Raw genomic sequence first — 72089 nt, forward strand, 5'->3', positions numbered from 1 at the left:
ATCCATAAAGTTAGTGGTAGCCCCAGAGTCAATTAAGGCATGGACCGGAATCCCCTCTGGCTTGCCAGGAAGGATCAGACGTGCCTCCAAAATCAAATGCCGTGAAGGTTCACAGGCACCGTCGGAACGGCATCGCTCGGCGTGGTCGTTGTGGGTCGCCCGATCTTTCACACCGTCTAGATTGGGCTCGGGCCGTTTCCCGACAGCAAAGCAGGGGACTTTCTCAGGGCCGGCTTGGTCACTGATGCCCGCTGACGCTTCTTTGGACAAGAAGCAGCCAAATGTCCAGGGTCCCCACAGTAAAAACACAACCCCTCCGATCGTCGTCTGTCCATTTCCGTCACCGATAGACGGGACCTGGCGGCACCCAGCTCCATTGGCTCCTCCCTCTGGACTGGGGGCTCACGCACAACAGGGGCGGCAGGGGTCTGTGGGGTGGCACGGCGACTCTTTCGCTGCTGCAACCGGGCATCGATCCGCAGACAAAGATGGATCAGCCCATTCAGATCTGAGGGAATGTCCACGCGGGCCAGCTCATCCAACATCTCCTCTGACAAGCCATCCTGAAAGGCATCCACGAGCGCAGCCTCATTCCAGGCGGAATCCTGGCTAAGCAGCCGGAAATCGCTGATATAGGCCTGTAGAGGGCGCTGACCCTGCCTCAAAACTTTCAGGCGTCGGGTGGCAGTCTGCGCCTTAATCGGGTCCTCGTACATGAGGCGCATATGGTCACAAAACCCCCCAAAGTTATCCAACAAAGGGCTAGGCTGTGCCAACAGAGGCGTGCCCCAACGAGCTGCATCTCCCGACAGAAGGCTCAACACGAATCCCACCTTATCTCGGTCAGTGGGGAAATCAGCCGCCCTCACGCTGATAAAAAGCTGGCATTGTCCCAGGAAGGCAGGAAACAGTTCTGGATTACCAGCAAATTTATCCGGCATAGCTATCTGACATTTCCTCCTGGGTGGGGGGGCAGCATGTACCTGAGCCTGCAGTTGTGCCACCTGAGTGGCCAGCAAGGTGAGTTGCTGGTTGAGCTGGGCATTCTCGGCAAGAAGCTGCTCCATCGTAGTAATAAGGGGTGGGTGGCTGAAAGCAAACTGTTCTGAACCAGCCCTCTTCTAACAAACCCCTATTCAAAAAGAAGAGACTGGAGAGCGTCCAAGGCTAAAAGGCTTCTGCCAAGATTTAATTACGCAGTTAACAAAAACACTAGAGCTTGTCTTCTCAAGCGGAAAAGTTGCTTTCAGCAACCAGCCCCTCCCCAAACACTCCTTTTATAGAGAGCTCAGGGCGTGGTCTCCCTGTGCCTCCTCCCGAGGAGTCTCACAGCCTTTCTTTGTTTGTTCCTGCTCGACTGCCTCCTGCGTCGGGCGTCCTTGAACAGGGCCAGCTGTGGGTCATCTTCCTCCGCACTCTCGGGCTCACGCAGCTGAGAAGAGGTCCCCGGCTGAGGACTCTGCAAAGCCTCCAAATCATCATCAGCCGGTTCGTTTCCCTCCTCCCCCACATCTGAGTCATCCGATACCTCGGAGCCGGCTGTCGGACCCACAGGCTGGCCCTGAGTCACAACAGTACCAACCCGGATGCCAAGTACATTCCTTATTTTAGAAGAAAGGATGAACTGTCATCCCATTTGGGATGTGTTCTGTGGGGAAACCGTGTTGTCATTCCCGAAATCCACAGACCTACAATATTATTAGAACTACACGAGGGGCACCCTGGAATAGTACATATGAAGGCATTGGCTAGGAGTCACTTATGGTGGCCAGGACTTGACAAGGACATTGAAGAATGTGTTTCTAATTGCTATCTATGTCAACGTTCTAGGCCTGAGCTGCAACACACGCGTACTCACAAGCGGGAGTTAGCCAGGAATCCTTGGTCCAGGATTCATATTGATTTTGCTGGACCTTTCCAGGGGTTAACCTTTCTGGTAGTAGTGGACAGTTTCTCTAGATGGCTAGAGGTAGTACCCGTCAGTTCAATGACTTCGGGTAAAACAATACAAGTTTTAAGGGGCCTCTTTGCCACTCACGGGTTACCTGATGTAATTGTGTCAGATAATGGGCCCCAATTCACCTCTGTTGAATTCCAGGACTTCCTCAGGGCCAACTTGATTAAACACACGACATCAGCACCCTTCCACCCGTCCACCAACGGCTTGGCTGAACGAAATGTGAGGACCACTAAAGATGCATTAAAGAGAATCATCCGTGGCGATTAGCACCAAAGACTGGCAGAATTCTTGCTGACCCAACATACAACCCCGTGCACGGCTACAGGAAAAAGCCCAGCAGAGATGAGGTGGGGAAAAAGATTAACCACCAAACTGGACAGGCTACATCCTGACAGACTACCATCAAGTGCAGAACTGGATATTCCAAACAGATCATTCAAAATTGGGGACCTAGTCTGGGCCAGGAATTATACACAAGGGGACAAATGGGTCCCAGGGGTGGTCACTGAGATATTGGGACCCTTGTCTTACACTATTGAGGGGGAAGGGAACAGGGTCAGCAAAAGACATATAGATCAGCTCAGGAAGAGAACTATTGGTTGTATGCCAGTTGAGGGGGATCAATGTATACAAGGGGGGAACTTTGCATCAGGGTTTATTAACAACAACCTGCCAGTTAGTGGGGAAGCAGAAATGCAAACCAGCCCGTCCACAGCTAACCAACAACAACACAGTCAATTTGACTGGGAGCTGCCCCCCTTGAGCAGGCCAGCAATAACTGAACAGCAAACACAACAACAACCACAACTTGTTAGCAGAGAAGCATCTGAGTCAATTAGCCAAGAGTCCAGGTCCACCAGAGTAAGCCAGCCTAGCAGACAATCTGATAGAAATGATTCCGGTATCCAAAGCAATAGATATCCTTCAAGGGTCCATAGGCCACCCAAATATTTAAGAGACTATGTCCATAAATAACAACAACTGGGGGGTAAGGGGTGTTGTGTCTGTAAATAGTTGCAAACTTGTAAAATAGTAGGTTGAAAAAGTAGGTCCTTGAAGCGGGAGATTCTGGTGCAACCATTGGTTAAAGTAGCAAAGAAGCGGGAAAATAGCGATTGATGATTGGTTACAGTTTAAACAGTTCTACTATAAAAGCTTGAAACATTTGACAGTTGACAGTTGACTTATGTGTATTGAATAAACTCTTTCATTGTGAACCACTCTGAGTCCTTGTCTACCTGAACCAAACATTAACACTCTTGTTAACACTCTTGTTAACACTCTTGTTAACACTGCCAAACAAATTCTTGCAATGATCTTGACTGCTGTAAAATGAGACTTCTTCTAACAATTGTTGACATAACTATTATATTTAAAATTTTAATTTACAAGGTTCTCTGGGCACAAGATGATTCCACCATCAGGCGGATAATCCAAGCTGCTCATTGGCTATTTGATTGCCTGCTGATCCTGGATTCTGCTGAAGATGTATCAGCGGTGCTAAGTGCTTTTCGCCCCTTTTCAGAGGCTCTTCTGTTACTCACCAATCTGACAGAAAGACTCCTTTGGGATCTCAAAGAATCTTTGCCGCGGAAACATTTAGCTCAAACTCTGCAGACTCTTAAAAACAGCATCCCTATGTTATTCACAGCAAAAGTCAGTCACCTTCAGTATCCCCATGAGCAGCAAATGAACCTGTCAAAAAATTATATTTTTGACTTAGCAAAAAGGAGTGTAAAAAATTTGATATCCCTGTTGAAGAGCAACATAGGAAGAACAAAAAAACTGCACGAAAGCTATGGCCTTTTTTCCCAGCATTTGCATCAATTTCTAGGCCTTATGTCTAGCCCACAGCCAATAGGTTTACATGAAGATAAATTAAACCTACTTGTACAAGTTCTAATTTTCTATTGCATGCTGTTTGCTGATTCATCAAGAGCATCTCTAAAGCAAGAGCTAATTCAACTTTGTCATCATTTACTGAAATTCAGAAAAGTGATTGACGTGGATATAAGCTTATTTAATGGCTTTCCAAAGGAAAATATAAAAGAGGAATGTTTTGCCATGAAAACGAAATTGGAACATCTTAATCAAGTAATACGTTCTGCTGTTATCTATCAGATTTTAGACAATTTGGTTGATATTAAAGGCCCCATGAAGAGACTGATAAAAGCTGCTGTGGAGCCATGTTCTCATGTCGTAAAGAAAGGCCTCCTAAGAAAATTGAAACCTTTGATTACCACATTCTTCAGCCATTCCACACAGATGCTTAAAGCAGCCAATTTGATTCTTGTTACATGCACTAAAAGGGAAACTGTTGAAGACATTGAACAATGTATAGACAAGTTTAATGGACTTCTTGCCACAGTGCCTGGTCTCCTGAGTGAGCTGAGCCTTTTTCCAGGAAATGGTGATGTATCTAAAAAATTAAACTTCTTGTCTCAAATATGGTCAAGCACAACAGAAAGTTTGATGATGTGTGGACAAAATACTTGATTTGCATGAATTCCTTGATGCGTCTGTTCAAGAGATGATGAGACACAAAGAGGCAAGTGAAAAAGCTTTAGATATGCAGCAGTTTGAACAATTTTTTTGGCACACGTCTAGATTGTGCAAACAAGCAACACAGATAGTTGAGTTTATTAGTAGATTTGTGGCCAAAGCCAGAGATCCCATTTTCTGGAATGGACTCTTGGTTTTAATCAAACAACTGAAAAATGCCATAATACAGACTGAAGTTAGCATAAATTGGTGTATGGCAAGAATGACTAGTCAACAAGCTAAAGAAGAATATTCAAAGAGGACAAAGGAATTGATAGAGTTTGCTTGTAATGTCCGAAAGGGGCTAGATGAATGTAGTCAGCCAGATATTCTTAGTCCTCTTCGGAATACTGTCCACGAGTTCAATATTTCTGGAGATTTTTCAAATGTCCCTGCTTCACAGGACCCTATAGAATTTAGTACACAAAGTTTTGTAAAAGAAAATAGCTCAAATAATGTAGAAATGCTAGTCAGATCTTTGGACAAATTTAAACCAGCCTATTATCCTTCTCTGGAATTTCCCAGAAGAAATATTATATACCAGAAAGATGCAGTCGGAAGAGTTGATTTACACCCACTGATTAGTGAGCTGACAACAGCAATAGGAATACATGATGCCATACGCCTGAATGGCATTTGTGCTGATTTGCTGGTGTTGTGACTCAGGGCCAGCCTGTGGGTCCGACAGCCGGGTCCGATGTATCGGAGGACTCAGATGTGGGGGAGGAGGGAAACGAACCGGCTGATGATGATTTGGAGACTTTGCAGAGTCCTCAGCCGGGAACCTCTTCTCAGCTGTGTGAGCCCGAGAGTGCGGAGGATGATGACCCACAGCTGGCCCTGTTCAAGGACGCCCGACGCAGGAGGCAGACGAGCAGGGACAAACAAAGAAAGGCTATGGGACTCCTCGGGAGGAGGCACAGGGAGACCACGCCCTGAGCTCTCTATAAAAGAAGTGTTTGGGGAGGGGCTGGTTGCTGAAAGCAACTTTTCCGTTTGAGAAGTCAAGCTCTTGTATTCTTGTAACAGTGTAATTAAAACTTGGCAGAAGCCTTTTGGTCTTGGACGCTTTCCAGACTCTTCTTTTGATTAGGGGTGCGAGAAGAGGGCTGGTTCAGAACAGTTTGCTTTCAGCCAACCACCCCTTAATACTACGATGGAGCAGCTTCTTGCCGAGAATGCCCAGCTCAACCAGCAACTCACCTTGCTGGCCACTCAGGTGGCACAACTGCAGGCTCAGGTACATGCTGCCCCCCCACCCAGGAGGAAATGTCAGATAGCTATGCCGGATAAATTTGCTGGTAAACCAGAACTGTTTCCTGCCTTCCTGGGACAATGCCAGCTTTATATCAGCGTGAGAGCAGCTGATTTCCCCACTGACCGAGATAAGGTGGGATTCGTATTGAGCCTTCTGTCGGGAGATGCAGCTCGTTGGGGCACGCCTCTGTTGGCACAGCCTAGCCCTTTGTTGGATAACTTTGGGGGGTTTTGTGACCATATGCGCCTCATGTACGAGGACCCGATTAAGGCGCAGACGGCCACCCGACGCCTGAAAGCTTTGAGGCAGAGTCAGCGCCCTCTACAGGCCTATATCAGCGATTTCCGGCTGCTTAGCCAGGATTCCGCCTGGAATGAGGCTGCGCTCGTGGATGCCTTTCAGGATGGCTTGTCAGAGGAGATGTTGGATGAGCTGGCCCACGTGGACATTCCCTCAGACCTGAATGGGCTGATCCATCTTTGTCTGCGGATCGATGCCCGGCTGCAGCAGCGTAAGAGTCGCCGTGCCACCCCACAGACCCCTGCCGCCCCTGTTGTGCGTGAGCCCCCAGTCCAGAGGGAGGAGCCAATGGAGCTGGGTGCCGCCAGGTCCCGTCTATCGGTGACGGAAATGGACAGACGACGATCGGAGGGGTTGTGTTTTTACTGTGGGGACCCTGGACATTTGGCTGCTTCTTGCCCGAAGAAGTGTCAGCGGGCGTCAGTGACCAAGCCTGCCCCGAGAAAGTCCCCTGCTTTGCTATCGGGAAACGGCCCGAGCCCGATCTAGACGGCGTTTGGTACTCGCTATGGACATTTCGAGTACACGGTGATGCCGTTTGGCCTGACCAACGCCCCCGCTGTGTTTCAGCATTTTATGAATGACATCTTTCGGGATCTGTTGGACCAGTTTGTTGTGATTTACCTGGACGACATCCTGATTTACTCCCCGTCGCGTGAAGCGCATCATCAGCATCTCCGTCAGGTCCTGCAGCGCCTCCGGAAACATCGGCTGTTTGCCAAGTTGGAGAAGTGCCAGTTCTACCAGGTGACCATTGATTTCTTGGGCCACCGCATTTCTCCTGAGGGCATCGCCATGGAACCGAGTAAAGTTGAGTCGTTGCAGAGTTGGCAACCCCCGCGTCGCGTGAAGGATATTCAGCGACTTCTTGGATTTGCCAACTACTATCGGACATTCATCCCTGGCTTTGCTGCCTTGACAGCCCCCCTCACCCGGCTCCTGCAGAAGAAGACTCGGTTCCAGTGGAACGCCCCCGAACAACAGGCGTTCCAAGCTTTGAAGGACGCCTTCATGAAGGAGCCCATCTTGAAGCATCCTGACCCGCAACGGCCGTTTGTCGTGGAGGCGGACGCCTCCGACATTGCCATTGGGGCCTTTTTACTCCAGGCAGCGACGCCCAACGGTACCCTTTTCCCTTGCGCGTATCACTCACGGAAATTGAATCCCTCGGAGCGCAACTATACCATCTGGGAGAAGGAGCTGCTGGCCATCAAGGCGGCGTTCGAGGCTTGGAGGCATCATCTGGAGGGGGCGCGGCATCAAATCGAGGTCCGGACGGACCACAAGAATCTGGAAAGCCTGCAGACCGCTCGGAATTTGAACCAACGCCAGATCCGGTGGTCCCTCTTCTTTGCGAGGTTTGACTTCCGGGTGCGGTACATACCAAGCGGGCACAACCAGAGAGCGGATGCTCTGTCCAGGAAGCCCGAGTACACCCGAGTGGAAGACAAGCTTCCGCCCAGGACCGTGATCCCCGTCGAGTCTTTTGCTGCGGTGCGGGAGCCGGTGGATATACGGGCTCGGATCCGGGAGGCGCAGCAGCAGGAGGCGTGGGTGGCTCAGCGGAAGGAAGAGGTGGGGCCAGATTCGCCTTGGTCGGTCACGGATGGACTCCTGTATTATCGTGACCGGCTCTATGTTCCAGGAGGGCCACTCAGGGGACTCATCCTCAGCCAATGTCATGATAACCCGGCTGCGGGGCATTTTGGCCTGTTCAAGACTCTGAACCTGGTCTCCCGTACATTCTGGTGGCCCCGAGTCCGACACGATGTCCAGTCTTATGTCACCTCCTGCGTCCCATGCAGGCAGGCCAAGTCAGCGACAGGGGCCCCGCCTGGTTTACTGCAGCCTTTGCCAACGCCCAAGAGACCCTGGGGGGCTGTGTCCATGGACTTTCTGACGGATCTACCCCCATCCTCCGGCTTCACGACAGTGTTTGTGGTGGTGGACATGTTGACCAAGATGGCGCACTTCATCCCCTGTCGCGGCTTACCGTCAGCTCGCGCCACTAGTCGCATGTTCATCCAACAGGTGTTCCGGCTGCACGGCCTTCCCGATAGAGTCGTCTCCGATAGGGGGGCCCAGTTTACAGCCCGCTTCTGGCAGGAGTTGATGCGGGCGTTGGACATTAAGGTTTGCCTCTCGTCCGCGCATCATCCTCAGACCGACGGGGGTACCGAGAAGGTCATCGGCATTTTGGAGCAGTATCTGCGCTGCTACGTTAACCTGCAGCAGGACAATTGGGTGGACTATTTGGCCATAGCCGAGTTTGCCTTTAACAACTCGCAGCACACCTCCACGCAGATGACACCGTTCTTGGCCAATGTGGGTTATCACCCTCGGTTTTTCCCCCTTTCTCCCGTGGACTCACCGGAGCCGGCAGCGAACGAATTCATGGCGGAGTTACAGGCGATCCATCGGTTGGTGCGACGGCAGCTGGAGAAGGCCAAGGCCGACTACAAGAGGTTCGCCGATCGGTCGAGAAGGGATACGCCTCCATTATCGGTGGGGGATCGGGTCTGGCTGTCCACCAGGAACCTACCATCCACTCGGCCGGCGAGGAAGCTGGACCACCGTTACCTTGGACCGTTCCCAGTCGAGGCCGTCATCAACCCGGTCGCCTATCGTTTAACTCTGCCACGTTCCCTGCGCGTGCACCCCGTCTTCCATCGGTCCTTGTTGGTCCCCGAACAACCGGCTTGTCCACTTCGCCAAGCGGAACCTCCCCCATCAGGACCTCGTGATGGCGACAGCACCCCCGAGTACGAGGTCGCCAGCATCAGGGATTCCCGCTGGCTGAAAGGTCGCTTCCAGTACCTGATCGAGTGGAAAGGGTACGGGCCGGAGGACTTCACATGGGAAGACGCGACCGCCGTTCATGCCCCTGCGTTGGTGACTGCGTTTCACGAACAGTTCCCATCCCGACCGCATCCGGATCGGCAGACCCGGGGGAAGGGCCCTGCGGTGCGGGATAGTGTTGTGACTCAGGGCCAGCCTGTGGGTCCGACAGCCGGGTCCGATGTATCGGAGGACTCAGATGTGGGGGAGGAGGGAAACGAACCGGCTGATGATGATTTGGAGACTTTGCAGAGTCCTCAGCCGGGAACCTCTTCTCAGCTGTGTGAGCCCGAGAGTGCGGAGGATGATGACCCACAGCTGGCCCTGTTCAAGGACGCCCGACGCAGGAGGCAGACGAGCAGGGACAAACAAAGAAAGGCTATGGGACTCCTCGGGAGGAGGCACAGGGAGACCACGCCCTGAGCTCTCTATAAAAGAAGTGTTTGGGGAGGGGCTGGTTGCTGAAAGCAACTTTTCCGTTTGAGAAGTCAAGCTCTTGTATTCTTGTAACAGTGTAATTAAAACTTGGCAGAAGCCTTTTGGTCTTGGACGCTTTCCAGACTCTTCTTTTGATTAGGGGTGCGAGAAGAGGGCTGGTTCAGAACAGCTGGAGCTTGCTAACTGTTGTATTGATGCAGCTAAAGAAGCGTTATGGATTGTTGAGTCACCTATGTCTGATAAACTATTGCATTACAAAGAAATAGTGGGGTTAATCCCTCATTTTATTGGATTAGTTAGAGAAGTAGAGGCAAACCCTGTTCTCAATTCAGAGCGACTGCTGCAAACAGCTCTCTTGCTTTCTGAGAAGATTGATGAGACAAAGCACAGTCTGACTTTTGTTGTAAGTTCTTGGTACAGGCTGGCAAAGCAGTTAATTGGCTTTATGCCTCCATGTAATTCTCATGACGAAATCCACAGTTTAGATGAGGTCATGAAGATTTTAGAGACGCTGGTTCAGTTAATTGGCAAAGTGATCCATTCAGATAGCAGAAAATTGCTCCCTGAGTGTTCCAGCCTTCAGGAAATTTTCCTGCGAGTTCAAACTAAGTTCACTTGTGTACAAGCCAGAACAAAATACCTGTTTGAAAAAGCCCAGGTTATTAGTAAATCTCATCCTGATTTTGCTAAACAGGACAGTTTTGATGCAAGTTGCATTCTGTGGTCTGTCACCATTCAAGCATTGTTAAACATTGTAGATCAGTTTATAGGAAGAGATGTATTGGCCTTAAAAGAGTTACAAACTAAAATGAAATACCGGCTTTGCTTGCAGAGCACTTTGGCAACATTATCTGAAAATTCTCTTCGAATACAAGAAGCTGCTAAGTTGTCAATTCTGTTATGTGCTGGACAAGGTATTGAGAATGAGATTCCACATCAAACGGAACAGATCAAAATATTGACAGAATCTGTGCTTCAAAATGCAAATGTTCTGGCAGTCTCTCCAATAGCTGACCCCAGTTTATTGATTCAGTTTGAAGTTCTCCAAAGAAAACTTGCCATAACAGCCAAAGCCCTTTTGCTTCAATTAAACGGACTCAATGGAGAATACTTGAGCAGCATCAAGAATGTTATCAAATTAAGCCAGTTTATATCTGGAAGTAACAGTGACCTCATCCAAAAGGAGACCTTTGGAAGAAAGGCAGCCTTTCTCAAGGCAAATATCCAAATGGTGGACAAGGTCATCCGGGATGCACTGGAGGAGCCATCCAAATTTCTAAAGCCAAAAGAGAATTTACTTGCCACTACAGGCAACCTTCTCCTCCTTACTGATGAAATTATGGGACGAGCTGGACAATTGCACAGCCAACTAGACCAGCATCATCATCTGGTAGATAGTCTTATGTATGAGTGGTCTGCTAAAGCTGGTTATCTTGTGAGACAGCTTCAGTCCATGAAGGCCATCAGTGAACCAGTTCTGCAAGTCGTTAGAAGGTGCTTACAAAATGATGAGGAACATACTTATTCAATACAGCCTTCCTCATTGAAGAAAGAAAATTGCACATGGCATTAGAACGTCTCATCCCCAGGAAATAAAGCCATCAAGACTGGAGAAGGATTTTTCTCTGCCAGTAACAAAATTACCATGGTAAAATTGATTTCCTCCTAAAGCATAAAAGACTTACTTTTGTTTTAAATTAGAGACAGCCATATCGAAAGTGTGACTTTTTGTCTAGTATGAGAACATAGTTATAGTACAGCAGGATTTACATTGTCAGGTCACAATGCACTTTTCACCATTTTGAATCATTAATTTTAATAGTAGATGCTGATGTTCTTAATTATATTTCTAGATGTTGAGAGATACAGGGGCATAGCAATGACACTGATATCATTAGAGTGGGCTGAAGCAGAATTTTCCGCCCTTTCAAAATGATGTTCACCAGTCCCTTGGGGGCCCTCCAATCTTCTGGCACAATCAAATCTTGAGGGACTGGCAGAAGCTGTGAAAAAATGAGACCAAGTTCCCTTCAGAGGGATAAGATTCCACAGTGTAGGTGTCACTACAGAAAAGGCCAGTCACTCTACATTTTAGCTCCCCAAATGACAGAACCTGTAACATGTCCTCTTTGCTAGATTTGGTGGAACAGGCAGATGAAATCGGAGAGAGGTAGTCTCTCAAATAATCTGGCCCCACGTCATGAAGGGCTTTAAAGGTCAACACCAGGACCTTGAATTGGGATTGGTAACCAATGTTACTCAGAGGTATAATGAGTGTTCTGCAAGAAACACATAAATGCTCACACTGCTACATTTTGCAGCAACTGAAGTTTCCAGATACTTTTCAAAAGCATCCCCATGTAACGCACATTGGAGTAGTCCAACCAGGAGATGACAAGAGCATGACTGACCGTGAATAGGACCCCTTGATCTAGGATAGTGTATAACTGCCATAAAATATGAAGTTGTGCAAGGGCCCCTCACTACGGCCATCACCTCATAATCAAACAGGAGTCTCCAGATTGCACACAGGGTCTGTTTGGGGCAATGCAACTCCAACCAATACCAAAGTTGTATAGTCCTAGCACCAGAGGGCCTCAAAAATTAAAGCTACTCTTGCCAGGATTCAGTTGAAGCCTGTTGCTCCCCATCCAGAGCCTCACAGTCTCCAGATACTTGGATATGATGTCCACAGCATCACTTAATTTGCCTGGGGCTGAGATGTATAATTGGGTGTCATTAGCATAATGACAATGCCTGAGCTCATGGCAGTGTATGATTTCACCCATTGACTTCATATAGATGTTAAATAGGAGAGGGGAGAGCCTGATCCCTGCAGCACCCACACAGTTTGATCCAAGGGAAGAATCTCTCCTCCCCAATTGCCACTGACTGTCTCTGCAGAAAGAGACAACCCAATAACAGTCCTCTGAATTGATACAGAAGGGTACCAGGGTTGATAGTATTGAAAGCTGCTGAGAAGTCAAGTAAGACAAGAAAGGGCATATAGCCACCATTTTGGCCATGCCAGAGATCACCCAGAAGTACTACCAATGCCCTTTCCATTCCATATCCAGGTCTGAATTGTGACTGAGAAGGATCCTGATAATCAACTTCATACAAGGTCCTCTAAAGCTGTTGCACAGTCACCTTTGCACCTGTTTTGAGGAAGCATTGAAACTAGGGAGCAGAAGCATTGAGAGGACACATTACGTCTTCAGCTCTTTGCTTGGGGCCTCACAATTCTGATAATGTTAGTGGTTATCAGGCAGTATGGTCAAACCACAGATTGCTGCCATAATTTCTGGAGGTTGGTGGCTTGTGGTGGTGGGTTACATGATAGCATATGAACATCTTGGAACTTGAGAGATAAGTAAACTGTTTTGTTATCTCCACAGTATCGGGTAGATCTTCCAAGTGATTTCCAACCTGGTCACTCTGAATGTAGTTTGAGATCCAGTCCAACCTCATCAGTGGGAGACTTAGAGAACCATGGCTCTTATTTCACAAATAATCGAGGAAATGAGAAGACAAGTGTCGTACATGGCCCAGTTTCTAAAAAGAAAAGGACCAATCATGGTATTTCCTCTTTAACAATTTTGAAAGAGGTTGTGTTGGGGTTAATGATTTTATTTTTGTTTCAGAACAAAAATAATCTTTTTAGTTCTGCTAGAATAGCTCCTTAAGTCTCTTGCAAACTGGGCGTTCCTTGTTCATATATAAATGGAGATCAGCTGGGGATTCCAAAGCAGTAGGCTAAAGCAAAAATTTTAAAAAATAATCCTGGAAAAAGACCATGGCAGACCACCTCCATATAACTGTACTACATATTACAGCAAAAACAACATGGATGTCTCCATGTAATCAGGAGTCAATCTGAGGCTGAAGATGTCTTTACTTTTTTGTAAATAAAGCAAAATATTTGTGAGAGAATAGATGTTGGCCTGCTGGAACACTGAACCCTAGAGACATAGTAGTTGAAGCACTGGATGTGGTTAGTTTCAGATTCATGTCTACTCTGAGCCATGAAACTCATTGGATGGCTCTGAGCCAGCCACTTTGAGTTCAACCTATTTCCTAAGGTGGTGGTTATGGCAACAGTTGGAGAGGGGAGTGCTTGGATCATCAGCACGGATGACAAGAACTGTCACCATTTCTCCAAATCATTAATGATCAGTGAAGAATGTAGAGCAGTCTTTCTCAGCCTTGGCAGCTTTAAGATGGATGGGCCTCAACTCCCCAAATTCCCAGCCAGGTTTGCTTTGGGAGTTAAAGTCTCCCCCCCCATCTTAAAGCTGCCAAGGTTGAGAAATACCGATTTGAAACTGATTTAGTAAATCTTGCGGCATCCCACTTGAAACCAAATTTTGATTGGCAAATGTTTTGAAACATACTTGAAAGCTAGCCTGCCATTCAGTTTCGCTTGTTCAGTTTTTCTGTTCACAATCATAATAATGTACTTGTCAGCTGTGTTGTTAAGATTAAGATATTTGGTGTTTGTAGTAGTCAACTATTCCCCCATCGTCCAAATAGAACAATTGTAGCAAATAGGCAATCTCTCAGCTACACTACCACAAACCTGTTGGCAATCCCTCATACTATATCAGAATCAATATTTTCTCTTTAGCATCAATGCAAATGAAATAATCATAGAAGCAGAGCCATATTATCCCAGGGTAGCCAAAATCAACAAATTTTGTAGAAAGGTTTATTCAAAACATAAGTTTTTGTGAGCAGCTGCTTGCTTCAGGATCACCTAATACAGCTTATGAAATGAACCTGTAGCTCATACAAGCTTATACATTTTAATCAAATCTATTACTCTGCCAGACTCCTACGACTTTCATAAAGAATTATATTCTTGCCAGAGGTAGAGATGTGAGATCCTTTTGGAAAAACAAAGCAAAATTTCAAGGACGTGAAGTAAGGTGGTGGGTGTAGCAGCTCCCCAACAACTCTGAGAAATAGTTGGAATTTCCCAAGAAGCTGGAAGATCCAGGGAAAAAGAAGCAGGTGATACAATGTCAGGAATCAGGTTATTTCAGAAATAAAATCTAGCCAAGAGTCTAGGTTAAATTTTTTAGTTCTTTTTTTCAAAAGATGTGTTCATTCTCTCTTATTCCTGTTTTTCTGTTCAAATAAGGTATTCTGTGTAATGTCAGATTGAGTTCAATATTTAGTTACACTTTATTAATTTCTTGTGGGCTGTTTTTCCCCCCCATGATCACTAAATATGATGTACCAGCACCATCCTGTGGTCTGCCAAAAGCATTGTGTGTATTTCTGTCCCAATTGAGCTTTATTTATCCCAGGGTTTCTTAAACTTTTTAATCTCTGGGCCCCTCCCCAATTTTTTAAAATTACAAAGGGTGCAAAAGAGCGTATGTTTTTATGGATTATATTTACTGATATTTACTATATTAGAATTGATGCATTTGTAGAAAACCTACTTATTAAATCATGTAAAAATGGCTAAATGAAACCCATTAGATATTGACTTATTTTCCATGAAAAACTGTGTATTCTTTTAACAAATAAAACTTATAATGATTCAAATTATATTTTTTTATTTTTAAAATATTATTTTAAATATTTGCAAATATCTTCACAATCTGGCAAATAATTTTGATTATGTGGACCTCTGAGATATTCTAAGAAACACTGTGGACCACTGTAAGAAACACTGGTCCAGCCTTAGCTGTTATTATGTTTAATTTTAGGGTTTCTCTACCTTTAACACAGTTGATTTATTTCCCAAGCGATGGGCGAGAGGTGAGACCCTTAGTCATGTTGTCTCAGCTTTATGCTCATCATATTTTCTGTCAATCTCAAGCCTCAGTTCTACCTTGTAATTCTGTTTTTCGAACTTCATAGTGGAACACTGAGCCACAATAGGAACTGAATGATTCCATTTTTTTCTATTTTTTCTATTCTTATTTTGATGTCCTCATTTGAGTAACTGAAATACTAAGACTTTTATTTTGAAGACATCTGAAGAAACTTTTTCTTGTTAGCATTCATTACCATCTCAGCTCATTCTGATATTGCCCTTACAATGATACGCCACTCATTTAGTTTAGTTTAGTTTTAGTTTTATTAAATTTTTATACCGCCCTTCTCCCGAAGGACTCAGGGCGGTGAACAGGGCATATAATAAAAATACAAAACTACAAAAGTTAAAATAGAATTAAATTAATGCCCAAGATAAAACAATAAAATATACAAATATTTAAAACCCAAATAACTCCCCATCAGGCCAGGCCAGCTTGTTCAAATAGGTGGGTCTTTAACCCGCGCCGGAAGGAGCGGAGATCCGGTGCCATCCGGAGCTCAACCGGCAGTTGATTCCACAAAGCCGGGGCGCCCACAGAGAAGGCCCTCCCCCTGGGGGCCACCAGCCGGCATTCTCTGACCGGAGGCACCCTGAGGAGGCCCTCTCTGTGGGAACGCACAGGGCGGAGGGGAGTTGACGACGGCAGCAGGTGATCCCCGAGGTATTCCGGACCCATGCCATGTAAGGACTTATATCGTACTTTTTTTATACAAGAGACAGCATGCATATGCTCCCTTTTCCTATTTTCCGTATGTAGTGGGACTTTTCAGGCTGACTTTTTGTGTAGTAGTTATGTGATTTCGTCTGTTGCCTTTCATATGAAGAATTCATATGAAGAGTAATTCAGCCTATTCTTCTTGTTGGTGTAGCCTCTTTTCTAGATGCAGGAAGTTACTGTTTTTTTGTTTTCAATGTCAGAAAAATGCAGTATCCTGGCCACATGACCAGAGAGCTACTGTTGGAGTATATCAGTTGCATAAACTAGCTTCAGGCCATACACCTGTTCTTCAGTAGAAATGCATTAATGGAGAGTTAGATAACGTTCATTCACTCCTGTTTTTTTGTAACTACTTTTTATTTAGACCAAAGTGGAAGTCATTGCCATTGCTATTCAAGTTATTGCTGGAGGGGAAGCACTAGTGAAATTTGCTGGCATAATTGCAAAGAATTGCTTAGATGAAAGATGTGCAGCTGAACTGCTGTGTGCCTTGGAGAAGACCAAAACAATTAACTACCAACTTAGCATCATTACCCGGTAACTATATTTTTGAAATATTTTACCCCACAGAATGAAACAAATTAAATCCATATTTGTTTTCTTCTGATGCCAAGTATTAGAATGCCAGTCCCCTGTAGTATAACTCAAAATGATCCTCAGCAGCTCAGAGAAACTTAGCTAATAGTTGGAGAATATGTGAATTGTAATCCAAGAATGGGGAAGGCATTGAATGGTGCAGAGAAAAGTAGCATTGGAGACCTGTGCCACCAACCTCTATTTTTTATTTGTGTCAATGAAATTAAATATGTGCTGACTTTCTAAAGGCAGACAGAAAATATCTTTGGATTATCTTGGATCTAGACAGTTGTATTTAATTTTCACTGAAAGTAATTCAAGTTAAATATCTGATTTGTCCCATCAATTTACAGGTAGTTCTTAACTTACAACCATTTGTTCAGGGACCATGTGAATTTATAGCGGTGCTAAATGAAGGGACTTAAGACCAGTCTCTGAAATTACAGTCATTGCAGCACCCCTGCACTAGTGATCAAAATGTAGGTGCTTGGTAGCTTTCCCACATGAACAACCATAAGGACATTTCAACTCCCCCACACCTGCCTGTCTTCCCCATTTTTGCCCTTTTGGCCTCCTGCACTCAGCAGTCCCTGCCTCCCTAGCTGATCTTCGCAGTCTTCTTGCTCTGCTGTGGACCAAGCATGCCCGGCCCGAACCTTTCTGAGGCATCTGCTAGATTTACCCTAGATTGTGGACAGCAGTTTCCTCATGAGGTCTGGTGGAAGATCAGCTGGAGTGACAGAGTGCAGGGCAGCGAAGGTGGCTGGGCTGAAATGGCTGGGGTTTTGCACTGAGTTGCTGGGATGTAGCTTCGTGCTGTACTGCTGGAGCTTCCTAGGACAGCTGGGACTTCCTGAGCTGGTTGTGGTTTCATGTTGCACTGCTGGTCTGTGGACATTGTACCAGACTGCTGGGCTGCAGTTTCACATTGTGATGCAGGAGCCATCCTGGGATGGCTGGGGCTTCATGCTGCACTCCAGGTCAGGAACTGCTTCTTCAAGCCTTAGAACTGCAATGTGTTCTGTTCCAGCCTATGACCGGCCCTGTTTGTGTGTCAAGGACAACCCCTTCTTCATTTAAACAATCAATAGGCTGGAAAAAACCAACCCAAATTTGTTTACAGTTCAAACAAAAAGGCAACAGAATATTTCCTTCAATAAATGAATCAAAATATCAAACAAGGGGATACAAAAGAAAGCATCTTTCAGATCAATAACAGTGTACCAGGTAAGACGTGGACCTAATTGAGAAATCAATGTATAGGGGTTAGGCACCATTTGATGCAATGTCACAGTGATAGTGTTGATAACACGGAGATCCTGGCAAAAGCGAACAGAACCATTCGGTTTCCTATCAGGCCTTATTGGTGTATTATAAGGACTGACAATGTCACTTAGAAGCCCATAAGCCAAGAAGTTAGAGATAAGGGGTTCTAATCCTTGTAAAGCCTCCAAGCTAATTGGATATTGATGAATGGAGACTGGCTGTGCATCAGGGTGCAAGGCTGCTTCCACTGGAACTGCATTAACAGCCTGGCCAGGGACCCCTGAATACCATACATTAGGGTCCACAAAGCAATATAACAGACCAGAACACTCTTGTATCCTCAGATGACGATAGCTGAAGGGTTAGGAGATGCCAGGCTTGTTCAGGAGGAACTGTCAATTCAACCTGGTCCCCTTTAAAAGAAATAGTTGTCTTTAACTTAGCAAGCAAATCACACCCTAAAAGAGGCATAGGGCAATCTGGCAGGTAGAGAAATTGATGAGTAAGGCGAGTATCACCTAAAGAACATTCTAAAGGATCCAGTACCGCTGCTGACATAGATTGACTACTAGCCCCAATAACCTGAAAGGTTTGTGAAGAAGAATTTCCAAGAGGTTTATTTAATACTGAACGTGATGCCCCTGTATCTATCAAAAAAGGTATTGTTTCCCCTCCGACTTTAAACTTTACCAGGGGTGCAGAGGGAGAAGCATCTGAAAGGGCAGGGAGACAAAGGCCCCTCAGCCCCTGACTCCCCAAGTATTTAAAGCATGGTTGTGGAGCAACATGCCCTATTGGACGGCTGGGAAGGGAACGTAAAGGACATTCCCTAGCCCAGTGGCCAAATTTCTTACATATACGACACTGGTCTTATCTTATGCCAAAAGACTGCATTGGACGTTCTGGGGGTGCTTGGAATCTTGGTGGCATCATTCTACTTTTCCCCCCAGGAAACCCTACTGCTCCTCGCCTTCCTCTTCCGCGAGTCCCACTTCTTCCCCCACCCACTAGGGGTGCCCTTTGTAGAGCTTGAGCCAGTAGAACAACACTCCGTTTGTCATCTTTTTTAACCCCTTTGGCTGTCACTTCTGATCTGGAAACATAGGTTTTATAAGCTACTTCCAACAATTTTCCAATTGTGTCAGCTGAAGCCCCTTCCAATTTCTGCAATTTGCGCCTAATGTCTGGAGCACTCTGCCCAATAAAGAGCATACTCACCAAATGGGAATTTTCTGGAGCTTCTGGATCCAAATCGCTATATTTCCTGAAAGCTTGGTAGAGACACTCAAGGAAGTCACTAGGGCTCTCAGATGCTAATTGATGAACCTCATAGATTTTACCCAAATTCTTCTGTTTAGGGATAGCAGTCTGTAATGCAGTGACAAGAAGGTCTTGGAAGCCCTTTAAGTATTCATAATCTCTACTTTCATAAGTATCAATGACCCATCTAGGGTCAGTTTCAGGCCAAAGAACCTTCCTTTCTTCAGCTAATCTCTTTGCAGCAGTTCCTACCAGACATTTCTCCTCCGATGTTAAAAAGACATCCAGCATGGCTTGAAGGTCTGCCCAATTAGGGTTATGTGTACCTATGATAGACAGAACCAAGTCAGTATATTTATGTGGGGCTGCAGTATAGGAACCTAATCGGTCCTTCCATGCATGAAGATCAGATGTGGAGAAGGGGGTATGAACTAGGACCTTATTAGTGTCCCCCCCTTCCTATAGCCACCTGCTCTGTGAGGGGATAAAGTCCCTTATAAGGTGGTGGAGCAAAAGATAAAGCAGGAAAAGGTGGTGCTGTGGGAAGTTGCCACAAACCACAGTGCTAAAGCATCTGCTTATTCTTTTGTAAAATCCAAAAAAGTGCATAATAAGCCTGTTGATCACGATCCATGCCTCTTTGAGCGTAATCTCCCATAGCTTCAAAAACTCCCAAATCTATGGACCCCTCCTTTTGGCCAAACAGTAGGCATATCCTGATGCCATTTTTTTGTCCTTTAGGCGTTACATAATGTGTTCTTTCTTTACTTCCAAGGGTAATTGCATCAACAGGTAGCAGTAGGTCGTCTGTGGAACACCTTGTAAGCAATGTTCAAAATCTCTTCCGGGGAATTCTTCAAATGGTTATGGCAGCAGAAGCAGCTTGTGTCAAAGTGAGTAAAATGTGGTATTCTTCAGAATGTATTATGTAGCAAGTCTTAATGTAAACTTGGTAGTCCAAATAAATCTTCCATACTTGGCAGCACCCCCTCATTTTGACAATTGCAATTATCAGAATTTCTCAGCTAGTGGGAAATACATTTGGAAAATGCCAGATTGGATAAAGCTAATACAAATATCTGAGTTCCAATCTGACAGGCTTTTATCTGTGTCTGCTCCATTTCTGTTCAGAGTTAGGATTAGCACAATATAGCAAAAGTGATATAACTGTTCCAGTGTATGTTTGGGCCCCATTTTTAATATAAATCATATTACATGTGCTATTTCCTATAATTGTGGGTCCATTGCACTGTAAATAATGCAATCCAGTAGATGGTTTGTGGTACAGTAACCATGGGGTAAGCTTGTCAAGTGAACCCTGCCATAGTCTCCCAGCCTAGCTCACCGTTGCTCACCTGCTTTGGTATCATCAGATCAGAGGAGGACAAAGAGCTATGTATGCCACTTTGTGTCTTTGGAGGACATACAGACTGTAAATTAAATAAGCAGATAAGAATTCTTCAGAAGGAACTACAAATAGGTTTGGAACTGGAGGAGGACCTTAGAGATAGAAGACAATGAGTGAACCTCTCCTCTTCCCACAATATTGCTGCAACAATCAAAATCAAAACAATAAAACAATAAAAACAATAAAAAAGAGCCTTGGTGGAGCAGTGGGCTAATGCCTCCTTAAGTAACACCAGCTGCCTGCAATTAGTGCAGGTTCGAGTCCCATCAGGCTCAAGGTTGACTCAGTCTTCCATCCTTCCGAGGTAGGTAAAATGAGGACCCAGATTGTTGGGGGCAATTAAGCTGACTTTGTAATAATGCTGCTTGGGGGAGGGGCAAAAGCCTTAATAAGCAGGCATATACACAGAATGAAGGCTATTGCTAAGCACATTGATTTGTGCTTTAGTTTGTAAGCCGCCCTGAGTCTTCGGAGAAGGGTGGGATATAAATGGGATTAAAAAAAAATAATCTCCCTTGTAGGTATTCTTCACTCTTGATCAATTTTCTCAATTGCTTTTAGTGTCCCATCCTAGATGGTGAAGCATTTTGATAGGAAGCTTTTTAAGGAATTGTATACGGGTAGTCCTCGACTTATGACCACAATTGAGCCCAAATATTTTTTTCTTTAGTGAGACATTTGTTAAGTGAGTTTTGCCCATTTTACAGTTTTTCTTGCCACAGTTGTTAAATGAATCACTGTAGTTTATAAGTAACCTAGTTGTTAAGTGAATCTGGCTTCCCCATTGACTTTGCTTATGAGAAGGTCGCAAAAGGTGATCACTTGGCCCTGGGCACACTGCAATGGTCATAAATATGAACCAGCTGCCAAGCATCTGAATTTTGATCACATAATCATGAAGATGCTGGAAAGGTCATAACTTTGAAAAACGGTCATAAGTCATATTTCCCAGGGCGCTGTAACTTTGAATGGACACTAAACAATCTGTTGTAAATTGAAGACTACCTGTACTCTAAAACATTTTGTCATGAACTGTTTTAGTATTAAAAGTATGAACATTTTTCTGGTTTTCTCCTCCTTCAGGGATTGCAACATCCATCCGCTGATTCAGAAGAATCAAATACAGCTGCATTTTGCAGCCAATGGAGGAAGTGTCTTTGTTGGCATGTGGCCAAGGAAAGTTTAAATTCGGACAAAGAGGAGCTGGGATTCGGCAAAACAGGACTGTGGCTCAGCCCACTTTCACCTCTGTGATCTTGGAACTTTATTATAATAGCAGTAAATAGTCCAGTCCCTCTAAATACAGGTAGTCCTCACTTAGCAACTGTTTCATTCAGCAATCGTTCAAAATTATGATGCTGAAAAAATAACTTCACAACCAATGCCCGCATTTGTAACCTTTGCAGTGTCCCTCAGTCACGTGATTGCCACTATATATTGCCCTCTGTCCTGACCTATTTTTTCCCCCTCTCCCTGGTAGAGTGGAGCATTAGGGATTACAAGAGAATAAGCTGGCACACCATCAGGAATACACCTGGCTGTTTGCATAGTGTACTCATGGCTCTAGCCACATTTCTTTCAATGTGCATGCCCATTGTATACCTTCTTATCTCTTATAATCCTTTTCTCTCCAATTAAAGTAACTAGAAACATTCCCTTCTTGCTAATTATCTCAGCAAAGATTCCCAAGGCAAGATGTGTCATGATGACAAAAGACTGAATGCTGTCATAAAATCAAAAAGTGCTTCAAGAAAGAATTAAAGCAAGTGCACACTTCCGCACCATTGTACATGTGAGAGGCCTCACGAGACCGATGGTTCGTTAAGGTGCTTCCAAGTAAAAGGCAGCACGCAGGGATGCAAACAGTCAAAGCTTTATTTAACGATAAAGTAAATAGAAAGAGTTCCCTGGCATGGAGGCATCCATGCCTGGATTGAGCTCATGGATCAGCAAGCAAGCAAGCAGAAGAGAGAACAAAGAGAGCAGAGAGTGTGTGTGAGAGAGGGGAGAGCAGTGTGAGAGTGAGAGCAGCCCCTGAGCAAAGAGTTTTTATGGGGGTCCTCAGCCCCTCCCTTACCAATTAACTCTCGCCAATGGGGCTGCAGGGGCCGGGGACCCCTGACCCACCAGTGGGAGCAAAGATGCCTCTTTGCTCCCATCTGATGACCCTTTTGGGGAACTGCCATGGCTGGCACAAAAACATCTAACAGTACATTTTTATTATTTCCCCCTTAAAATGTTTCAGTTTGTTTTTCAGTTAAAGTGCACACTTTATATGTGATATTAAAGATGGAAAAAATTCCAAAGTGATTTATTTATCTTCATCTGACTTTTTTTTTTAATGTCTCAAAAACCGGGCATTTTAACAGGGGTGTTTAGTTTTTTTATACCCACTGTAAATTGGGAATATCTTGTAAGGTGTCTTGAATGCTGATGTCATAAGGTAAAGATAAAGGTTTTCCCTGTCTAGTTGTTTCCAACTCTGAGGGGGGGGGGCGGTGTTATTTCCGTTTCTTGGCCAAAGGATCCAGAGTTATTCAAAGACAATTCCCTAGTCATGTGGCCAGCATGATTATACACTGAGGTGTACAGTGGTGCCACGTGCATGTTTTTGAACTGCTAAGTGGGCAGGAGCCGAAGCAAGTAATGGAAGCTCACGCCATCACGCGGCACTTGGGTCTCGAACCTGGGCTGTCAGCTCTCCAGCTGACAAGCTCAGTGTCTTTAACTATTGAGACTCCTATCCTTTAACACAGCGTTTCCCAACCTTAGGAACTTGAAGATGCGTGGACTTCAACTCCCAGAATTCCCCAGCCAGCTATGCTGGCTGGGGAATTCTGGGAGTTGAAGTCCACGCATCTTCAAGTTCCTAAGGTTGGGAAACGCTGCTTTAACATACCTTAAACCATAACCTGTTAATCATGTTTTTCCCATGTTTTCATCTTATGTTTTACGTACAGTATGCTGTTGTAATGTTGCTTCTTGTCTCTTCTGTCAGCTCTCTGAAACTATTTAAGTTCCTTTTAAGATTTTTTCCCCTCTTCTCAGCAATTTCCAGTTGTTTTTTTCTGATGTGCACTTTGTTTTCAATGAAGTAGAGTATTTGTAGCTTAGGATTGAAATGAGGGGTCCTTGATGCTCTCTGAGCTTGCTTGTTTTCTTCAGATGTTTTATTACCCTAACTAGGTAACATCATCAGTACTAGTAAGTAGTAATCAGCACTTAATAGTAATCACCACCAGTAATCAGCACTCAGATCAGCATAGATTAACTCCAAGGTCAACTTCAGACCAACAATCAAGTAAGCAATACCCCAATCAAGAAACGGCCAAAGAGCCATTAGTAAACAGCCCAACCGAAGAATCCCTAAGATCTCCCCAACCCACACAGACAAGACACCAGAATATAAACTGACAGCAAACAGCATTCCTTACTAGCAATGATGATGTTACTTAGTTAAGGTAATGAAATAATAATAATAAAGTTGGAAGGGACCTTGGAGGTCATCTAGTCCAAACCCCTGCTCATGCAGGAAACCCTATATCATTTCAGGCAAATGGCTGTCCAGTCTCTTCTTAAAAACCTCCAGTGTTGGAGCATTCACCACTTCTGGAGGCAGGTTGTTCCACTGGTTAATTGTTCTAACAGTCAGGAAGTTTCTCCTTAGTTCTAGGTTGTTTCTCTGCAAGAAAACAAGGAAGCTCAGAGAGCACTAAGGACTCCTCATTTTGTTTTCTTCGGTTTCTCCCTCTTTGGCAATCTTTTGGTTTACTATTTGCATTCGTTCCAGGATGTCTGTTGACTTCCCAGTCTAGCCTATTTTCCTGTAGTAATCAAACTTAGTTTGCTTAGTTTCTGCATTTTGATTTGAGAATGAAATTAGTATGTCAGGCTACTTTCCATGTGGCATATGTCATACCTGAGAAATGAATTATAAAATAATTGACTCAGAAAAATATAAGAGAATTTATGGAAAGGCCATTTCATCTGTTTGGAATGGACAGCTAGTTTTTTTCTTGTGCCTCAGATGGGTCTGACAATGTTTTTATAAGTCTAAGATAAGATAAGATAAGTCTAAGATAAGATGATAAGATAAGATAACCTTTATTGTCATTCTTGTACTGTGGGCACAACAGCACACATCAAAAATGAAATTTAGTTGCCCGCTCTCAAAGTGGAACATATACATGACACACACCTAACCATACTATATACACATATTTATTTATTTATTTATTTTATTATATTTATATACCGCCCTTTCCTGAAGGACTCAGGGCGGTTTACAGGGCATTTTAAAAATCACACCAATACAAAACACAAAAGTTAAAAGACAATGTATAGACCCACACCCCTACCTATACATAACATATGAATATTAAATACTGTCCATCTTGAATATATAATGGAAGGAGGAAGTTTGAGAGTTCACAAGGTTAATGCTGTATGGAATGAAACTATGGCTGAATCTGGATGTTCTGCTGCGGATGCCATGAAGCTTCCTCCCAGAAGGTAACAAGGAAAACAGGTCATGAAGAGGATGTGTAATGTCCCAGATAATCTTACGGACCCTGCTCAAGCAACGCTTCTGTGCTACGTCCTGGATGGAGGGGAGGGAACTGCCAATGATCATTTTGGCCATCCTCAGCACTCTCTGCACCGCCTTCCTGTCTGAAGCAGTGATGCTTCCAAACCAGACTATGATGCTTTATGACAGGATGCTCTCAATCGTTCCCCTGTAGAAAGTGGTCAGAACAGGGGAAGGAAGATGTGCTTTTCTCATGCAACGCAGAAAATGCAGGCACTGCTGTGCCCACTTCACCAGTTTCTCACTGTTGAGCGACCAAGTTAACCAAGTGTTAACTGCACATCCAGGAAATTGATGCTGGTAACCAACTCCACAGGTGAATCATTTATGCACAGAGAAGTGTGGCTGTGCCTGCCTTTTCTGAAATCGACAATGATCTCTGGTTTTTCCGGTATTTAAAACTAGGCTGTTTTCCTTACACCAGTTCACCAACCCCTCAACCTCCCTGCAGTAAGCTTCCACCTTGTCATCATGAATAAGGCCCACTACTGTTGTATCATCTGGGAACTTCACAATATGGTTGGTGACAAACCTAGCACAACACTCATGGGTCAATAGGATGAACAGCAGCGGACTTAGGACGCAGCCCTGAGAAGAACCTGTGCTCAAGAAAATGGTATTAGAAGTACGTGTTCCAACTCGCACATATTGGGGCCTGTTGGTAAGAAACTCAAGAATCCAGCTGCACAAAGGAGTGTTTAAGCCTAAAAGGCCCAGTTTGTCTACTTAGCACTTGCTCGTCAGGATGAGGCACAGCTTTCCTACAGGAATGCTATATGATGCCTCAAATCTTCCAAAAAATGTATTCAGTTTGTTTAGGAAGTCTGTTATCCTTGCATCTCAATGGAGTCACCTTGTAATCTGTAATGGCCTGGATCCTTTGCCACGTTTGTTGGGTCCTGAAAAAAGTTCTGAATTTTCTGGCAATGATGCTGATATAACATGAATCCTAAACTAATAAACATAAACAGCCTGTTTTAACTTTAACCGAGTTTTAGTAAAATATATTCTTTACTTTAGAGAAACCTGTAAATATGATATTGTATGCCTAAAATCTGAGGAAACAGATGTCCTGGAGAATACTTCAAAATTTCTAAAACTTGCTGTTAACTACATTGGCTAACACAATGCATCTTAGGTTTTTTACAAATTTATTCAGTTTGCTTAATGAACTTTTTTCTCCTCAATCACTTTGTCACAATTACTTTATGCTGTCCACTGATGACTTGCAAAATTGAAGCTTTTGATTTTTGCAAGATGAAAGTTCAGGTGTAATATTTTGGCCAGAAGGTTATTTGAAATGGTCTTCACCAGAGGTGGTTGGCAATATAAGAAATCAGAGTTACAGCAGAAATTCATAAAATTTTCTGTTCATGAAATCACATATAAGATAACCTTTATTGTCATTCTTTTTACTGTGGGCACAATGGCACACATCAAAAATGAAATTTAGTTGCCTGCTCTAAAAGTGAACACATACATACTGTATCTAAGGAAACCATATGACTCTGGAAAGTCAGAGATTTCACTCTTTTAATTTGTTAAAAATGCCAGACACATGAATACATGTTACTGTCATTACATCAATACAAAAAAGCAATACAAATTAAGCAGCTGAATACAAAAATACATTGAATACATGAACACCACAATGTGACATAACACAATAGAGAATAGTGTATACATGAAAAAGTAAATACATTTTATAGACCTAGGTGTTTTCTATTTTAACAATAATGTTTTAGTTATGTCCTTTGCATTTTTATATATACAGCATAGAATAAAATACTTTAAAAAGTTTTTTCTGCTCCTCAGTATGTAATACAATATCTTTTAGGCTAAGAATATCAGTTTCATGAGTAAAAAATGTTGCCGTGTCAAATGCTTAGCAAGTTGGGCTTAAGAAGATTAGATAATTGTCATCTTAAATAATGTTTCTCATAGTAATGTACATTATATTGCTTGAAACTGTACAATCATACAAAAGTGGCAAACATAAAATGTTGATTTTGAAAAGTCACATTACACATATACAAGTCTTTAAATTGAATCCCTTAATGATGATTTACAATGAAAGTGCTTCTCTCAGACCTAACATGATATACGCTTTTATTTAAACGGATCAATGATTCATATCCCTGAAATGGGAAACTTACCGTATATAGAAAATACCAAATTGGCAAACACTATAGTATACTGTATTACTGCATGTAGTTCTGAAAATAGCAGCCCCAAAGTATTTCTGGTTATAATTTAAAAATAAATAAAGCATAGAGGTAAACCAGTTACAAAACTGCGGAAACCAGCATTATTCACAATGGTAAAAAAATCTTAACAATTAGCTAACAAAAAGGTGAAGCAGTTGGGTCAAAAGTCTTGAAAACATCTTTCAGTGATTTGTCATCTGATTCCCCATTTGGATCATTTTCTAGTGCTGGAGTGATCTGCCCAGGCTGCCTTATTTGCCTCTGATCACTATATTGTGGTCTGATTAACCCTGATAAAGCTTGGATAGGAAGGTTGTGCACCGCTGGAGCAGAACTGGAGTGTTTAGCCTGAGATTTATTGAGATTAGTTACTTTCTCTGAATTGGTTTCTCCAAATGCTTCCACATGTTTTTCTATGTGCAGGGATGCTTTTTGAGGCAACTGTTCTTCTGAGGTGGCTACTTCATTCTGACCAGTGTTTTTCAAAATACCCTTTTTCTGGTTTTCTCCATTCTCTCCTGAATTAAGTGGAGAAGAATCCAATGATGTATGGTTTCTTGGATCATATAAACTAATGCCACTTATTATTGAACTAGAGGTGCCTAGTTTGGAACTTGCAGATGACAACTTAGGTGCATATGGAGGCAATGTATCTGAGTCAGACTGGAAGACTGCAGCTTCTGAGGACTGTGATGTACAAGTGCTGGATCTGGCCAACCTAGGATCAGTTTTTGAAGGCAAAAGATCCTTCACCGTTACATGATGGGAGTCTGTACTGGACAGTCTATGCAGCCTGGGGTCCGTGGATTTTTGTAAGCGAGGATCTCCTAACTTGTTTGTATTACCAGGATGCAAATCTGTAGAGTGGTCCAAAGATCCACTCCTGTTTGCTAAGTTTATGTTATTTTTTGCTTTTGCTGCTAGTCGTGGATCACATGGAACTGTACTTAGGATAGAATCACTTTTGCTATTCCTTAATTGATTAAATCGCTGGTCAGCTATAAGTGGAGGAAGGGGTAAATTGATTGAAGATACTGGATCTGGTTTTGGCAAAGGTACCGGGAGTAAATCTTCAGGAGCCCATACAATATGCTTAGCAAAATTGGGTTTGCTTAGAACAATGTCCATTTTAATATGGCTGAACTGTCTAAGTTGAGATCTCGGATCTCGTAATGTTACTCCAGGAAGAGGTTCCAATGGTATGAGAAAAGCTCTGTCTCTTAACTCTCTTTCAGCATCTTCATCATCTTCATCCAATCCTTTTTGCGTGATTTTGACAACAGGGTGTGGATAATGCACATCCAGTTTTGCTCCACTCGTAGAGGAGCTTCCATGACTGCTTTCGTTACCCTTTAAGGTTCTTGGATCTCGTGCAAGCCTTGGGTCCAAGACTCCCGATTCTGATTTCCTAGCATTTGATCTTGAAGCTGATCTGAGTCTTGGATCAACAGCCTGGTTTCCTGAACCACGTTCCTTAGCAAGTCTTGGGTCAACTGGCATAACACGCAGCTGCTGATCTGCTGAATGCTGATTTCGAAATGTTTCACTTTGTTTTTTTAAGGTCTTCAGTATGGATTTAACACTGCTTCCTTCTTCTTCTTCACTACTAGAGTACCAATTTACATTATCATCTAAAAGGAAAAAAGAGATCATTAAGTCTTAGGAACTTACTATATATTGTCTAAAATAAGATTCTATCATTTGATATGAATAAAAGTTGCAAAGCACTATTATGAAATTTTAAGCTATTAAAATATAAATTCTTGTTTATATTGGTTTAGTTGTATACCTTTCTAGTCTCTCATCTTGTAGTCAGCAAAATTCAACTCCACAAACCTCAAAAGTTAAACCTTTTTAAAAACATTGGGGCTATGTAACTTCAGATAATATCTTACTCTTACAGTTTTTAAGTCCTAAAAGCATATAAGAAATCTAGAACACCCCCTGCATAACTCCAAATTTAAAACATTATTTTATTTTCAAATTGTTTTATTTTAAAATTTTATATTATTTAAAAACAAAAAAATTGCTAGATCAGAGTTCCCCAACCTCTCCGGCTTTGCAGATTAGTGGCCGGGAAGGGGGGAAGGTGGTGAGAGGGGATCGTTCTGCATGAGCAGCCAGCAAGCACACACAGCTCCATTTGCACGAGAGGCTGGCACATAAATGGAGTGTGCGTGCATGCATTCATCTGCTGTTCGTGCAAGTGGAGATGTGCACGTGCATGCTTGCTCGCCATTTCCATGGCCTGTTTGTAAATACTCATGACCCACTAGTGGACCATGGCCCAGAGGTTGGGGACGCCTGAGCTAGATGACCATGGGCAAATCTCTTTCTTAGCCCAACCCATCTCACAGGATTATTTTTATGGGGAAAATAGAAGGAAGCACTATTATGTATGTTCAGTGCCTGAAATTATTTATAAAAATAATCAAGGCAGCATAAAAAGAGTATCAGTAGTGTCTTGAGATCACCAAAATCCTTTAAAATTTCAGACTATTTGTGGGAGGTATTGCATAATTGTATTCTGAATGTAAATTTTTGTTAGTTATTAGCAAAAGACTCATAGAAAGACATGCTAGTGTCCACAATGGAAGAGTAGATAGTAACGGTGATGGAATTAGAGATGGTAAGATTGACAGTTTTAATTAAAGAGAATTTATCTATTGTTATTTCTACTTGGAAACTGCTACTGAACATTTTGCTTGAAACTGAAATAAACAAAACTTTTAAATGATTAGAATGATTTTATTATAGAAAATGGTCTGAAATGTTATGAAATGCAAAGCAAAAGGGTTTTTTTGTATATATGTGTGTATACACACATGTACACACACACATGTGTGTGTGTGCACATATGTGTATGTATGTATGTATTCTACTTCAAAGAAAAGTTGGAAGTTTCCTCTCTGCATTTATTTAAATTTAACTTTTTTTCTATTTTTATCTTATAATGAACATAAAATGTATAAAAAAAAGAAAAATAAAAGTCAATGTTATGCCAACACGTAAGAGGGAATCAATCAGTCCATCTGTATGACTGTTCTATAATAGATACGTGCATGCTTTTCATTAGAGATTTAGCCACAGAACTCTGTTTGCTTGGACCAATTGGGAGTTGATTATGAAACAAATAACTGGTGAGCTTAATAAAAATTACAATGAGTATAATAAACATAAGAGGGAAGAATACAGTAAATATTCCGATATCTGAAAAAGAAACAACATACAATAAATATAGTATTATATTTAACAAATGCATAAACTGAAAATACCTTCTTCTCTACTCAGTGATCTTTGACACTGATTGCTCATCTGTTCTCCATCATCTTGATGTTTTTGACTCAGCCTTACAAAAAGGGCTTTCTGCATTGCAGGAAGAAAATCAGGTACATTCATAGCCGAATTGTGTCCTGCTGTAGTGGCGCAATCTGATTCATACTCATTTCCACTGTTATGTGAATCTGAAGAATTTATGTAAGACTGGTGTTCTGTGAAGTCTCCTTGCCATGTAGCATCTGCATTAAGTATTACAAATAATTAGTGTTTATTATGATGCTTTAGAAGTCACTTAGCTTCATTTAATAAACCCACTATAAGAGCCTTGGTGGAGCAGTGGGCTAATGCCTCCTTAAGTAACACCAGCTGCCTGCAATTAGTGCATGTTCGCATCCCACCAGGCTCAAGGTTGACTCAGCCTTCCATCCTTCCGAGGTAGGTAAAATGAGGACCCAGATTGTTGGGGGCAATAAGCTGACTTTGTAATAATGCCGCTTGGAGGGTGTATGAAAGCCCTAATAAGCAGGTATATACATAGAATGAAGGCTACTGCTAAGCTTGTAAGCCGCCCTGAGTCTTCGGAGAAGGGCAGGATATAAATGGAATTAAAATAAAAAATAAAAAATAAAAAATAAAAAAATCAAATATAGTTGTGTGATAGTTCCTCCAAAACTGAGACTAGCTTGGGGATCCTTGGTAGATATGCAGAAAAAGTATCTAGAGTACTCTAAACTAAACTGAACTTTCTTTTAAAAAAATTGGCTCTTATACAGAAAAGGCCCAGTGTTCTCAAGGATGTCTTTAAAGAGTGATTCCTAAGGCATCATTATTTCACTTTTTACCAGCTTTTTAATTCAAAGTAGCAGCGCCAAGCAGGCACACATCACCTTCTAAAGGGCTGGGGAAGCAGGCAAGCGTTCTGCATAAGGAAAGCTAATGACTAACATTTTACTTGCTGAGGCTGAAATGATAGGCTCCTGAATAGAAATGAATCATTGCAATATACTCCTTTAGGAAAATGTACTGTAAATGTATACATAATATGAGATCTAGCTTGGCGTAATGGTTTAGGTTTAGGGCAACAGGCTAAAAACAAGCTAAAAACTGAGAGATGATGACTTCTATATCTTGCTTTAGGCATAAAGCCTGCTTTAGGTTAATAATTCTCTTAGCCCTAGGAAGAAGACAATGGCAAGCCACTTCCCAAAATCTTACCAAGAAAACTGTGTGATCTTGTCCAAGCAGTTGCCAGGAGTCAAGAATGACTTGAAAACACACACACATTATGAGTGTGATACATGCAATACATTTATCTAAGGTGTTCCAGATCCCATTTACAAAAATTCTAGAGAGGTAAAACTGTTCCAATGCAGAATACATGGATTACCACTTTCCTTCTATAATTTTTCCAATTAGTATGTTCATTTTGAAAACACTTACATATATATCTTTAATTAAGGATTAAGACAAGAGTTGTCTGCACCTCACTTAATTTTCAAATTTAAATGCTGAATGCTTGCAGAAAACTAGGTTTACTATCAACAGATAAGATTGCTCAGTTTAGAGTGATGAATTAAAATGAAACTATTTTATAAATTAAAACCTACCATTAGCATTATTGGTTGTTTGGAAATTATGCACAGCCTGATGTGAATAATAGTTGTCATAGAAATTAGCTGGATTCTGAAGAGTTTCATATGCAGGATTTGACTGCCGCTCACTAGGAATGTGCTGATATGGTGGACCAGGTGGGCAATGATTGTCTCTGGGCATGTTTGCCATATGTTCTTGAGCAACTGCACAGTTGTATGACACACCAGGTGGTGTTAAAGGTGGACCACCCTGATTTCCATGCATAGGTCCACTGGCTTGACCTTGTGGTCCTAAGTATCCTGTAGGAACTGGCTGCAAAGGTGGACTATGTGGTACCACTGAACCCATACAAGGATGACCAGGAGATCCTGGATGCCCTGCTGGTCCATTATGTCCTGGGCTTGATTCTCTGTTATACATGTGAGGGTCGTTTCCTTCAAACTCTGGTCCAGGGGGCGATGTACTATTATAGAATGCTGGCGGCCTGTAAAAAGAAAGCCAGGTCAAGTACATTTGTGTACAAATATTAAAATCAGAACACAATTGACAAGCAGTACTATCTAAAAAAATCTGCAAGGGGCAAAATATACTACCTTCCCCAAATTGTATTTTTTAAACTGATTGCTGTTTTCTTTGATCCCAGATTACTCTATACAGTAGAGTAAATTCTACAATTCATATACTTGTGTTGTTGTTGTTAGCTGTGAAGACATGTCCGACCCATTGCGACCCCATGGACAATGTTCCTCCAGGCCTTCCTGTCCTCTACCATTTTCTGGAGTCCATTTAAGCTCACGCCTACTGCTTCAGTGTCTCCATCCAGCCACCTCATTCTCTGTCGTCCCCTTCTTCTATTGCCCTCAATCTTTCCCAGAATTAGGCTCTTCTTCCTTCTCATTAGGTGGCCAAAGTATTTGAGCTTCAACTTCAGGATCTGGCCTTCTAAAGAGCAGTCAAGGTTGATCTCCTCTAGGACTGACCGGTTTGATCGCCTTGCAGTCCAAGGGACTCGCAGGAGTCTTCTCCAGCACCATAGTTCAAAGGCCTCAATTCTTTGGCGCTCAGCCTTTCTTATGGTCCAACTTTCACTGCCATACATTGCAACTGGGAAGACCATAGCCTTGACTATACGCACTTTTGTTGACAGGGTGATGTCTCTGCTTTTTAGTGTGCTGTCTAGATTTGCCATGGCTTTCCTCCCCAGGAGCAAGCGTCTTTTAATTTCTTGGCTACAGTCCCCATCAGCAGTGATCTTGGAGCCCAGGAAAATAAAATCTGTCACTACCTCCATTTCTTCCCCATCTATTTGCCAGGAATTGAGAGGGCCGGATGCCATGATCTTGGTTTTCTTAATGTTAAGTTTCAACCCAAGTTTTGCATTCTCCTTCTTCACCTGCAACAAGAGGCTCTTTAGTTCTTCTTCACTTTCTGCCATTAGAGTGGTATCATCTGCATATCTTAGGTTGTTAATATTTCTCCCGGCAATCTTAATTCCAACTTTTGATTCAACTAGCCCTGCCTTTCTCATGATGTGTTCTGCATATAAGTTAAATAGGCAGGGCGACAGTATACAGCCTTGCTGAACTCCATTCCCAATTTTGAAACAATCGGTGGTTCCGTGTCCAGTTCTCACTGTTGCTTCTTGACCTACATATAGATTTCTCAAGAGACAAATAAGATGGTCTGGTACTCCCATCTCTTTAAGAACTTGCCAGTTTGTTGTGATCCACACAATCAAAGGCTTTAGCATAGTCAATGAAGCAGAAGTAGATGTTTTTCTGGAACTCCCTAGCTTTCTCCATGATCCAGCGTATGTTGGAAATTTGGTCTCTAGTTCCTCTGCCTCTTCAAAATCCTGCCTGTACTTCTGGTAGTTCTCGATCCACATACTGCTGGAGTCTAGCTTGTAGGATTTTAAGCATAACTTTACTAGCATGTGAAATGAGTGCAATGGTGCAGTAGTTTGAACATTCTTTGGCACTGCCTTTCTTTGGAATTGGAATGTAAACTCATCTTTTCCAATCCTGTGGCCACTGTTGTGTTTTCCAAATTTGCTGGCAAATTGAGTGTAGCACTTTTACTGCATCGTCTTTTAAGATTTTGAATAGCTCAGCTGGAATACTATTTCCTCCACTAGCTTTGTTGTCGCTCAGTTTTTCTAAGGCCCACTTCACTTCACATTCTAGGATGTCTGGCTCGAGGTCAGTGACCACCTCAGCGTGGTTATCAGGGACATTAAGCTCATTCTTGTATAGTTCTTCTGTGTAATTTTGCCACCTCTTCTTAATCTCTTCAGCCTCTGTTAGGTCCCTGCCATTTTGATCCTTTATCATGCTCATTTTTGCATGAAATGTTCCCTTCATCTCTCCAATTTTCTTGAAGAGATCTCTGGTCCTCCCTATTCTATTGTTTTCTTCTATTTCTTTGCACTGTTCATTTAAGAAGGCATTCTTATCTCTTCTAGCTATTCTCTGGAATTCTGCATTCAATTGGGCGTATCTTTCTTTTTCTCCCTTGCCTTTCGCTTCCCTCCTTTCCTCAGCTATTTGCAAAGCTTCCTCAGACAGCCATTTTGCTTTCTTGCATTTCTTTTTCTTCGGGATGGTTTTAGTTGCTACCTCTTGTACAATGTTGCGAACCTCTGTCTATAGTTCTTCAGGCACTCTGTCTGTCAGATCTAATTCCTTAAATCTGTTACCTCTACTGTATATTCAACAGGGATATGATTTAATTCATAGCTGAGTGGCCTAGTGCTTTTCCCTACTTTCTTCAGTTTAAGCCTAAACTTTGCAACGAGAAGCTCATGGTCTGAGCCAGTCAGCTCCTGGTCTTGTTTTTACTGACTGTATAGAGCTTCTCCATCTTTGGCTGCAGAGCACATAGTCAATCTGATTTCTGTGTTGACTGTCTGGTGGTGTCCATGTGTAGAGCCGTCTCTTGGGTTGTTGGGAAAAGAGTGTTTGCTATCACCATTGTATTCTCTTGACAAAATTCTATCAGCCTGTGCCCTGCTTCATTTTGTACTCCAAGGCCAAACTTGCTTGTTATTCCGGTTATCTTTTGGCTTCCTACTTTAGCATTCCAATCCCCCCTGATGATAAGGACATCATTTTTTGGTATTAGTTCTATAAGGTGCTGTAGGGCTTCATAGAACCAGTCAATTTCATCCTCTTCAGCACTGATGGTTGGGGCATAGACTTGGACTACTGTGATATTGAATGGTTTGCCTTGGATTCGAACTGAGATCATTGTCATTTTGGGGACTGTATCCCAGTATTGCTTTTCCTACTCTTTTATTGACTATGAAGGCTACTACATTTCTTCTGAGGGATTCTTGCCCGCAGTAGTATACCTGATGGTCATCTGAATTAAATTCACCCATTCCTGTCCATTTTAGTTCACTGATTCCTAAGATGTCGATGTTCAGTCTTATCTTCTCTTGTTTCACTATGTCTAGCTTGCCTTGATTCATGGATCTTACATTCCAGGTCCCTATGGAGAAAAAAATCTTTACAGCATCGGACTTTCCTTTCACCACCAGACACATCCACAGCTGAGCATCCTTTCGGCTTTGTCCCAGTCACTTCATTCTTTCTGCGCTACTAGTACTAGCCCTCTGCTCTTCCCCAGTAGCATATTGGACACCTTCCGACCTGAGGGGCTCATCTTCCAGCGTCATATCGTTTTGCCTTTTGGTACTGTCCATAGGGTTTTCGTGGCAAAGATACTTTTCGTGGCAAAAAGTGGGTTGCCATTTCCTTCTCCAGTGGATAACGTTTGTCAGAACTCTCTGCTATGACCTTTCCGTCTTGAGTGGCCCTGCACCGCATAGCTCATAGCTTCACTGAATTACGCAAGCCCCTACACCACAAGGCAGTAATCCATGAAGAGGCATATACTTGTACAACTATACAAAATGTGAGAGAGGAAACAGTTGCCCTAACTGGATACCGTAATGTAGTCTGAATTCATTTACTGTAAGGTTTGTTTAAAATAATCCATTTTCTGAAATTGATTTCCTCATTAAAATTTAATGTATAGTTTTAAGGATTCCTAGACTTACGTTTTCCCAATTTTATGTGCTAAATCCACAGTAGGCTTCACAACTATTTCAAAGAGGGATGGAATTTTCTTGAACTCGCCAGAGGGATCCTGAAAGTTTTCTGCATCTTCCTCCATAAATGAATATGGCTCCGGTGGGGTGGGCAAAAGTCCAACCCCTGGAGGTGGCTTAGGAAGAGGAACTATGCCACGTTTCCTAAGTTCTTCCACTTCTTTTTCATCATCATTCTGAGGCTCATCTTCAGTATTCAGTACCTAAAAACACCATATTAAAATATAATCAGAATATATGGGCTATAGGCAACTATTTTAGAAGTTCATGGCAAAAGCACTTATTGAAATCTATACCTGCTATTTATAGATCAGATTAAACTAGAATACTTTAAAACATGTAGAACCTACAACAACATTAAGTCATCAGTACTTATTAATTTGGAGTCTTTCTTCCAAATTCATACTCTATGAACATTTAATAAAAGTTCAGGGGTAATTTAGCCTAAACTGGAGTACAGAATAGTACTGGACCCATGAATTAAATTATATATGGCAAGAGACAAAGTACAATTCCACCTCTGTCTATAATCCAGCTGGTTTGAAACTAGATCTTACAGAGGGAACACCCTGAAACGACGTAATCAGCTTTCCCCACCAGCATGTCCCAAAACAGAAGATACAAGACAAAATCAGCACTTAAACAAATACTGCTCAGAGTCATTTTAAAGATCATTTCCATGCTGCCCAGTTTCTCCTGCTCCATGATTTTCCTAAAGGAGTAAGGTATGGCATAGCAGAAGCTGAGTAATGGCATTTAAGGATAGTTTCTACTTGGAATATTTTCAATAAACAGTTCTTATTCAGCTACTGCCTACCCTGTACTTTTTCATGTGAAAATTGGGCAAGGGGGAAAGAAATGAGCACATGACTTTATGAAGTCTTTCCACTCCTTTCTCAAATTTGATTTTACAGACCACCATCCAAATTCCTAGCACTATGATAATGTTCCAAAACTTTATATAATACCACTTTGTAATGTCTTTGTAAGACTACACTTGCAATATTGCATCCAGTTTTGGTCACCATGATATCAAAACGATGTTGAGACTCTAGAAAGAGTGCAGAGAAGACCAACAAAGATGATTAGGGGACTGGAGACTGAAACATATGAAGAAAGGTTGAAGGAATTGTGTATGTCTAGTTTAATGAAAAGGAGGACTAACAGTGACATGATAGGTGTTCCAATATTTGAGGGGCTGCCACAAGGAAGAGGGGTCAATCTATTCTCCAAAGGACCTGAAGGCAGGACAAGAAGCAATGGATGGAAACTAATCAAGGAGAGAATTGACCTGGAACTAAGGAGAAATTTCCTGCCAATTAGAACAATTAATCAGTGGAAGGAGTTGTCTCCAGAAGTTGATGGTGTTTCAACACTGGAGGCTTGCAGAAATCCTCCATTTCATATGCATACATGACCTCACGTACAAGACTGTAGATTGCCTTAACATGCTTATGCGTACATGTTACAAAAGACAAAAAATGGTAACTAAAGGATATTATGATCTTTTTTTAGAAAGTCATAATCTGTCTTCCTTCATTAGGTATCTGATGTGTAATAGAAAAACAGAGAGAACACTTTGAAACAGATTAGATTTCCTAAGTGCCGGTAGTTGTAGTCACCTTAAATATATTAGTAAGAGATTAGGGCAAAAATCTTCCACTAAAATATATAAACTGATTTCTTGCTTTGTAGCATGTGTTTATAGGAAGAACAAAAAAAGTTCTGTTTTTCAGTTGCTTAGGTGCATTTCACATGCAACTGACTCTCAATCAACTTATCTAGCTTTCTTGAAAAACTGGAAGCATTTTTTATTACAAAGTTTGATTTTGAAATACAAAGTTTGATTTAGATAGCATTACTTACCTTATCAAGTAGTTCTTTTGTCTCTTTAGTTAGAGGATCATGAGAAAACTTACATTTGTCACCATGGTAGCATTTTGCTCCTGTATGATAGAACTTGCAAGGAAATTCATGTAATCAAATATTAAGGAAACTAAACAAGATAACTTTTAATACTAGTGAAATTCCCATAATTTTGGCATTACTTTCTTAAAAAGGTTTATTGTAACATATGCTTAAAATAAATTCCTGAAGAATCAAGAGAATTGTGGCTGCTTCCAAAATGGCACCCACTTCCAGAACAGTAACATGCAATCTCTGAATATGAGGGTCGTACGGTAGCTCAGCTGATTCTCCTTCTGATAGGCAATTTTTGGAAAAGGAAAGTGGACTGGTATGACTAAGGGGAGAGAGGAGGCCCAACTCTGTTGGATCCAGTTACAGGAAGCAGAGCACAGAGTACGTCAGTGGGTGAGGCAGGCCCTTGCAGGCCCGGGGCAGGCTACGTATGAGTTGGGGAGGTGTTGCAGAGTAGGTCTGGGCCTTCCCAGGGCTTCCTCTATCCCAAAGCACCCCATACTGCACATTAACAACTGCAACAGGGAAATTAGAGATTGTGGTTTAGTGAGGGAATCACATGGGCACTTTACTTAATGACTGCCACAACTACTTTGGAAGCAGTCACAATTCTCACAATTCCTCAGGCATTTATTCTTAACCATATGTTATAATAAACTGTAAGTTGAGTACTACTGTATTCATAACAAATTTTAAGCAAATTTAAGCAGTGGTTAGAGAAATAAATAAAAGAGGGATTGCATTGCTAAAATGTTTTTCCATAATGCTTTTATGTTTTATTATTAATCATTTCTCTTACTTTGTTGTATCTTTAATCTGGTGCACCTTTCTAAACATTGTTATAAATTATTCTTTCAAAAAGGGGGAAAAGAATACATTTCTAAAACTGTTACTTACTTTACATTAAAACTAATATTTAAAGCCTCTAGTCCTTAGAAACATCTACATTCTATTATAAATGGAACATTTAAAGTACTATTGATCACTTCAGCTTTGATCACAATATGACTGAGACATTTTTGTCAAAGGATATTATGCATGTAAATGCAGTTTTCTCCTTTGGAACAATATCCCTGAATGTAAAATTTACAGATTTCTTTTTTCTTTTCTATTTCTGCATCATGATCAAATTTACACTGATCTCCCTGTAACATAAAGACAGATTATAAATTTCAATAATGACTTTTTACATTTCATACTGTTTTATTTTACCCCATCAAAGAAAATTAAAAATTCATTTTACATCAAAAAGATAAAATGAATTGCAATTATATGAAGATTATGAAATTAGAAAACAGGTTACTTTCTATTAACAGTCTCCGTATTCACATATTGATGGGACTGCTAAAGCAACTATATTCAGTGATGCAACAGTATCTAAGAGCTAACTAGTAGAATGTATATATTCAATACTAAATATGAAAGTTCACATGAAATTTTAAAAATAGTGTGACCAAACAAAATACACGCACCAATCTTTGTATTATTCTAAGCAATAATTTTCTCTAGTATCATTTATACCGAATACACGAAAAGTTCCCCCAAATCTAATAAATTCTGGATATAATTTTTATATAATTAATTTTTATGACCATTGGGTTTTGATTACCATAAGAATGAATGGATTTGGCAGGGTAAAAATTATGTAACAAATAATTAAACTTGAAGCTTTGAACAAACTAGAATAAGATCTATAAACTGTTTACTTTCTTTGAAGAAAAAAGTACAATCATATATTCACCTTAATACAACGGGCTTCTAAGAAATATTTACAAATTTGTTTTCCCTTGTGTTCCACCGTATGCTGGTTTATGAATGCCTGACTCATAGTTGGCCATTTCTTTATTGGCTTCATTTCCTGTTAAACAAAGGCTCCATTTTAATGTGGTTATTTCTCAAGGGTTACTCAAAAACAACAGTCAAATGACAAGATAAAATATCTATTCATGATTAAACTAATCATTTATTTATTTACTAAATTTATTTGCTGCCATCTTATTTCAAAGCGACTCTAGGTAGCCTACAGAATTAAAAGCATTTTAAGTCATAAAAGATAAACATTTCTAAAACAATAAAAATGAAAATTACAATGAAAAATAGAATCAATAGTTAAAAAATAGGGAGGGAGGGGAGCAGGATGTGCAGAGGGGAGATGGGATTGCTTCTTAATTCATCAACCACATCTAGTGCGATGCTCCCCTGTTGGGGCCCCAAGCCATCTGGAGGAGCCAGGTCTTCAGGTCCTTATGGAAGGTCAGAAAGTTGGAAGATGATCTCACATCAGGGGGTAAGATGTTCCAATTTTCATGCATACATACATACAAATGAACAATACTCTTATCATAAAAGATACCAATGTTGGGTACAGCTGTATAGAAGGATCCCATCTTTATGAACAAGCAAGTAATAATAAGCTATCTTGAAAATCAAAATACAATAAAACAGGGATATAAAAGTGACAATTCAACCACTGGCTGTTTTTCAACCAAAATTTCCCTGCTATTAAGCTCACCCAGATTATATTTATATTAGTCTGGTTTTGCACTGACTATTAACATTTATCTTAGTTATGTTACTTTTACTTTCATAATGCAATTATCTTAGTTCTAAGGCTACTGAAAGAAAAGTAAAGCATTTTACAACGTACAGCTTTAATAAAAACCACTATTTTTAATGCAATAAACCAGGGGTGTCAAACTCCCAGCCTGCGGGCCGGATGTGTCATCTGGAAGCCACACCCACCCCATCGCCGGCAATGACAAAACTGTCCCGATACGTTGTGCAATGTAACATGATGTTGCAAGTTTGACATGTCTGCAATAAACCATTTTCACTTGACTTACTTCTTCAGATCCTTTATTTATCCCTCTTCCTCTTCCACGATCTTTGCGTTTCAGTTTCTTTTGCATGTTGCGCCCTCGGCCAATACCATAACTATTGCTCATTTGTGTAGCACCTAAAAGATTACAAATTTCTGGATGAATATAATAATTTATTACTTACTATGATGCAGAAGAAAAACTTTTGTATATATCACTTATGTTTTTCTATGTAGTGATTATTCATTAAACTTGATATAGTGCCAACTTTAAAGTGTCTTGCATTTTACAGTAAAGCAAATTTAAAATAATTTAAAAAATTAAAATAGGAAACAAATAATATCCACTGATAAAGTTGACTGTTAATTTAACTGTTCAAAAAGATGACTTAAGGACCTTTTGAAAATTAATAAGGAAGTTGTATCCTTCAATTCTTTAAGAAACTAGATTATTCCAAAGAACTAGAACAGCAACATAAAAAGCTTGACCCTAAATGCCAGCAGACAAGATTGCAGCAACAAGTAGCAAGCATTTTCAGATGGACTAGCTGTGGACTTCATCTAGAATTTTTTTTCTTTCAAACAACCTTGGTCCAATCCATGTAGGGTCTTGTATTTTGCCCAGAAGCAACTTGGCAAACAAACCACAATCTCTTTGTGTTCTTCCAGGGACCAACCTCACTTCTAATTTCTGTACCAAATAAAACATCCAGAGTAGACAACTGGTGCATTAGGCCTGGAGGGTACCAACACATGTACCAGTTTTAAGGTTATTATTTAAAGGATTATTAAAAGATTTCTAAGATTATAAAGTAACAAATTGTTATTTGTTGTTTATGAATTTGATATAGTTTAAAAAATTACTGAACATACTGCAGTTTATGTATAATACACAACTGCATTGTGCTGGGGTTTTTATTTTGATAAAGCCTTCAGTGAAATACTCCTTCAGCATAGCTTTCCAAAATAGCACCATACGTCTAATCATTTATTTATTTAAGAAAAATGTATATGGACGCCTAATTCAGTCTCAGTGACTGGGCAGTTCACAAAGATAAAAAACTGATATAAAGACAATAAAAAGCAGTAACACACACACACATACCCTGCTCTCTGGCAACAACAATCAATCAAATAGGCCACTTGATGGGTTTCATCCCATTCTGGGGTCTCCAGGCCCATCGGCAAAACCAGGTCTTCAGAGCCTTGCAAAAATCATCCCAATGGAGCTGCCATGCTATTTGAGGCAGCTACTTAACTGGCCATCTAAACATTTCTGATGAGGCAAATTGGCCAGCGTCAAAATTTCAAATGGAAGTATCAAGACTGAGCACCTCATTTTTCCATACTGAAGCACCATTTCATTTGAAAGACTGGACTCAAGGCAGCCCTTCAAAAGTACTGCTTTGCCAGACAGTCTAGGAAAATTCTCAAAATTTAGTTTATAAAACAATTTAATTAATTTTGGCAACTCATGGCAAGTTATATTGCCTATAATTATATTGCCTATAATTTGTATATAAGAAACATATTTTTGTAAGTTATTCCATACTTAAATATTATGTCCCCAAATCTGGATGCATCATAATAGACCATCTATTATCTAGACTCCTTTCAGTGAAGATTCAGACCTAGGCAGGGGACTGAAACAGAAGTACACTTTTGGATGATCTCTAGTAGGAGTGGGATGGGGATAGTCCATATATCATGGCTCTATGTGACTTCTTGGTGGCTTCTGATACTATTGACCATGGCATCCTTCAGGATCAGCTCCATAAGGTGGGAGTGGATGGCACTGTATTGTGCTTGGTCTCTTCTTCCTCCCCAGCTGAAATCAGTTAGTGTTATTTGGGAGTGAGCAGTCCCACCCTTGACCCCTGCTATGTAGGATTCCATAGATTCAGTAGTCTCCTCACTCCAGTTTAGTATCTACATGAAACTACAAGGAAAGAATATCCATTGCCATGGGATGAGATATGATCACTACAATATGCTGATGATACCCAATTATTCATCTTTGTCCCTGGCAAACTAAGTGTGCAATTGATATCAGTCTCATTGACTGGAGGCTGTGGGAGAAATGGATGGGGAACAACAGGCTTCAGCTGAACTCTGGCAAGACTGAGTTTTAGAAGTCTCCTTGATCTGAGAAAGTATCATATTTGGTGTTGGATGGGATTGCATAGCCCCAGATGGACATTGTGTACAGTCTGGGGGTTCTTCGGGATTCATGACTCCTGCTTGGTAGCCATTGTGACTAGGAGAGCCTCTGCACAACTTTGTGTTGTGCGCCAGTTGTGTCTATTCCTGAATTGGGAGGCTCTATTCTCAATTACTCATGCCCTGATCTTCTCCTGAATGAACTACCGAAATGTGTTCTACATGGGGCTACTTTTGAGAAGTATCCACAAGCTTCAACTGATACAAAATACAGCGGTGAGACCAAACATGTGCTTCTAGAACTTTCATATCTTACATCTTTGATCCATAATTGCCAGTTTTCTTCCAGGTTCAACTCAAAATGCTGTTTTTTACCTTTGAAGTCCTGCATGGCATGGGACTGGGTTATTTGTGGGACAACATCTCCCTATCCAATCATATCTGGCAGGAAGGACAGGTTACAAATTACATCTGCTAAGGAGTTCCATCTGACAGGACCCCAAAAGTGAGCCTTCTCTGCTGTAGCACCTGCCCTTTGATGAGATTACGTAGCCGCTACTGACTTTCCAGAAATCTCTTAAAAACACGGTTTTGTCAGCAGGCGTGGGGATCCTATATAAATAGAGAGTTTAATATAACTATGTGGACCTTGAATGCACTCTTCCATTCACTCTCCAGTGAATATATTTATATTTTTAATTTTAAAATAGTTTTTACGGCTCTGTTTTTGTTTTGTTTCAACTGTTCGCCATCCAGAGACATATCCATGAAATGGGCGGCTATGTAAATTATATAGATCTACTGCTATGTGGTCATATTGAGCTTATTGCCAAAATAATGCATACTTTAATTACCTTACTTCTGGCCTCTTGCAATGTGCTTCATATAAAGCTGCCTTTGACAATATTCTGAAATGGTCTAGGAGGCTGCAGTTCATTTACTACCAAATGCTGCATAACTGGAATGTAAAACTCTTGCTAAAATAGGTGCATGGGCTTATTTTTTGTTGTTTAATTTAATCAAAAGTGCTGGCATTATTGACCTTTAAAGATCTGAAAGGTTTATGGGCAGAATATTTAATGGATTGCTTCTGTATGAATACTACATGTTGAAATAATTTTCAGAGTATTTGTATATTTCAAAACTCCACAATCTGTATGGCTGAAATAAGAATGTCTTTTTGATAAATTTGTGAAGGCTTTAATTTTAAAATAATTTTATTCAACTTATCAAAATATAAAATATAAACAAATGGGCCTACATCTTGCTCATATATAATCTTGCTTTATTTAATATTTAAATATTTTATTGCTATTTTTGTTATTCCGGTTTGTGTTTTTTTCTTTATGTATTATTATTGGGAGCTACGTAGGACCCTATAGGATAAATATGTTCTAAATAAACAAATTAATGTTATTACTAAGCCTACTTAAAGCAGTTTGATTACCAGCTATATAATTAAATGCAATCAACTGCCATCTAAGAAACAGAATGCTTTCTGAAAATAAAGAAATTGTCCATTTCCAATTTTAATGTTCTGATAACTTAAATTTGGTTAAACAGTAAAGTAAGTATTCACATTTTTTTAGGCAGAAAAAACTTAATTGTGCTTTTAATGTAATTCTTCTGTGTATTAGCTGAGCAGCAGTTTGAAATCTTTTTGCACAAGACTATTTAACCGTTACACATAAGACTGAAGTTGCAAAATCAATTCATTTAATCTCCAAAGTTTCAGGTTTTTCAGATCTATGTTCCATGTTTAATTTACAGGACAAATGCATTTCTCTAGAATGACTAAACACGACAAAATTCAAGAACTATATGGGAAAGGGACTTTTCAGTATTAAAATACCTGCTCCTACTCTGTATTCCTTTCCTTTAATAAATAGAAAGGAATTCTCTGCTTTGCACCTGATCTTCAATTGAGCAGTTCTCTTTTTCTTAAGAAAAAATGCTAGCCATTCTCAAGTTAACATGCTTACTTACAAAAATTACATTAACTGGACTTCATGTAAAAGCATTACACATATAATTCCTTTTTTATTAATATGTAATTGTCATACTGGAATAATGTAACTATGTTGTCTATGTTCTTTTATGTTAAAATTTCTGATTACTTATAACAGAATGAACCTTTTTGGATATAAAAAAGCAGTTGACTGGAAAACAAAAGCCATCAGGTAAATGAACCTATAAAAGTATAAACTCACTGGAAATATAATGGTGAGATGATTAATGGTGAGATGACTATTGACAGTTTTTACTGCTGCTAATGGATTAATAGTGAAGTATCATAAAAATAAACATGACTCTGTATTCCATTCTGCACAGGTAGATACTAACTCAGATCTAATTGTTCTTTGATAACTGCCTTACCTTTGTGAATCCCTTTCATCCCTTGCTTTTTCCCTGCTTCTTTTGAAATTGGAGCTTCTAACTCATTAGTTTCTTTAGCTTGTCTATATTGCTTTAACTGGTCAACAAAATCTTCTTTTTCATCTTCATTGTAACAAAAATCATCACTGTAATTATCATAATCTTTGCTTTTTGTTTTTTTATTATGCTGTGTCTTCTGCGAAGGGGTGTATTTTCCTGAAATATGCCCATGCTGGATAAAAGATAAAGATAATTAGAAGCATATGAGAATACTAATTAGGAACAAATCTCTAATATATGATGTAACAAGACAGATCAAGATTCTACCTGAGGTTTACTAGGATATACACTGTAACATTTACTCTTCTAACGTTTTCTTTACTGTAATTTTTAAAAAAATATACTATCAGCATATTACCAGCATATTTTTAAAAATGGGAGGAAACTGTTTCTAGTGATGATCACCCCCCGACAAATTGAGAGTTACTGATGTAAGGTGCCTGCTCATTTAATTATGAGTAAATAGTAGTTTTCAAAGATTCAAAAATGAAATGAGTTTAGTTGGATTATTGCGTTTTTAAAAAAATTAATGTCCCCCCCAATGTATATATAATTCATGTAAAGTGGGCTATAGAAGAGAATACTTTTTAAAGCAAAGCACAGATTCTGTCTCCTTGTGAAGCTAACTGTATGCTGTATATGTAAATAATTAAGATGGATGAGAAAGTTTTAGAAGTAGTTAAGAGCTCCTCTGAAATACAGATTTAATACATTTTAATCGATATTTTGTTTGAGGTCAAAATTACATGGCTTTATTGAACATTAATTTGACTGCATCATTTTGTTGTAATAAAATTAGAACTGCTGAGAATAATGAAAACACATATAAATTTCAAACTATTACAGGATTATGCATACAAGCACCTCTGGTACAAGTGGTTTTTCCTTATATAATTTTTCCACCCATTCTAATGGGAGATAAACATATACATACAAGACCTGTACCTTCTTATCCTAGAGGCACTCTACTTTCATATGTTTCATTTCCCCTTCAGCCCTGTTGCAACTCCCCCCCCTGCCTTTTATTCAGGAAAATAACCAATTTGATGAATTCCAGAAAGAAGAAAAAGATCAATATTATACAAAACTGTCTGCAAAATTTCCATTCTGGATTCCCTTATTTTTTTAATTACTTACATTACATTAATTTACATTTACATTACTTCCAATCATATTAAGGTTTTGTGTGATTGCTGAAAATGTTAAATAGAAATGATTTGACTCAAATTAATTCATTGAAGTCAAGCACTTATCCCACTTTTATTTATTTATTTATTTATTTATAAGATGTATTGGCTGTCCATCTTACCACAGGGTAGCTCTGAGCAGCTTATAATCATTAAAGATACCCTCCCCCACACAGAAATGCACTAAAACATAAATAAGTTAAAACAAGCCAAATATTATGATCCAATTAAAGATGGGGGGACAGGATGACAGGGAGATGGGATCTGTTGTTAGTTGATCAATCCCCTCCACTGTGATGTATCCCCTTTGGAGCCCCAAGCTAGCTGGCAGAGCCAGATCTTTAGGCTCTGATGGAAGGTCAGGAGGGTTGAGGCAAACCTCACACTGGGGGGAGGGAGCAAGATGTTCCAGAGGGCAAATGCAATGGCAGAAAAGGCCCTTCTTCTAGACCCTGACCGCCAGAATAAGTGGGCCAACATGATCCACAGTGTGCCCCCTTTGCTGGCACAGGTGGGATGGGCCAATCTCAGTGGAACGAGATGGTTCTTCAGGTAGCTTGCACTCATGCCATGAAAGGCTGTAAAGTTGATTACCAATATGTTGAATTGCACCTGGAAGCAGACTGGCAGCTTGTGGAGCAGTGTTATATGGCAGGGGTCTTCAAACTTGGCCCTTTTATGACTTGTGGACTTCAACTCCCAGAATTCCTCAGCCAGCAAAGCTGGCTGAGGAATTCTGGGAGTTGAAGTCCACAAGTCATAAAAGGGCCAAGTTTGAAGACCCCTGTTATATGGGCCATTCTTTGGGCCCCAAGTACTCTCTGCACCATTACATTCTGCAGCAACTGTAGCTTCCAAATGCTCTTAAAGGGTCATGTAGAGCAGGGCTTTTCAACCGGTGGTACGTGTACCACTGGTGGTACATTAGTACCTGGCAGGTGGTATGCGACCCTGCCCAGCCTAGACAAGTGTAGCAGGGAGAGGGAATGAGCTAAAGCGGCACAGCGCAGGACTTGCTGTGAGAGTCCTCAGGAGCTGCAGGGCTGCTGGGATGAGACAAAGGCACCGGGATCGGCACTTCCAGCTCACCCAGAAGAGAAACGAGGAGGGAGTGGAGACAGGAGAGGCTATAAAAGGAGGCAGTTTTGGCAGGAGAGGGAGAGAAAAAAAAAGAGGTACCCTTGGGAAGAGGAGTCAGCTGGGGCTGCACCAAAAAGGAGGAAGAGGGGGAGGAGGGGGAGAGGAAAGGAGATAAAACAGGCCAGCAGGGAGCTGATCTACAACTTCATGGCAGCCATCTGTGCCGGGCGCGCACAGGTGGCAGCGAAAAACAGGCAAGAAACACAACAGGGGAGGGGTTACCCTCCAAGAGGAGTGAAGAAAGGCACCATCCCCTGAAGGAGACCAGCAAATGGCCCTCACCCATTCGGCTTTGTGGGTTCTGGGGGAGGGGATGCCGCGAGCGGCATCAGAGTCCACGTTACCTGTGCGACACCGCCCAGCCCCCAGCCTGTCTTGTTTGTCAGGTAGCAGTGCGCTCTCCTCACTGCATGGAGAGGCTGGGCCAGGCGAGGCAAAGCTGGAGAGAAGCTGAACCTGCCTGGGCACATGCACAGGAAGCAATGAGTGACCGTTTTGCCCCACAGGCTGACCGTGTTCTGAGCGCTTCGCTTTTACCCGGGATGCCAGGCCCCATGTGCTCTCTGCCTCCTGTGCGCACACTCAGGCAGGTTCGGCTTCTCGCCAGCTTCGCCTCGCCTGGCCCAGGTTCTCCACACAGTGAGAAGAGCACACCGCTGCCTGCTGAAACCAGGCAGGTTGGGGGCTGGGCGGCGTCATGCAGGTAATGTGGACTCGCAGCGTCCCTTCCCACAGAGCTGGGTGTCAGAAGTGGACGAGGCTATTTGCTGGTCTCCTTCAGGGGAAGGAAGGAAGGAAGGAGATGGGAATGAGAAAGAGGGAGGCAGTGAAGGAAGGAGGGTATGGATAGAGGGAGGAAGGAAAGAGGGAGATTGGAATGAGAGGGTGGGAGGGTCTTAGGCAAGTCCTGCCTTAGCACTTGGCCACCAGCAGACCTGCTGCCCTTTCACCATCCCCTTTCCCGCTCCTCCTGGCCTATTTTTTTTTAATTTTAATTTTAATCCCATTTATATCCCGCCCTTCTCCGAAGACTCAGGGCGGCTTACAATTTAAGCACAAACCAATGTGCTTAGCAATAGCCTTCATTCTATGTATATGCCTGCTTATTAGGGCTTTTGCCCCCCCCCAGCGGCATTATTACAAAGTCAGCTTATTGCCCCCAACAATCTGGGTCCTCATTTTACCTACCTCGGAAGGATGGAAGGCTGAGTCAACCTTGAGCCTGGTGGGATGCGAACCTGCACTAAATGCAGGCAGCTGGTGTTACTTAAGGAGGCATTAGCCCACTGCGCCACCAAGGCTCCTAACCACTATCCTGGTGGTTTCCCATCCTATTGCTAAGGATGCTTTGTTGACAAAGCCGGGTCTCCTCGCATGGAGAGGGAGTGGGCTTTCCTCTGACCCACTGACTCCTGAACCTACCATGAGCAACCTGGCCATGGAGAAAAGGTGGTAAGCACAGCCAGGCGCCCCCTCAAAGAAGTGGGGCTGGACTGGGTTGGGCTGCAGGGGCTCCAGGAGCTCAAGGGCTGGGCTGCGTGCTTGCCCTCCACTGCCCAAAGCTCCAGGCAGCCCACAACACTGTCTGGGAGTCCCCTGTGTGGCCAAAGAGGGAGAGCGAGGCTCCTCCGGTGGACCATGCCCTGGTGCCCACCCACGTCCAACCCTCTTCCACTAGTGACCCCCAGTTCCCCCCCAACCCCCCCCACAAACCCCACAGGGCCCCCACAACCTGAGCAACATTGAGCTGGCCATGCCCCCCCAGCCATTGACTTTGCCTGTCAAAAGGTTGAAAAGGGGATCACATGACACTAGGACAGTGACCATCATAAATATGAATCAGTTGCCAAGAATCCAAATGTAAACACCTGACCCTGGGGATGCTGCAACAGTCATAAGTGTGCAAAATGGTCATAAGTCACTTTTTCCAATGCCGTTGTAACTTCAAACAGTCACTAAGCGAACTGTTGTAAGTCAAGGACTACCTGTACTTTATATAACTTTTTTCCTTTTTTTTGGGGGGGGGGGTCATCAAGTTTTTGACACCTTGCTAGGTGACTGGTGGTATTTGAATATTGCCATATCTTAAAAGTGGTACAATCTGTGAAAAGGTTGAAAAACCCTGATGTAGAATGCATTACAATAGTCCAATCATGGGACTTTCTTATAAATTGAGGAACATTAGAAGTTTTGAAATGTCTTTTTTCCATAACAGATATTTATTGGATTTGGCCATCTATAATTTCATATTGTTAATATTATACATGTGTAAAAAGCAGCTGAACAGTATTCATGGAAACTTAGTCAACATGTATTTGCAGCTTCACTAAACTTTATTATGAAAAATATGGTAGACATATCAGATTATCAAAAATCCAAAATAATATCCATTTCCTTTCAAAATGTATGAATTAAAATGAAAGATTTTCATACCAACTGGAATATAGATTCTCCTTGACTTACAACCGTTCATTCAACAATGGTTCAAAGTTATGACAACCTTGGAAAAAGTGACTTATGAAAAATTACTTAACACTTATGACTGTTGCATTCCTGAGGTCACAATTGCAATTCAGTAGCTTGGCAATTGGCTCACATTTACTGCCAATTGCAGCATCCCGTGATCATGTGATTGTAATTTGTGACCCCTTTTGCCGATTTCCAGCAAAAAAATTGAAAAAAAAAACACCCACTGGGGAAGCTGGATTTGGTTAATGACAGAGCCTTGGTGGAGCAGTGGGCTAATGCCTCCTTAAGTAACACCAGCTGCCTGCAATTAGTGCAGGTTCGCATCCCACCAGGCTCAAGGTTGACTCAGCCTTCCATCCTTCCGAGGTAGGTAAAATGAGGACCCAGATTGTTGGGGGCAATAAGCTGACTTTGTAATAATGCCGCTTGGGGGGGGGCGAAAGCCCTAATAAGCAGGCATATACACAGAATGAAGGCTATTGCTAAGCACATTGGTTTGTGCTTAAATTGTAAGCCACCCTGAGTCTTCGGAGAAGGGCGGGATATAAATGGGATAAAAATAAAATAAAATAAAATAAAATAAAATAAAAATTATGATTTGCTTAACAAGTGCAATGATTCATTTAAAGACCGCTGTAAAATTGCCATAAATTTGAGTCTGACCTGATTTATGACTGCAATGACTAATGACAGAAATTCCAGTCCCAATTGTGGTTTGTTTGTTTGTTTATTTATTTATTTATTTATTATTGGGACTTATATGCCGCCCTGACTCCCGAAGGACTCCCGAAGGTTGTAAGTCAAGGACTACCAGTATTATATTTACAGTACTTATCCCTTACCTCCACATTGTAAAAAGAGTAACAAGGAACTAGATTTATTTAGGGAATAAATAAACAAACTATAATTACATATTTTGAAAAAGATACAATGCACTTATATGTCTGAATTAATTCAATATAATTAATTCCCTCTTTTGAGAAAAATGGACATTAGTCTGGGTAACATCAAGCAACAATTTAAATAGTGTGGAAAAATAAACAAAATGAAGTTAATTTTAAAAGCTGTCTGTACCTGAAGGAATGAAGACTCATAATCTCTATAGAAACCAGCTCCTTTCTTATGAGATCTTTCTGTACGTTCAGCATCAGAGTCAATGCTGTAGTCAGAACTATCATCACTAGAAGGTGAATTATGCTGAAAAGGAAGAGCAGTATCATTTATACAATGCTTGTTATAGTATGATCATATAGCGTGTGTGTGATTTCATACACATCTATCCGTATGATTGAAATTACTACGAGTAAGTATATCTGAACAAAATTGAGTGTGAGCTAGGGTTATACAAGGCAAATTAGCACAAGGACCAGTTTATCACCAATTAAGGTAGGTTGGGCATATAGTTAATGAGCCTTGCCAGTACACATTTCAGTTCACATGGGAGTAAGAATGTTAGAAGCAGCATGTGATGATGGCTCAGTGGACTGCTTTCTAAGGTATTTTGCAATCTGTAGGGAACCTCACCTTTTCAAGGAGTTAATATTCAGTGAACTAATTAAAGCAAAGGCATTCCAGTATAGTTTTACATTTTGTTTAAATAGATAATTATGTTAGAAATAAACTGCATAGCATGCTGAAGAACACTTCATACCTTGTGTTTATCTCGTCTTCTCCTTTTTGATTTTTTCTTCTCTTTTTCCTTTTTGCGCTTCTTTCGTGATTTTCTATGAGATTTTTCATTTTTAGGTTTATCTTCAACTTTTGTGCCTTTTTCTTCCTTATCTTCTTCAAGTCCAGCATCATCTATTTCACCATCTTCAAGTTCACCATCCTCTCTGCTCAAGAAAGATAAAATTAGATAAAATAAGAATTTGGAAGATTCCAGAAAACAATGCAAAATTGTTTTATGTCCATGTGTCTATTAGTCAAAATAGGGACATGCATTTAAATATGCTCACCTTAAATTAACATCTAGCAATATATTTATATTTCATATTTTTATTATATTTCTTTTATCAGACCATACAATTGCAATTGAAATTTTCTTAGTATTATTTTAATAAGTATATATTGTCTTATAACTAATTCTCAAAATAGTCCACAACTACTATATAATTCCTAATCACCAATATCTATATAAATATATTAATGAAGTATTACAGGTAGACCTTGACTTACAATCACAATTACACTAGAGACCAGACTTCTAGTTATACGTTGTTACAGTCACAAGTCGAGACACCCACATGACCAGCCCTGATTTTTTAATGGCAGCTATTAAGCAAATCATTATGCTTATTTAGTGAGGACCATGGTCATAAATGCAAACCAATTCTTCTAAAAGAGCAGTTTTTGCAGAAAACTGGCAAAAAATGTCGAAAATTGTAGTCATGTGACCATGGGATCTCCAACTATTGTTAAAGGTAAGCTGGTTGCTAAGTGCCCGACATGCGGTCATGTGACGATAAGAATATATGTTTAAATGTGGGATGATGTGTTGTGATGGCCTGAAGTGCTTTACAGGCTGTTAAGCACTGTTGTAGGCCCATCATAAGTTTTGGTGTTAAGTAATTAGTCACAAATCAAGGACTACTTGTAGAAGATTGCAGAAAGTAGCAAAAGTAATAAAGAACAAAATCCAACATTAAAAATTATTTAGATCTTTTCCAGTGGCACAATAATTACAAAATCTGCTATTTTATGACATTTTGATTTAAAATCTGGAAGAAATGCTTTTTGAGACAATGAAGTATAAAGATTAAGCTGTGACACTATATGCAGGGAGACCAATTTCTATTCCTATTCTTAGCCCTACATCACAAAATTGCTGTTGTGGGGCAAAAATATAATTTGTTCTGAACTTAGTAATACATGAGATAAAATATTGCTCAAAAAATAACTAAATGAATTATCCATTTATTATAAACATATAATTATGTTACAATAAATGTAGAAAAACATATAATTATGAAATATTATATATTATGGATTAGCTTACTCAGTTAAATAAGCCAAATGTTACTTGTAATATTATAAGTTTGTTTTCTTTGTTTGAAGTTTACATTACATAAATTATAGTTATGTATTATTTTATTTTTATTTTTGCTTAATTCAAGACAGCATATACACTAATGCTCCCACTTCAGATTTTCTCCAAAGCAATCTTGTGAGATGAGCTAAGAGCTTGACTGATCCAAAGTCCCTCAGCTGGCTTTCGTGCTTAAGGGAAGACTAGAAGACTATCTTCTGGTTTCTACCAACCACTTTAGCTCTACTGTATACCAAACTGACTCAAACAATTTAAAATTGCTTGTATTAACTTGAAATTTTATTCATGGCTGTTATAATTTATGCTTTTTAAATTGTATTAAGGGAAAAAAATTGTCATAGTTTTCTATGGTACAACTTAAAGTTAAGGTTGATGTAGATTTTAAGATTATCAGAAGTGATGCGCTGAAAATATGGAACAGATAGAAACCCTGACTGTGCCTGAAAATGCCTTTATGGATCTCAGCATAGGAAGCATACAGGAAAGATACAATACATAAAGAAAAATGGTTAAAATATAGAGAGTTGATAGAATAGGAACATAGAAGACATAAGATAAAATCAAGAAAGCAATTTTCTGTTGAGGAATTTAGTTTTCATTTTTTTATATGCGTAGTTAAAAGAAAGATTTAAGGTAGATAATAGGACATTTGACACAGAGCATCAGAACAAGAATTTGAAACTGAACTATGTACAACAAATGATAAACATACAACTGCATAAGTACATAAAGGTTCATTGATATTTGAAGTGGAAGATGGAACAAGTGAAAGACTAGAATATAAATTGTAAGAACTTTGGAACAATATACTGATGGAAATGGGAAAATATGTGGTTTATGGGATTGAAACTTACATTGTTATAACTTAAAAGACAATTTTCATAAAATGATGTATCACTGATATATGACTCTAGAAAAATTATCTAGAATGTATAAAAGTATTTCAAATTTCTGTTGGAAATGTGGACAATATGAGGAGTAATTTTATCATGAATAGTGGACTTGTAAAAAACCCCAGACATTACTGGGTTCAAATACATATAAGGATACAAAGAATTTTAATGATCAACATTCAACTGAAACCAGATTTTTTTTGCTGAGATTAATAAACAGTTAATAAAAAACAGTCATGGGTGATTATTTTTATGTATGATTCCTGTTGTAATACTTTTATATGTGTAAAAATGGAAAGACTCTGAAATACCCACAATGGAAGAATGGCTGGAAAAGATGAAAGAACTAGCAAAAGTGGCAAATTTAACTTGTTTGATCAGCAATTATATTTATCAGTGCCTGAAAACTCTTATGAACTTTTTGCTGGAAAAAAAAGAAAGAAAAATTAATTTGTGATTTATGAGTCTGAATATTAGAAAGGAAAGCTTATGGAAAGAAAGAAACATGAAGTAAGTTTGGAAAAAGAGAGTAAAATATAAATGCTTTTATAACTGCTACCAAAAAGTTCAGAAGCTGCTTCTTTATAATCTTTTCTTTCATTTTTCTTTTTTCCCCTATTTTCTTATTCACTATTCTTTGTTTCCTTGTTTTTTTTCTGATATTTGAATTGTTTTTATCTTGTTAAAAAGTTCTTCAATAAAAATTATATTAAAAACAGTTCAAAACATATCCAAGATAGATAGAACAGAAACTGCAGCCACTATTGTTTTATTTTCTGAGAATGCCCTTTGGGGTCTATGTGGGGCATAGGAAAGCCCCTGAAATACAAGATATGCTTGCAGAAGGTATTTTATCATGCTTGCCACCATTTTCATAATTAAAATAGTGATTTTAGAAAAATCATTGGGTTAGGGAATTTGAGTCATTAAAATGGGTTAGCAGGTATACTATTATTCATAAACAAATTGATACTTCTGAATATAATTATGCTTTGTAGTTTGAAATAGTGACTTCCAAAACCAAATCTATTTACTACTGAATAAACCAAGCATATATCTAACACATTAGTAAATGATGCCTAAAACTGTTAGCAAAAGCTAGTATGATATTCAGACAAAGGTTTCCTATTGTTATAGACACCCTTTATTTTCACAATTAATAAGAGGTACAGAATCAAAGCTACATTTGAAGAATGAAGTGTTCTAGGTCATAATAGTACACTGAATAATACACTGAAGCTTAATTTCCTTACTTTTCATGCTCATCTAAATTGGCCTTTTCCAAACTGAAATGTTGGACTATAACTCCCAAAATTATATATCAACTTCTGGGATTTGTAATCAAATACTCCTGGAAAATATCAAGTTGAAGAAGGCTAATTTAAAATGCACATAAAACTAGGAAAACTTTAGAACAAAGGAAAAAAATGTCATTCAACACAGCTAATGGAAACATTGGCACAGCTGGCAAAGAAACAGGGTGTGTTCAGAAAAGTGACTTAGCTCAGCCATGCAATAAGTTCCCTAGGGTATAAACGAAATCATCTTTGGCAGTTTTCAGGCTACAGTTATATAAGATTCTTAATTTATAAGTATTCATATGTGTTTAATACATCCAGCTTCCAAAGTGAAGTTAAACAAGATGACCTTTTTAAAATGTAAGATGCTATAATTATGTCTTTAATGTAATAATTACTTAACAATACGCTGGCCCCAAGAACTTAACTGATGTAATTTTAATCACAGTTTAGACATACAAGAACTTTATATACAATATTTAAATTACAAAGTACACTTTTGCCATAGTAATGTGTATGTATATATCATATTACAAAAGCAGAGTAACAGTGTAACAAGAATACATCTTATGCTGTTACTTTGAGAAAAAATACTGTTTTGAAGATAAATTTCCAAAACCTATTTTTAACTTCATTCTATTAAGAAAGATTTTTAAAAGATTTAATGTGATAGAAACTAAACAGAAGCTACCTAATACAATGATGCAAAAATATATGCTTTCCATTATTTCAACTGAATTCCATAAACCTACACTATAGTTTGAAACACCAAAATTTTTAGCTAATAAACTAAAAAGTGATAATGCATAACCGAGAAAGCCTCTTTCCATAGCAAGCTTTAACCAAACTTTTAATTACTCACTTAAAAACATTTAAATTATATAAAAATAGTAAACATATCAGTGAAACCTGATCCAAATAAACTCTTCTTGCAATTAGTGATGTATTTATTTTCAAAAAGGACATTAGTTTAATCTGACAACTATAGTAACAAATATTTTCATGTGGTTGTAAATTTTTATGATACCTTCTAAAACATCAGTATCATGAACTTCCATGGAATATAACATTTGGGGTTGTCACTGCTAGTTCTATACTTGTGAAAAGACATGCTAATTGAATTTCATATGTTATCTTAAATTCCAAATTATATTATGAAGACAAAGATTCATGTATGCATGTTTTGGAGACTATTTGCAAATGGGTCATTTGAGTTAATGTTAAAATATTTACATGTTAAAATAATTACACATGAATAAGCTATATTTATATTTTAAGCTCTATACACTAACTCCATTTATTTATGAATTCTCATGTAGAGAAATAGTCAAGAAATGCAGTTTCTGGGAGTTACTAGTGAATTATTTCAGCATTTATCTTTCCAAATATATTTAGCTATGTCAGTGCAAGAATGGAACAGGAAAATGGGCAACTGTATTTTTAAGAACTAAGATGGGCCATCACCATAGGTTAAATAATTGAGATCTGTCTTTAGATCATTTTATTGAAACAAAATGAGAGCTCTCTTGAAAAGAAAAGAGCACAACCCTTTGTTTCCTTCAAAATGTTACATGGAAGTCAGTGGACAAGATAACTCCATTCTATTTGAAATAGTTGAATGTGGACTTTGACTACTTGTTTTGAGATTCCTGACTTTTCTAATAAGAGAGAGGGAGGGAGGGAGAGAGAGAGAGAACTTCAAAATAAGGAAGTACAACTCTTATCTATTCTCTCAAAAACAATTAAATAACCCCAACTTTAAAGTTACCCACTTAAAATATATTTCATTGATTAGAGACATCTTGAAGGTTAAAAGGAAAGAGTATAAGGAATTATTAATGCATTTGTCATGGTTAACAGGAATAATTTCATTAGGGGCTATTTTGCAAAGTCATACAATTTCTTATTAGCCTTAGTATAATTCCACCTATTCTAAACAGATCCTCTTGTAGATTTAGATTGACTTTGGTCAACATCAATATACTACATGAATATTTTTTTAAAATGTTATCTAATTTTATAGAAAAATAAGTTTGTTTTGTTTTGCATGCATCTTGTATTTATTATTACAGTTTGTCACTTATCATGGAAGTCATATGATAATTTGTTCTGGTTCTACTAATTAACATGCAAACTTTATTTTGCTGGACAGTTCAGTTTAGGTTGACTAATATTAAAAGTAACAATGCTGTACTGCTGTATTCATTTTGAAATACCCACTGCTTTATCAACTATTTAAAACACTGTAGTTAGTAAAAAGTGCTGATTTGAAGGCATGATATGAGGCCCAGACCTGATTCACTGTAGCTATGGGCAAGTCATTTGAATTGCTATTCTCCTTGGTATTCCTGTTTGTAGAAGAGGGGGAAAAGGCTATATTCTACTTACTGTGTTGCTGCATGAATAAGGGATTATGTAATGTTTTGTATCACTTTCATAAAACAGTATTGTACATACTTGTGGAGGGACACCGGGATTATAGGAGACTTGTCTGTTAATGGGACCACCATTACAAATCTTGATGTAAAGAAGATTTTTGCATACATGTTGGAGAATGTGGGAGAAATAATTTCAGGTTTCCACATGTTTAAAAACAAATTAGTGAAGGAAGCCATATCTGTATGAAAACAAACATTTGCACAGAGACAGAGACAGAGAAAGGGGGGGGGGAGAAAAAGAGAGAGAAAAGGAGCAGGACTTCAAACCAGAAAATGCCTCTGGTTTGTTAGATTATGGAATTAGAATTGTAAACTGTCAAAGAGAAAAATCTGACAAAACCTCATATATATATATACACACATACAAAAAAGAGTTCCAGTTAATGTGTAAGGTGTATACATTGTTATATAGCTTCATATATGTTACATATATGAGGGGATACAGTCTGCCTGTGAGTTCAAATGGCAATGAGACGGGATTAAGAACAACAGTGACATTACATACAGACAATGTAAAGTGCATTTTATGGAAAAAAATGTAAAAAAAAGGAAATGTAAAAAAATTCATGCAAAATGCACCTTGAAGTTATCACCCACCCTTAAAGACATCCTTGTATCTAGACTAAAAAGAAAAAAAAACCCACCCCTACCTCAGTCTGAAGGTGACTTTCCCCCATACAACGCTATAGACATTTTCTTTCCTTAAATTCACCTAGGCACATTTAAGACATCGTTATTACCACCATTATCATCATCATCATCATCATCACATAGCATACCATCATTCTCAGTTATTATCACTGTTAATTATCACCATTGAGAAGCGGAGAGAGAGAAAGAGAAAGAGAAGAACGTTACTCGACCTTTCGTCCCCTGCATGTTGCCTGTCAGAGTCGGGCATGTTTTGGTCAAGAACTGGGTTTGGGGGATTGGAGAATAGGCTTTCAAAGGCCATTGTGCTGGTTGTGCCTGTGTGCAGGGAGGAGGAGGAGGAGGAGGAGGAAGGGGGGGAGGAAGGCAGGACGCTGCTGCCAGTCGTAGGGCGCAGGGAGAGGAGGTGGAGGCGGCGCGCACTCGTGCGCACACACAAATATACACACACACTCACACTCGCACAGGGGAGCGGCAGCGCTGCGCCTACAGGGCTCGACGACGCGAGGTGTTCCCTCCGTGCAGCGGCGAACGAGATTTCACGCACGTATTTACTGAATTGGGGGGAACACAAACATAAGATACACAGAAGGGCACTTTTTTAACGGCCGCTCGAAGGGAGGCTGCCCTGCGCCTCCCGGGAAAAAAAAAGAGATGGGAGCTAAAGGCAGCTTATGAGGAGTTCGGTACACACAGACCATACGGAGGAAGGAGGCAGCAGGAAGAAACAGGCAGAGCGGAAGGGAGGAAGACGGGACACGTTGGCCGGAGAGATGAGCTGTTCTGATTATGTCTTCCTTACAAACATGGCGCCCGCCCGCTCACCACTACGAGAGAGAGAAAGACGGGAAAAAAAGGGGACCAATGGCGCGCGCGGAATGGATGGGGGGTGGGGGCGGAGGCTGGACACGCTCACAAAATGGCGGCGATTGGCGTCGCTCACAAAGTGCCGAGGAAGGCTAGGAAGGGGGAAAAAAAACAACAGCCAGCTTCTCCCTGGCAGCTTTCGGGTGGCCGTGACCGATGCGGCGTTTGGTTGCACGCTCTTCTGTGCCTCGCTGTCGTCACCAGATATAGGAAAGGCTTCCCCGCCTGCCATTGGCTCGCGCCGCCGAGGGCAAGATGCCCGTTGGGCGCGCTGGGGGGGGGGGAGAAAGGGAAAGCGAAAAGCGCGCGCAACTACATGGCGATGGCGCAATCGCTAAAAGAGGGGGATTCCGCGCGAAGAGGTTCGCCTATTGGGCTTCTCTTGGCAGCGCCTTGGCTTGAGAGAGTGCTTGAGAGGACGAGAAAGGAACGCACTTGTACAAAAAAAAAGCAGGGAAAGTGATTACTTAACTTATTACTCACCCTCAGTTATGGTAGGACTGCACTAAGAACAAAGGAGAAATGGGTTCACTCAAGTCTTCGGAAAAGGGCGAGGGCAAAACTTTAAGCGTCAAGCCTGGTTAGTATTTAGATGGGAGATCACTAGGAAACCTCAGATGTAGCTTGGACTGGGAAATAAAATACCCTGGAAGAAGCTAAGGGCAACCTCTTTGGTTTTTATAGCATTCTCTCTTGCTCTCCTTTTTTCCTGTCAAATAATTAATATCTTTGTGTCCATTCTGCCACCAGGAGCTAAACTTGAGTCTAGTATACTTCACCTTTTAGTACAACTTCATCCATTTTTATACTGCAGGTACGTAGCTTGGCTTCTGACTCTGCAATACCCAGTGCTCTAAAAGTTGTACCAAATTTTAACTTTTGAGATGACAACAGGTCTAGGTCTCAAATATATCTGCCCAGTCTAGTATAAATTAGCACATGTGGGATAATAATGTTACTGTGAATGAAGCTCAAATTGTTACTGGATGCCGTAAACCTACCTCTCTAAATAAGATCCAGTGGAGGAGCTCGCACTGATGAAAGCTGGGAACTATGGAAATCTATGAATAGACTGCATTGGAAGTTATTCACAAAAGTGAACTCTAAAATCTCCTAAAACATTTCAAACAGAAGCCATTTTGTGAAGACTATTTGAACTATGTGATTTAGTCCCTCCCTCTCTCCCACTCCCTCTCTCTCTTATTAGAAAAGACTTGGATGAAGAACTATGGCTCTCCTGAGCCACAGCATCTATCAGCATTGAGCTATATAATAGTGGTTCTACTTTGTTCTGAATGGGCAGTTACAGCTGATATTAGAGGGGCTGGTATGCTCAACTCCCTGCTCCTTTGTGGATAAAGTACTGCTGCATCCTCCCATGTTATTCAAAATATGTGTGGTATTATAGGGGGAAATCATTGGTTTGGGGTGAGGTGTCAGCAATACTGATGACACTCAGTTGTTCATTGCCATTCAGATTGGGCAGGAAATACAGTGATTGTTTTCTCCGGATGAGTAAAGGCTATCAGAATTCTGGATGAGATGAAATGGTTGCACCTGAACACGCAAACTGAATTATTGATTATCCAGAAGCCTTTGAGTTCCCTAATGGCATTCAGTCCTCTTTCTTTTGGGAAGGGACTCATGGTCCTTTCATGCAGTGTTGTAAAACTTGGTTTCTTTTCATTTTATTTTTACCCCTTCTTACAAGATTCATCCAAGCTTTAACTCTTTTGTAAGTCCAGTACAAAAGAATTATTCAGGTCGCTCTCTTATTATTTATAATTCCTTTTGATTTTTAAAACATCAATTTCTTTTGTATGTCCAATGAAATGTCTTTTTCCATGTCATTCTTATAGTCTGTTATTTTTAGATCGACTTTTAATGACACTCTGTCAGATAAAGCTTGTTCCTCTTCTGCCCTTTCTTCTAAAACATTTTTGGATACAGTCTGTCCATAGAAGCAAACACTGATATTAAGTTCAGATTTCATTTTTCAAAAGTATCCATATTTCCGATATTGAAATTCTTTGTGTCATTTGGTTAATCAGAATTTATTCTTCTTTAGTTAAAATCATTAGTTTTTTCTAGTGTCCAGTTTTAAAATTGTTTATCTCTTTTATATCTTAGAAAGAATAAAAATGACTTTCTCACAGGAAGGATTATTTATAATTAATTTCAAAATCTTATTTCAAATTTATCTGGGCCTTAATTGGTTGATGACTTTATAAACTCAAAGTTTCAATTAGCTTTTGCTATATATTTCATTTTCCTTCATTAAGGGTTGAAGGTAGATTCACCTAATGTTTTCAGACCTGTCATGCCACGGATTTCTAATAGCTGAAAAGCAGTTAACAAGCAATTTCAGAAAGTAATTAGAAAAGCAAATATACAAACTTACTGTCATTTTAAAGGCACCAACTAAAGTTTGAGCAAGATGGCTATTCCTTCATCTCCCAGTGTGCAAAACCTGCTAGAGACCATAGTTGTTTGGTCTCCTTAAGAAAAGCAACTGCCTGTTCCGGTTTGCGCTTGCAAAACCCTCGCTGTCCAGTTTTTCTCCGTTGAGAGACCCTAAAAAGGGTCGAAAGTTGCCCTGGAGGGGCAACAACCATGAGGAGGTCCTCCGAGCAATCAAAGCCCTCTTTGATCCGGAGCAGCTCCTTTGGACCGACAAAGAAAAGATCCGCCATTAACATGGCCGATCATTAAGTCGTTTCCTGCCGAAAGCCAAAATTACTACCAAGCAAAACGAAAGCAACGAGGTGGATTTGGATGAGATCTTACCTTTCTTATTTCTCCAACTACTTTCCTGTGGGAGCATTTTGAAAATTTCTGCCCCCCCCTTTTTGGAAGAGCGGCATCTGCTTATTTGGGCAATTAAAGTCTCAAAAGAAATGGAAAAACATAACTAAACTAAACTAAATAACTAATCTAAACAACTGGATTTGTACCTTTGGAATATTTGGGGCACCAAAAAGTTCTTATTGCTACGGGGACCTATTACCCTATTTACTCTTTAAGCTGGAAAAGGGAAAAAAAGGAAAAATCTAAACTGGATAAAAGCCTTATTTGAGTCTGGGAAAAAGATTTTTCGTGCTATTGAGGACATCTTGTGGCAAAGCCTGGTATAGCAAGGAAACTTTACTTTTATTGTGAGATCTGGCTGTAGCCCAGATTTGTCCTTGGCATTATTTTTAAAGCTAAGAACTTGAAACACCTGGCAGCGAAAACAACTTCTAGGAATAGTGGAGGTGGACATTTGCTGACCCTTATCAAAATAGCCTCTACCAAAGACCTATCTGTAAACATCGTAGAAATATCCACAACTTAACTAAACTTATACTTGAAAAAACCCTTGAAGCGACTGAACTAATGAACTCCAGACTGAAAGATAAAGGTGCCAGCTTAAACCTACCAAATGAAGCCCTGACTGCAATTGATGAACTGACAATCCAAAAACCAACAGAAGAGGAAGAAATTAATATTAAAATAGGGGACCTTAAAGAACAACAAGTACAATCTACTGAGAGCTTTGACACCCAAACCTTGATCTCAATTACACAACCTACAATCCAAAAAACAATAGAAGCCGAAGAAAGGAACACTAAGATGGAGGATGTTAAGGATCTCCAAGCACAGTATATTAAGAATCCAGCCAGCCAAACAACTACTACAACAATGGACATGACCTCCTATCCAAGCCCGATGGGACCAGAAGAAGAAGACGACCAGACTGAACCAACGACAGCTATACTAAAACAAACATGGGGGTTTGATTTATCAGAGCAACAATTTAATGATTATAAAGGGGCCATTTCCTTTGAAAAATTGACAACTGGGTGATCTCCCTTAATTCAAACGTGTAGGAACGAAGGGAGACCCATTTGAGAACAAGCACTGGTATAGAAGCCTGCATGGCACAAAAAGAAAGCTAGAGTTAGATTTAAAAATTGGGTTCTTTTGTGATTTATAATGACAGAGCCTAATTTTTTTAATGGGCTGGGGAGTCTTTAATAGATATAAATTGACTTTATATTTAGGATTTAGATTTCCAAGGGAAATGAAAATTAGCTATTAGAACATAGTTTTGAATTATAGAACTTGGAATGATAGAATAAAAGTTACTTTATTAATAATCGATGAACCACTAAGATGAGAAATAGAATATATTTGTGAAATAAAATAAAAATATTTAAGCAAACAATACATGTATTTTAGATATGACAACCATTATATAATGAAATAGGGAAATTTTGGGTTACCCGAAAACAGTATTATGGATACTAAAGGCTAATTTAGAGCACTGTAATTGAAATTAGGTAAAATTTAAAAACAGGACATGGATAAGTATAAGTTAAAATATATTGATAATTGTCTCAACTGACTGTGCTATAACTAGAAATGTATTAATTTGTGATATTGTAATTAAGGGAATTGGAGAGGGAACTTTTGCTGATGTAACCTGGATTATGTACAAAAAGATTTTTTATTGGACTTTTGATTACCCAATCACCACGTTGCTTAATAAATATCTGGATGTAAAATTGGAAAATTAATAAAACTTGTTTTTGTTTTTAAAAAAGCAACTGCTTAGACTAGAGCATTTGTGGACAATCTTCTGTCTCTTTACTTAGAGAGATTGGAAGAACCAATTTACTCAATGACTTCATTCTTTGCTATGGCCATTCTGTTTTTGCACAGCTATCTTCATTTTGCCATTTGTTCCTCTGGGAGTGATTTGCTGTGCAGACTAGTATTGTACGAGGCTTTAAATAAAGAAGTAAATGCAGACTCTACTTATTTTCTTTACTGCTTCTTTTTTCAGTCTTGTGCTTTCTAGATGTATTAAACTGTAATTCCTAACTGCATCCCTGACACACTTAAAAGGAGAAGTCGGGGAAAAATCTTTATTGTTACTGTAAGTCTATCTTGATAAAAGTTTATTATTTATTTTTGTCCACCAGGAGGCATGTTTGAGCTTTTTATGGTTTTTTAGCAAAAGTACAGCCATTCAGATGGAAAAATTAGTAGTTCTAACAAAATACTGATAATGCTCAGTACAGAGAAACCACTATTTTACAATGAAGAAGAATTCAGCAAGGAGTGTTGTGGCAAACTTTTTGAAAGATTATTATATACTTTTTAAACATCATGGCATACCCCCTAACCTCCCATATCAATGATAGCATTTGGAGTCAGCTTTTAGACTGTCTAGTAACTATTAATAGTTTTATCTAATTTTTATAATGTAATGGAGATAAGAAATTTGTGCCATCTATAGATAGGTTCATATATTACATTAAACCAAGTTACAGTTTTTGTGGTAGGTTTGTTAAGTTAGTCCATTATAATTTATTTAAAAAATAATCTTATGCTTTCCTGATAGATTATATCCAAGAATTAGACTAACATCATAACCTTACCTTGGAAAGTACCAGATTGTGGGAGACTACATTAAAGAATATAAAGATGTGATACAACCCAGAGGAATGTTTTTCGTATAGAAATATCCATCAATTTACTTCAGTGCAGGAGAATTGTGCAGGAAAACTTCCTATTGAGTTACAAAAATAATTATACAATTACAATTCTATATTGTTAATTGTTTTAAGGATTCAAATTCCAGAATATTTTCAATATTCTCTGTGTCAGGACTTTTCAACCTTTTCACCCATTGTACCACTTTTAGGATATGGCAACATCCGAGTACCACCAGTCGCCTAGCTCCAGTCATCTCTCGCTTAGGCTTGTGCGGTGCTGCCATCGATTCAGCTCATTCCCCTTCCCCGCTACCACTTTTCTAGGATGGTCGCATACCACCTGCCAGGTGACAATACCACAGGTGGTACCCGTACAACTGGTTGAAAAGCCCTGCTCTACGTTATAAAACTAAAATAGATTATGTAATATTCACCATTTGCGAAAGAAAAGAGGAACTATATTTAAGTACAGTGCTTGCTTACTATATCCAAAATAATGATTCTGTATTCTCTTAGTTTATGTATCTAATAGTATATTCTGAAGTCATTGTTTTTTCTCTTGCAAATATAAAATAAATGCTCAATTCATAAACACCTATGGAAAGAATAAGCTCTCCAAAATGCTTAGCCATAATTACATGCATTCTATGTTGTCAAGAAAAAATGGTTGGCATATTTTATTTTATTTTTTATTTTAATTCCATTTATATCCCGCCCTTCTCCGAAGACTCAGGGCGGCTTACAAGCTTAGCAGTAGCCTTCATTCTATGTATGTGCCTGCTTATTAGGGCTTCCCCCCCCCCCAAGCGGCATTATTACAAAGTCAGCTTAATTGCCCCCAACAATCTGGGTCCTCATGGGAAGCTAATGACATACCTTTTCCAACAGGCCGACCTGGACTGATGATAAGGGTTTTTAATTATGTTTTTAATGGTTTTATTGGTTTTAGTGGGGCTTTGTGATAGCTTAATTTTTTTTAATATTTGTATTTTGTATTTTATTGTTGTTACCCACCCTGAGTCCTTCGGGAGATAGGGCGGCATATAAGTCCGTCCGTTCGTACATACATACATACATACATACATACATACATAAATAGAAAGAAAGAAAGAAAGAAAAAGAAAGAAAGAAAGAAAGAGAAAGGCAGGCACTTTTTATTAAATGCAAAGTATTTAAAATTGTGTGGTTTGGCTAACAAAATTTCTCAGTACCGCAAACCCTCCAGTTACACAAATAGCACAGGAACCAGGCTTCACGATGTATAACTTAGTGACATACTTAACAACCGTAACAAACAAACATATGAATACTGCATTAAAGTCTGCATCAGGATTAATAAACTTTTTGGGATGTGGACTTCCTGCTTGAAGCAGGTTTGATTTTTAAATGGAAGAACCCTATAAATAATGAGATGTCTACAATTACTGAGCATAACATTTATTCTTTAATACTTTAATACTAAAATTCATCAGTTGATGATCAAATATAGATTGGCTCTGCCAATAGTCTAATTTCATTCAACTCACAACTAAATTTTATACATACTGAAAAATATTGTTGTTGTTAGCTGCGAAGTCGTGTCCGACCCATCGCGACCCTATGGAGAACATTCCTCCAGGCCTTCCTGTCCTCTACCATCTTCTGGAGTCCATTTAAGCTCACGCCTACTGCTTCAGTGACTCCATCCAGCCACCTCATTCTCTGTCGTCCCCTTCTTCTATTGCCCTGAAAAATATTAGAACCTTTGAAAAGTATGGCTTGGATTTAGAACTCAACCTAAAGAATTGTGTAATTACATTCTCAACCAATGTCTCTAAAAACTGGCAAAATAATTCTGTAATAGCTGGAAAGTAAAGTTTGGAGACTTCTACAGAATGAACTAAAGATTTAAGACAGTAAGAAGCAAGAAGAAAATATAAGTTGGTTTATTTGTTAAAATGAGACATGTTTGTATAAATCTGGAATACCTTCATGGACTTTTTGCTAACATTGAAATGTCAATGATTTATAGATTTACATATGACCAAGGGTTCAGAAGAGATGCTTGAATGTACCGCTATAGAGCGTAATGAACTATTATATTTGTGATGAAGATTGGAAGCTAATTATTTCCATTTCCTTTTTTCTATGTTACTTTTCTGTATTCTGTATTTTTTCTGTATTTTATTCTGTTTACTTTCCCCTCTTTCTGAGTTTAGTTTGTATTTTACTCTTGCTATTAAAATTTAAATGAATTATTTTTTTAAAAAGGAAAAGTTATTTGTTTTGGCTTTGGCACTGATTTTTCACCTCAGGAGGGAGGCTATTCAATAGGACTGGGGTAAGAAATTCTCCCTTCAAACCCTCAACACTGACTTCCCAAGGAGAGAGCAACGTACTCACCTCGACCAAAGGTGCAGGACAGGCAAATTTTTCTCTCATCCAAGGATAACAGTTCCATGACTGTTACATGGATAAGCAGTGTTAATGGTGAGCAGTGTTAATAAGAAGCAGGTTGAAAAAGAACAGTTCATAAAAAAATATGCATTGGGAATGCTGCTGAACAACAATATGGAGGGAGGAGGAAGTTTTTTCTTGATAACACCTCAAATGAGAAGGAAGCTTTAGAAAGCATCATTTGTCCAGTGCTGTATAATTCAATGGTTCTTATTTGACCAGGTATCACTGTTATAGGCCCAAATCAGCAGGAGTATATTACCAGACAAAAAAACAACTGTTCTCAATGAGAATAAAGTGTTAAACTTTCTGTATTTCTTTGCTGCCATCTAAGGGATGTCTATGTTTTTGTTGCCCTTCTCCACTATCTGCTCTCTGGGATGGTGGCCTCACCTTGCCAGTGAAGTTAACCCTGCTTTTACTGCATTTAAGAAAGTAAAATATTATTGTTATTAGCATTTAAGAGACAAATGAACATCGGAATGTATTTCCAACTTGCAGTATTCAAGAGGAGCTACTATGCCACCAAAATCAAGTCTTCAGCGGCATGCTGTAATTTATTGTTCCTGTTAATTAGATTTCCAGAGAATTGTGTGGTTGACTCATGCTGGACTTTTTAAAAATAAATTTGGTTTGGCTGGATTTCTGTATATTTCTGCACATTCTGTTTGCCCCAGATCTCTAATAGTACAAAAGAATTTGATTATTGTGGAAGAGTAGGGTGCCTAGAAAAAAATCCAGGTACCTGTACTGTCTTCCTCACCTCCTATTTAAGCCTTCCCCCGCAGCAGAGTTTGTGATAAAACTGCAATCTTGAAACAAGTGGGGGAGAAGAACAGAGGAATCACATGCATGTTGGAAGTTCTGCAGCCAGCAGCAGAGAAAACAGCCAAACAAAAGAAGAGCTTTTTCCTCTACAGAGACTCAAGGGTCCAGAGGAAAATGAAGAAGCAAAGCAAAGGACAATACAATGTGGGGAGGTGCAAAGAACTTTACATTAACAGAGAAGGAAAAAGAAGAAATTGCAGAGGAACAGTTTGCATCTGAGCAGCAGACTTGAGTAGGCAGATTGGTTTTAGAATCTTCATTACAGTGAGATGCCATGAATTTTTATTTAACTAAGGATCACTGTTTCTAAATGTGTGTCCATCTCTACAAAATTAAGTGTGTCTAAACATTCTTACTTTCTTTAACCTACTTTTCTGGAGGTGTACTTATCTTGGGCGGAATGTAAGAAGTCACATCATTTCTATTCAGATAATTAAGAAAAGTTGAAAAAAATCATCTATTGAGACATTGCACAAACAAAACAGTAACTGATTATTCTTTCCCTGGTTGTTGCATGAGTCTGATTCAGACTACACACTAATACATAATGTGATTTGTCTGATTTTGTGTGAACCCCCCATTGTGATAATGCAAATGACGGTTTGGGATTAGTATGTTTTTATCAACTTGGTCATTTAAAATTGATTCAACATACCATGTTTCCATATGAGCTCACAACATGAACATTCATTGAACAATCTTTCCTGCAAATTGCTATGGAGAGACACAGTACTTCAGGATTAGTAGACTATAAAATATGGTGAAAACATCATCCTCTCAGATTATTTTTATATCATGATGTAATAATCAGGAATGGAAAAACAGATCACTCAAGGAATGCTAGATGTAGCATTTTGCATTTGAGATAGAATTAAAAGATGGTTGAAGCTTTTACTGCAGGCAATTCTATAGCTTTTTTAGTTAACATACTTTTGGATCTGTCTCATGAACCTAATGACTGGAGCTTATGCAAAAGATTCTTGTCTCATTGCAAGATTCTATTATACCAGACATCAGAAAGGTTGAATGGGGCTTATTTCTTAGCAAGATAAAGTAAAGAAGTAAAACTCTCCCACCATGTCTGTATATCACCATGACATTAAAGCAGGGGTGTCAAACTCAATTTCATTGAGGGCCACATCAGCATTGCGGTTGCCCTCAGGGGGCCGGGTGGGTATGGCCAGGGTGGGCGTGGCCTACTGGGTGGGCGTGGCTAGAGTGCGTATGGCCTACTGGGTGGGCATGGTGAGCTATACATCGTTCGCATCAAGGGTGCCTATGGGGGCCTGGGCAGGAGTGGGACAGATCTGAGGGTCTCTGGCAGAAGGAGGGTCTCTGGGCCAGGGCCAAGGCAGTGGGGGCCATTCCCTCACTGTTTCCAGGATGGCTTCGCAGGCCACATGAAACCACTTTGCAGGCTGGATCTGGCCCCCGGGCCTTGTGTTTGACATGTCTGCATTAAAGCAATTCCCATTACCTCCAGATAAATGTTTGTACTTTGATAAGCAAAAGTACCCAAATCATAGCCCAACTGATATTTCTATTGGCAACTGGCATCTATTTATGATGGTTGCAGTATCCTGGGGTCACGTGATGGTTTTATGACCTTTATGACAAGCAAAGTCAATGGGGAAGCCAGATTCACTTTACAACCATGTTATTAACTTAACAACTGCAGTGATTCACTTAACAACTGTGGCAAGAAAGGTCATAAAATAGGGCAAAACTCACTTAACTGTCTTGCTTAGAAACAGAAATTTTGGGCTCAGTTGTGGTCATAAGCTAGGACTACCTGTACTGTGACAAGAGGTATAATGCAATATATGATAGCATCTAACGTTAACCAAATTCACCAACTGATATTTGAAAAAAGGAAGAAGTGCTAGAAAATGGAGCACATAATTTTAGTGTAAGGAAGGCAGAGAATTTGCTTTAGGATAGATTTCTGCCGACTTGAAGGACTGTCCTGTAGCAAGTTTTCTAAAATCTGTATACCAGTGCCACCTTCTAATCATTTTCTCACTAAAGGCAAAGATAATCTGGGAGAAAAATGCCTTGAAAGAGAAAGCCAGTTGAGTGTCAAAATCAAGTATGGGTTTATATAGATATGGTCGATATCTGGCTGATCTCATAAGGGGGTTGCCTGAGTCAGCAATTGTAAGTGATGTACAGTGATGCAATTTTTCAGGACCAAGGATAGCAAAAAGGCAACTCATGTTGTACAGGTGAAACTCGGAAAATTAGAATATCATGCAAAAGTTCATTTATTTCAGTAATGCATCTTAAAAGGGGAAACTAATATATGAGATAGACTCATTACATGCAAAGCAAGATAGTTCAAGCCGTGATTTGTCATAATTGTGATGATTATGGTGTACAGCTCATGAAAACCCCAAATCCACAATCTCAGAAAATTAGAATATTAGAAAATTAGAATATTACATGCAATCAATAAAACAAGGAGTGTACATAGAACAATATTGGACCTCTGAAAAGTATAAGCATGCATATGTACTCAGTACTTGGTTTGGGCCCCTTTTGCAGCAATTACTGCCTCAATGCGGCGTGGCATGGAAGTTATCAGCCTGTGGCACTGCTGAGGTGTTTTAGACCAGGATGCTTCAATAGCAGCCTTCAGCTCTTCTGCATTGTTCGGTCTCATGTCTCTCATCTTTCTCTTGGCAATGCCCCATAGATTCTCTATGGGGTTCAGGTCAGGCAGGTTTGCTGGCCAATCAAGCACAGTAATCCCACGGTCATTGAACCAGGTTTTGGTGCTTTTGGCAGTGTGGGCAGGTGCCAAGTCCTGCTGGAAAATGAAGTCAGCATCCCCATAAAGCTCATCTGCAGAAGGAAGCATGAAGTGCTCCAAAATCTCCTGGTAGACAGCTGCGTTGACCCTGGACTTAATGAAGTATAGTGGACCAACACCAGATGACATGGCTCCCCAAATCAACACAGACTGTGGAAACTTCACACTGGACTTCAAGCATCTTGCAGTGTGTGCCTCTCCATTCTTCCTCCAAACTCTGGGTCCTTGGTTTCCAAATGAGATGCAAAAGTTGCTCTCATCAGAAAAGAGGACTTTGGACCACTGAGCAACAGACCAGGTCTGTTTTTCTTTAGCCCAGGTAAGACGCTTCTGACATTGTTTGTTGTTCAGGAGCGGCTTGACAAGAGGAATATGACATTTGAAGCCCATGTCCAGGATCCGTCTGTGTGTGGTGGTTCTTGATGCACTGACTCCAGCCTCAATACACTCCTTGTGAAAGTCCCCAACGCTTTTGAATGGCTTTTTCCTGACAATCCTCTCCAGGCTGCGGTCATCCCTGCTGCTTGTGCACCTTCCACACTTTTCCCTTCCACATAACTTTCTATTAATGTGCTTTGATACAGCACTTTGGGAACATCCAACTTCTTTTGTAATTACCTTTTGAGGCTTTCCCTCCTTATGAAGGGTGTCAATGATGGTTTTCTGCATAACTGTCAGGTCAGCAGTCTTCCCCATGATTGTGATTCCTACTGAACCAGACTGAGAGACCATTTAAAGGCTCAGGAACCCTTTGCAGGTGTTATGGCTTAATTAGCTGAGTAGAGTGGGACACTTTGAGCCTAGAATATTGCACCTTTTCACAATATTCTAATTTCTAATATTACACAGGGACAGCTGTGTAATCTCAGGAAAAGACATGGTTGCTTAAGACTGCAGATAGACTCATGCTTTTGTGCATTAAAAGCACCTCTTTGGAATTGCATCCACAGTGCTACATAGCCCTAATACATGCAAACTATGCACAGAGTAGATGGGGGGGAAAAACAAATGCAATTGCCTGGATTCA

At 40.1% G+C, this 72089-nt stretch overlaps 1 protein-coding gene and 1 long non-coding RNA gene across 3 annotated transcripts in view; both read right to left on the bottom strand.

The window, feature by feature from the left end:
• Positions 1-3777, bottom strand: part of LOC310633181 — a 13691-nt gene extending 9914 nt beyond the window's left edge. Inside the window, exon 1 of the long non-coding RNA XR_014490998.1 lies at positions 3505-3777. This is a non-coding gene — a long non-coding RNA (uncharacterized lncRNA). The remainder of the gene's footprint in view (positions 1-3504) is intronic.
• A 22586-nt stretch (positions 3778-26363) lies between these two features.
• On the bottom strand, positions 26364-59078 carry ZC3H6 (zinc finger CCCH-type containing 6). Of its 2 annotated transcripts, none has more exons than XM_083352495.1 (12): positions 58849-59078; positions 51959-52142; positions 51382-51504; positions 45452-45683; positions 40941-41053; positions 39839-39955; positions 39129-39242; positions 38044-38151; positions 36127-36380; positions 32078-32547; positions 30467-30709; positions 26364-28822 (listed from the first exon to the last, which is right to left on the bottom strand). In XM_083352495.1, the coding sequence occupies exons 1-12, from the start codon at positions 58938-58940 to the stop codon at positions 27327-27329; spliced, it is 3546 nt and encodes a 1181-aa protein (XP_083208621.1). In that variant the 5' UTR covers positions 58941-59078; the 3' UTR covers positions 26364-27326. The 2 variants fall into 2 exon arrangements, with proteins under 2 accessions (XP_083208621.1, XP_083208620.1); XM_083352494.1 differs by lacking the exon at positions 58849-59078 and adding an exon at positions 58005-58792.
• Positions 59079-72089: the final 13011 nt, after the last annotated feature.

The sequence above is a fragment of the Vipera ursinii genome (genome assembly GCF_947247035.1).
Source record: "Vipera ursinii genome assembly, chromosome: 1".
Classification (NCBI taxonomy): domain Eukaryota; kingdom Metazoa; phylum Chordata; class Lepidosauria; order Squamata; family Viperidae; genus Vipera; species Vipera ursinii.

What these genes read in the sequence shown, in the direction of transcription:
- ZC3H6 (XM_083352494.1), bottom strand. Translation starts at nt 58,162, where the DNA reads ATGGCTTCCTTCACTAATTTGTTTTTAAACATGTGGAAACCTGAAATT. An exon ending in ATGAGTCTTCATTCCTTCAG is followed by an intron (nt 45,684 to 51,381) that starts GTACAGACAGCT and finishes TCTTTTATCCAG; the next exon opens with CATGGGCATATTTCAGGAAA. An exon ending in ACTGCATTTACATGCATAAT is followed by an intron (nt 38,152 to 39,128) that starts ATCCTTTGACAA and finishes ATTTGATTACAT; the next exon opens with GAATTTCCTTGCAAGTTCTA.